Consider the following 72,089-nt stretch of genomic DNA (forward strand, 5'->3'; position numbering starts at 1 on the left):
TTGTAATCCTGCCAACAGTGCATGAAGGTTCCCTTTCCTTCACATCCCTGCCAATACTTGTTCTTTTTATTTAATAATGATAGCCATTCTTACAGGTGTGAGGTGATAGCTCATTGTGTTTTTAATTTGCAATTCTCTGATGATTAGTGATGTTGAGCATCTTTTCATATGTTTGCTGAACATTTTCTACTTTCTTGGCTTTCACTGTCTTGATTCGTAATTAACATCATTTTCTCTGTGTAGTAAGTTGCTAATGGACCATTAATTCTTTTGATTCAAATATTTTGTTAAATCTTACTTTCTGAGATTTACTCTTTTTCTCATTATCTTTTTATATATTAACATCTTGTTAATTTCTTTATTATAATTGTAGTAGGGTTTTAAGAGGGGTTAATGATAAATGTGTATATTCAATCTGCAGTATTCAACTAGAAACATCTAGTATTCACATTACAGATCTCGATCTTTTTTCAGAATGAAAATAGGGAACTTTTCAAGGTCTTTGTGAGGGGATTGGAGATAGTATTCAAGAATGTATTTCATGTTGTGAGAATAATAGATATGGTTCATCCTGCTGAGAATCAAGTATGCTTCTATTAAATCTTGTAGTTTCAAGGATGAACCTTAAAAGCAAAGGCTTTCTTTGGCAATGAAAAACTATATATTGTTAACTAAAATAGATAACAGAATATTATTTTTTTTCAGTGTTCTTAATTTGAAATGCTACAGGAGGAAAAAAGGATATGGTACAAGAAGAACAATGCTAAAGAAAAAATAAAATAGAGGGTCTCTGTGGCTCTTAGAGATTTATCTTCCCTTTTGAGATGTTTTAATACCCTTTCCCAGTGCCATCACTGCCATACCAGAAGAAGAATCCTAATATACCTTAGTTCAGATCATCCAATGAGGACAAGATAGAGAATGTAAGGAGGAGAATATTGCACTACTAATAGCCTCCTTGGTCAGATTGAAATAATAGTACTTTCCACACATAGTTGTTAGGAAGATTAAATGGAATAATATGTAAAATGCTTAGAATTTTCTCCTGTACACAGTAAAGACTATATATAAATATATGCATATATATATGTACATATATACACACATGTATATATGTATATAGCTTTTATATATAGTGTTCATAGAGTGTTGTTGTTGTTGCATAGTATAGTCAACTCTATACAAGTAGAAGTTCTGCTTCCATTTCTATTATTGACATATCTGGGCCTCAAGAGTAGAAAGAGTATGGGCTTTGGAGTCAGACAGATCTGGTTGGGGGCATTGAGACTTCATCTCTTAGAGCTGTGTGTTCCTGTGCAAGTTATTGTAATTCTCTGTGATTAAATATTTATTCTATAAAATGATTATAGTAATTACCACACAGAGTTTATGACTGTATATTAATTCTTTCTTTTTCATCACTTCCTGCTTTTCTCTTCATGACTAAACCATCTTTCTTTCCTCACTTCTTTTTTATCTGTAGGATTCTACTTTATGTTCTCTCTGAGCATTTTATTTGCAAGATAACCCCTTCAAAGAGACATATATATATATATAATATTGTTATATTTTAACATTATAGTCATGATTGTTATATTTGTTATTAAATTATATTATAAAACTTGTGCTTCTACCTAGGGAGAATAAACATTAATAGCCATCTCAGTTTGTGCTTTCCTGATCTCCATTGATATAGAATTAGAGTACAACTTTAATTATTCATTTCTACTTTGATAGCTCCATTTATTTTTTATGATTTTGGGAATTATTTAGGGTGGCTGCCTTACTCATCTCTTTTAGTTATTATACCACTGATGACCTTCACGTGAATCACATGCCTTACTGTCCTTTTTTACCTTGTAAAAGTGCCTATAATTCTAGGAAATATCCAAATAGATTGTTTCCATCTTTCCTTTTATAAAGAAACTCTTTTTGAAAAGGTTAATCTGGGTGGGAAAGTTATAAGAATTAGGTGAAAGTGATTGAATTTTATTTTGATACAATCTTTACTTTGTATTTTAAGAGACTACTTTGTTTTATATTACTTGCTGGCTGGATCCCAGTTTTGTCTTTCCTGAAGATTATACCATTGTTGGGGGCCTTCTTTTTTTTTTTTTTTCCTGAAGCTGGAAACGGGGAGAGACAGTCAGACTGACTCCCGCATACCCCCGACCGGGATCCAACCAGCACGCCCACCAGGGGCGACGCTCTGCCCACCAGGGGACGATGCTCTGCCCATCTGGACGCTCTGCCAGGACCAGAGCCACTCTAGCGCCTGGGGCAGAGGCCAAGGAGCCATCCCCAGCGCCCGGGCCATCTTTGCTCCAATGGAGCCCCGGCTTCAGGAGGGAAAGAGAGAGACAGAGAGTAAGGGGGGGGTGAAGAAGCAAATGGGTGCCTCTCCTATGTGGCTTGGCTGGGAATCGAACCTGGGTCCCCCGCACGCCAGGCCGACTCTCTACACCTGAACCAACCGGCCAGGGCCTGGGGGCCTTCTTTAATAAAAGAAATACAAAATTAGATGCAAATATGAACTTCCATATGGGATAAAAAATAAACCTCAACTTAAAAGTTTAAAATTTCGCCAGACCAAGTGGTGGTATGTGGATAGAGTGTCAAACTGAGACGCGGAGGATCCAGGTTCGAGGCCCCGAGGTTGCCAGCTTGAGCAAAGCACACCAGCTTGGACCCAAGGTCACTGGCTTGAGAAAGGGATTACTCAATCTGCTGTAGCCCCACAGTCAAGGCATATATGTAAAAGCAATCAGTGAACGATTAAAGTGCCACAAAGAAAAATTGATGCTTTTCATCTCTCTCCCTTCCTCTCTGTCTGTCCCTATCTATCCCTCTCTCTGACTCTCTCTCTGTCTCTGTCAAAAAAAATAGTTTAAAATTTCACATAATCTACAAATATTTAAAAATCAAGACAATGACTTACTATATTCAATATATTCCTTAGTAAAATGCTTCACAAAGCTTTGTAATACTGTTCACCAGATATTTAGGTGAAAGTTATTTGATTACCTTATTATATGATAAATAATTTTGTAATTATTCTTTATAGAGGATACAGAAAGATAAGTTAGGTGTTTTTCTACCATCGCTGATTAATATGTTTTATCATTAATAGATGGGATGCATTCTAATAGAAATTTTAGAAAGGGCTGTACTTACTATTTGTAGTACTGCTCTTGGTTTGTGTACTATAAACACAGGAATTCTAATAAATTCTATTTTGAGAGATTTCTGTAAAACGTTATGTTGTGTTGATAATTATACTGCTCACAAAAATTAGGGGATATTTCAAAATGAATATGAAGCAATAAAAAAAGAAGCATTTGATTTTTTTTATTAAACAAGAACATCATAAAAGCGAACAAGTCAAAGAAAGTTGTTCGAATATGCCACTGAGATGCAAAACCAACCTTTATTTCATTGTTAAAAATGCACTATACAAAAGGCTGAAAGTACTGGAGTATCTGCACGTTCCCTGATCCCCTAATTTTTATAGGCAGTGTATATCAGACCCAAGAAAATATATCTACAATTCAGTTTTCCTTTAGCCAGATTCAAAAATGTCCGTGGTTGGCGCAGTGGATAAAGTGTCATCCTGGAGCACAGAGGTTGTTTGTTTGATACCGGGGTCACTGTCTTGATCCCAAGATCTCTGGCTTGATCCTGAAGTTGCTGGTTCAAGCCCCAGTCAGGGAAAATATGAGAAGCAATGAATGGGTGCACAGCTAAGTGGAATAATGGGTTGACTCCTTCCCCTACCTTCTCTCTTCTCCCCCCAAAAATAAATGAATGAATAAATAAATAAATAAACACATAAATATAAAATGTGCATTGTCACTCCATTGCTACCTAACTCCGGGGTATTTTTGATGGAGAGGATGTCAAAATGGAAATAGGTGCCTAACCAATTGCTGTTAAAATATCTCACTTTTGAAAATTTTAGCAAAATCAGTCATTATCTGAACTCATTGCAAATGTTGCAAGGGAATCCCCTGGGGCTTTGAAAAGGCTTCATCTAAGTGTGGTGCTCTAAAGTTAAGCTTCATTAACTTCACAGTGAATCTGCCTCTAATTACAGGAATTTATGAATAAAAGTTTTGCTTTCCAGTCTCAGATATTACACATTTAATTTTGTGTCTGGTTATGTTGTGTCATATTCAGCTTTTTCTCACAAGTTGACAGCAAATTCAGAAGCTTTGAGGTTTTGACCCGCAAGAACCATTTCCCTCCTTCTTAGACCACCAATTCTGTATGGACTATTAAAAAATTAATCACTCACAGCATTATAAACAGGAAGATGGGAAGAAGCAAAGAATGTCTACTGATCTAAAAAAAAAAAAAAAGGACGCCTAATTTAAATCATTGAAGGTAGAAAGACGAGTGTTGCAAAGTCCAGGAATTCCCAGAAGGCCCTAACTCGTTGTCTAAGAGAAACTGTTTAAAATCTTGTTCTCAATCTCTGAGTCTAAAGGACTTGGTTTTTGTTAGTGTCATAGAGTTGAACAGATTAAATATGTTAATTTAGAATAACTAGATTCTACAGATACTGAATTTAATTCTAAGTACCAAAGTATTAATTCTTAGCAAAATAAACTCTGCAGACTTGATACTTGTGCTAATGTGACAGGTTTCTCTCCCTATAGAATAGTTTGAATTAGAAGTATGATTATAAACAAAAGCTTGTTTTTTTGTTTTTTTTTCTTTTAGCGAGAGAGACAGAGATGGAGAGAGAAACGGAGAGAAGTACAGATAGGGACAGACAGGCAGGAAGGGATAGAGATGAGAAGCATCAATTCTTCATTGTGGAAGCTTAGTTGTTCATTGACTGCTGTCTCATATGTGCCTTGACTGAGGAGCTGCAGCAGAGTCAGTGACCCCTTCCTCAAGTCAGCAAATTTGGGCTCAAGCCAGCGACCTTGGTCTTCAAGCCAGTGACCTTTAGGCTCAAGCCAGAGACCATGGTGTCATGTCTATGATTCCACACTCAAAGACAGTGAACCCACGCTCCAGCTGGTCAGCTCGTGCTCAGGCCAGCGACCTTGGGGTTTCCAACCTGAGTCCTCTGCATCCCAGTTCAACGCTCTATCCACTGCACCACCACCTGGTCAGGAAAAAAAAGCTTGTTTTATGATTTTGTAAATTTAGAATAGGAATAATAACATATTAGTATGAGTATATAGTTATATTTCAGCAAGAAGTAACTCTTGCATTTCTGGCTCAGTGTTTTGTTTTCCAGTTGTCCTCTTCTTTTCATCACTCTTTGCCTTCAGTATATCATATAATCATTTATTCCCCCTGCCCTACTTCCTATAGTGTAGCTGTATTTGATAAGAGAGAAAAAAATATAAGAATAAAAATTCTCTACTAGATGAATAGTAGAGGATTCAAAATACTAAAAACTCAATTCAGCATCTTTAATCCAGTATAGTTTCTGTATCTAAGGACACCAGCTTCCAACACCAGAATTCATGAGACACCCTAGTTCCTTGCTCTTACTCTCTAATGCTGTTTGTTGTGAAATCTTATCTGTTATGCTTCATAAAGGACAGTTTTCTCTGTCCTCACTTCTGCTATCTTGTTTTAGTCTGAGCTGAATTCTGAATCTTATCACTGAGTAATCCCTGCAATAATATCCCCTCAATGGCTCTCCTTGGCCTCCATTCTTATCCAGCTGCAAGACATTCTTCATACCCAATCCGAGGAATCTTTCTAATACTCAGATGTGATCAGATTTGTTTTCTAATTAAAAAACTTATTGCTTGCACGATAATGTTCCAAATGATATTCAAGGCCTTTTATTATCTAGATTCTGATTATCTTGCTAATTGGTAGCTTAACACACCTCCCCACTGTAGCCACACTGAGCCATTCCTGTGCCCCTACTGTGCTGCTCCCTTTTTATTTTGAGGATTTTGTGTATTTCGCCCTCTCTCACTGGACAACCTTCAATCTGGAGCACTGGATTTCCATCTGCTTTCCTACCAGCTCCAACTCCATGCACAAGCATGAGGGCAAGTGGCAGGAAGCTGGGGCAGGATAAGTGGGACAGTATTTCCTTTCCTGCCATACTCAACTCAGATGGCTTCAATTTTATTTAAATGTATTGAGCTTCTGAGTAAAATGTAACTTGAAAAAAAGTGAATAGAACATGTTGCTACAAAACATTTGGAAAACAGCCATGGGTAGAATTTGGGTAAATATTAGGAGTAAATGCAACACAAAACTACTTATAACCAAACTTCTTTTTGGTTCTGGTTATTTCCTACAAGGCCTCAGTATTCTATCCATTCCATGTATAGACAGCTAACTAATCAACACTGTAGTTAATAAATTACAGCTCATGATACTCAGTCTTTAAGGAGAGTGCACATTCATAATAGATCTAGTGCTCAGTGAGAACCTTTAAAATTTCCTTGCCACCTAGCTAGGGCTGAGTAAGGCTAGATTCCTCATCTCCAAGAGTATCCCAAAATACAGCCCACCATACACCAAAAACTTACTTAAATAGGCATAATATGCATTTTATTCTCTTTAGTTTTATAATTTAAATCAGGGGTAGTGAACCTTTTTATACCTACCGCCCACTTTTGTATCTCTGTTAGTAGTAAAATTTTTAACTGCCCACCAGTTCCACAGTAATGGTGATTTATAAAGTAGGGAAGTAACTTTACTTTATAAAATTTATAAAGCAGAGTTACAGCAAGTTAAAGCATATAATAATAATTACTTACCAAGTACTTTTTGTCAGATTTTTGCTAAATTTGGCAGAATAAATCTTTATAAAACAACTTACTATAGTTAAATCTATCTTTTTATTTATACTTTGGTTGCTCCGCTACTGCTCAACATGAAGTCTGGAATGCCCACTAGTGGGCAGTAGGAACCAGGTTGACTACCACTGATTTAAACCATTATTAAAATAATTAACTATTTAAAATATGCACAGAAGAAGTAAGATAGATCTTATTTATTTCTGTTTCCTTCCAGTGGTACTCATTTATTTCTCTCATGTCACCTGTAGAGAATCTCACTTGATTTTTGTTTGATGAGAAGCCCTGTCCCATCTTCTGGAGATAGCAGTACTTTCTCCTTTTGGAAATGCTCTTCTTCTTTATGGATTCTAGAGAGGAGAGTGTCAATGCAGCCCTCCCAAACCTCACTGAGGGAGAGTTGAATGACCCAATCAGTTAGTAAAAATTCTCCTATGAGACTTGTACTTTCCTTAGCAGAGAAGACAGTTCTCTTTCTCCTGGATTTGACCAGAATGAGATGAGATGAGCCTGAGTAATTCCAGATTGTTCTTGGTTACTTTAGATCTGCTCCTGGTTTGTTTGTGGTATTGATAGGAGGGCTGATTTGTACACGCATATAATAATGTTCTTGGGGTAGCAAGGAATCTTTCTCTTTGGCAATGCTTCTACCATGACTCTACCCAGGAAATAGTTTCATTACAATAGAGAATTTCAGTTTTTAAGGTTTTCAGAATTTTAGTCTTCCCATTTTAAAATACTGCCATTTCATTTTGCTTCAGAGAAATGTTTGAAAACTGAAGCTAAGAATTTATGATATATTGCTGCTCTCACTGCTTCTGTGGTTGAGACAAACAAGCATTTAATACCTTTTAGTTTTTAACTTTTTCTATTTGTGATGTCCTGATTTGGTTCATGCAAATTATTTCTATATGCAAAATATCCACCATAAAATATGTATTTCTCCTACAGCCTGCTTACTTGTATTTAATTCTATAGGTCCATACACATCTGCATTAAAGAGAAAACAATGATCAATTTGAGTCATATGAGCTAATCTCATATTTCTTGACCCATGAAAATATAAACATAACTACTTCCAAACTGAAGTTCATGCTGTTTCATGTCTTTGTGAATTAGTGTGTACCATTCAAACCAGTGTGCATTGAATAGATTTTGTTTTGCTCCCTGAAAGTAGAGTAGGAATTACAAATTGGAGTTAAGAATCATACTGAAATCATCTGCTATACAACTGAGGCAAGAGCCAGGCTATCGGTCATTATTTTGGTCCTTATTGCTCAACTTGTCTGTGTCCTTCTTTTAGTCACCCTTAAAAAAAAACTGTAGTGGTTGAGAATAAGCATCTTCTTAACAGCGTGCCTTTCACTGAAAATAAAAAATTAAACAAAGCTTTGGGAATGTCTATATTCTACAGACACAATTTAATGACATACAATTTTATTGTATTACTTAGTCAGTGATTGCTTCTGTGCTCCTGCAAGGAAGGGTAGGGAGCTGCTGCAGTAGCACTTTGTACAACCCAGGATTGCTCTTCACTTCTGGGGTTGCTTCCCCTCAGCTTAGGATATTCATTTCCCATTCAGCAGGCAAAGGGTTTCCAAAAGTTAGGGGCAAAATGCATATTTAAGTCACGTGTTAGCTCTAAACATTTCAGATTTAAAGTGTGGTGTTGGAATCTAAATCTTGGATGCCGTGAGATAGCACATGATTTTGACATACAAGGTTATAACATTTTTCCTACTGGAAATATTCCCCAGAAAAAGGTTTATGGTTTGAATTAGGTGTATTGCCCCCAAACAGTTATGCTTACAGTTCAGTAATTAATTTATCTCCCAAAAAGTGAAAGAGACAGCCGGTGGTCAAAAACATATCTTTAAAAGAGATAACAGTACTTAAAAGTTTTAAAAATATTTTCCTGGTGAAATTTTCTCTACAGATTCTTGTTAAAAGAGAGCTATCTCCCCATGATAAGAGTTAGGGATTCTCACAAATGATATAATTAGAGGAAAAAGTTATAAATCTTTACTCTTACAGCCCAGATGCTGGAATAAGGTTGTTATTCTTGAAAATGGGCTATATATTCTGAAACAATTAACATGTACTTCAGTGAAATGTCTTGCAAAGTCATTAAGCACTTCAACTATAAATGGTGGGCTGGGAATATCTCCTCCATTCCCTGAAAGGTTATGCCCAATTTGCATTAACAAATAAGAACTGTGGATACCATTCTCAGATATTCTTACTGTTACTATAAAGTGCTCATTGGAAAGCTAGTGCAGGCCTACAATTATCATTATGTTCCTATACACTGTGTTCAAAATGTGTAATTATCTGTAGCTCCTTAGATAATATGCATTGCAGCATTTTAGTTACATAATGTAAATTTCTTGAGTGTACAGAATGCAGCAAAATAAGAACAAACACCACGATGCTTTTAGCTTTACACAGAAAAATTTTGAATTGGGAGAAACAAGTAATGGTGTTAAAGCTCTGTATTACTTTCTGAAGTGAAGATGTGCATGTGTCTAACTGAATCTTAGTAGGGAACGTTGGATCTGATGCTTGCTTCCAGAAAAGGCAAAGTATGAAACAGTAGAAGAATTTCTATCTAGTTTATTAACCACATTAATAAAAACTCTAGTTATGAGATAACATATCTGATAACTTCATGGATTATTAATAGTATGTGAGAGCATTATCTGCAGTATAGCTTGGAGGTTCTTTAACTTCGCATCTTTATGGGAATGGAAATGTAACATTCTTTCCAGTGAGTTCAGAACCATTTCTTCTTTGGAATTCTAGTCAGGTTTTACATTATATTTTTATTCGGACCTAGGAAAGAGAGGCCATATTATACAATTTTTGCTTTAGGAAAAAACAATTTACACAAAGAGAAAGTTTGTCTTTGTTTATCTTAACTCTCTTTCTTAACTTCTCTTTCAGTTTTGGGGGCAATGGTGGTGGAGATCAAAATGGATCTTAATTTCCCCGAGTCACGTGCAGAATTTCCTCCATTTACCTCTTCCATCAGCTTTTACTCCAAAATAAAACCTCTCAGTTTGTCAATGTATTGATTTAATAATCAGTTTGAAAGGTCAGCCTATGTTTTATTTCCAATATATAAGAAAATGTGAATATGTATAATCTTAAACTGATCTCTAAATGGAGAAATGTATTGACTGGGATAGAGAGAGTACAGGGGCTTCATGGTTAAGCGTGGAAAGGAGAAGGGGGCCTACGTTTGTTTATTTATTTACTGGTGTGTATAAAAATTACACGCCAGCTTAGCAATTTAGCTGTCTCTTCTTCAGAAGGATTGTGATACTTTGTTCTAAGAGAATTGTGACCTGTTTATTAACTATATAATTGTTATTACTATTTATTTTCTACCTCAGTTGTAATGCTTATTTACATGTTGTATTACAAAATGAATTAAAGCTTCAGGGAAAAATGGGGAGATAAGAGCAAACTTCTCACCTTCTCCTAGGAACTCATCAAAATAACAAAAGATAAAAAATTAGGAAACATCTTTACCAGCTCTAAAAGCTGGGAATGTGCCAACTCTCTTCTACACGTTTAAGGCATTTCTTGCCCCACTGTGGTAGAGATGAGAGCAAGCTGATGCTACAGGGGGCATTGTCACACATTTCCCTTTTAATAGAGAGCCGCAAAACATTGTGTAATAATTTAAAAGAAATTCTGGATAGCTCATTTGAAGGAGTAAGAACTTTTGACAATCACAAAACATAGGAGATATGAAATATTTTTCCAGGATTCTTTCTTCAGTGTTGCTTAGCTGCACAGAAAGAGCTGGAAGGGATAGGATTCAGTCTTCTTTCCTGATTTAATGTAGATCTATATTCTTAAGGTTCTGCAGTACAGTTCCAATATAGAGGGGGGACGCTCTAATGTGGAGTGGTAAGCTCTGAAGGAAAGGATGTTCTGTGGTAGACACAGGGACTGACTGACCTTCTTACATCATTTTAGCAGCTGTGGACCCATGGCAGTAAGGGCAGCTGTGGTGGGAGTATGTAAGACTTGTAGACGTGGCAGCCTAAGGTGGTCTGAGTTGCTGCTAAGCCACATAAAATGTTCAGCTCCAGTATTTCAGGCCAATTAATAGTTAATTAATTGGGAGAGAATGCACAAATTGAGGTATAGCCACACAATAGACTACTATACAGCAAAGAGAAAAAACAAAGTACTGCGGAATTCAAAGCTTGGAGGAGTCTGGGTGATTCACTCTGAGTGAGTCAGATGCAAGAGCATAAACAGACACAAGCAAGGGTAATGTGCTTGGTAGACATTAGACTAAGAGTTAACTTTGGGAGGAGGTAATGACTGGCAGATGGCAGCAGGGGAGGCTTTGCAGTGCTGCCAGTGTTACATAGTTTGATTTGTATAATGGCTATACAGATTGTTCACTTTGTCGAAATTAATTGTGATCCAGACTTAAGATATATGTTTTTTATGTTATACTTCTAAAACATTGCAAATCCCATTTTGTGGCAAGGGAAAGAACTCACTCAAGGTACTTCATGAAACATTGAAGCTACTACACAGCTGTGTAACAACTTGGGAATCAGCAAAGATAGAGGCGGCTCTGAAGCCATCTTTCTAATGCATAGCTCCTCTCTTCTTTTTGGTGCACATGCCCCCTTCTCTTCTTTGTCCATAGCCTCATTCTCCTTCCACTTCACTGTTCTATTCTCTCATAACTACAACTTGTGCATTCTATGGGTTTTCCACAGCTTTGGATCCACATCATGTCATCCTTTTATTTCTATGCCACCTTCTCAACATTCCAGTCTCCCTACCTCTCTGAGAAGTTCCTGAGAGGTGGCTCTGAGTCTCCAGCACAGCCGTGTGATTTCTGCCCTTGGGAAGGTGCATTCTTAGTATGAAGCATGGATACTCAAATTCCAGAGATTGAGATGTGAGTCCCCTTCAGATGGGTGTGGGCAGGATCAGCAATAACACTCCACCCTAGCTCATTCCACCTTTTGGTCTTCTCTCCACTAATACTATTCAAAGATGCCTCTTCCTAACACAGTCAAGCTACTACTTTCATTACTGAAACTGCTGCACTGGCTTTCTTTGGAATGTGAGATTTCTTCTTACTCTCCTTCTCTTCTACATGAATCTGACATTGTAACTCAAGGAACCTTTTGGGTTATTGTAAATGAGTGGTAGGGATGGACATGCACTTGAAGAAAGTTAAAGGCCGTATGAATTGAGAATGATTGGAAGTAGAAATAGAAAATATGTCTCAGGGCCTTAGACATTTATTTTGCTTGTGTTTTCAATCTGCAGAAGGAGGTGGTAATAAGTGGTCTGTTATGTTTCCTCTAACATCTGAAACACTTGAGAATTTGATGCTGAATTAAATCCTTCTTTGACTCCAACTCAAGGCATTATAGAAGTATACCAGGTTCATAATAAGTGGCATATATCTACCAAGTGCTTATACCTCATCCTGGGGTAGCTTATTTAGTAAGCAGTAATAGCCCGAGTATGGCAGTTGGTGAGCAGGAGCTCCTAGAGAATGACAGCAAGTCCTGAGGGGGCGATGTGACTAGAATTGCATGAATACTGAAGGGAACTTACTGTTTATGTTTTCTTGAGATGGAGGTGGTCTGTATACACCCAGCCTTGAGTCTCCTGACCACACATGTTTACAGTGTAGTCATGGGTCCTCTGCCATGCTGGGGATCTCTGCCATATTGCCTGTCCTGACTTTTTCTAATTATTAAGTAACCAGGTACTGGGTGAAGCTTGTTGTGTCTCATTACAACTTAGATTATTAATGCAAACCACTGCTTTGAACTGAGCAGTGAGAGTTGGCAGGGTATGCTAGCAAATTTACTTCCAAAGATTCTTCCAACTTATAAATGCTCAAATTCATCTGAAAATAAACCTTTGAAAAAATATTCAAGTAATTCAATAACTTTTGGTGGAAGAAGTGACTCCTTTCACCTTATTTGCAAAGAAATCTAATGGCTTAATTATTATGATATACAAATAATAAATACTCTCTATGATCAAGATCAGTTCTCTGTCCAAAATTAGAACACCAAGAGAAACACAACACAGGTACTGACCTTTATCAAATTGGGTGGTGATACTTTAAAACATTAGTTTTTGCCTGACCTGTGGTGGCGCAGTGGATAAAGCGTCGACCTGGAAGTGCTGAGGTCGCCGGTTCGAAACCCTGGGCTTGCCTGGTTAAGGCACATATGGGAGTTGATGCTTCCAGCTTCTCCCTCTTCTTTCTCTCTCTGTCTCTCTCTCCTCTCTCTCCCTCTCTGTCTCTCTCTCTCTCCTCTCTAAAAATGAATAAATAAAATAAAATAAATTAAAAAAAGAAACATTATTTTTACCATGATTTAAGCTTGCAAAATAAAAGACTTCTTTTTAAAAGAGAAAATTATTTTCAGCTTTATTTAGTCACTCAGAAGGAATCATAATGTCCATTTAAAAGATAGCATTTTTGTTGGACTTTGTATTTTTTTTTTCTCCTATCCTTTAGAGATAAAAGGATAAAAAGAGACACTTGAGTTGAGGCTTTGACTATAGTTTAAGTAGGTAAAAGTTGCTGAAATATATGTTTTGAGAAATCTGGGATAGTAAAAGAAATTGTAGAGTAGTGGCTACAAATAGATAAAATGTATATGCCAGATCTTTTCTAGGAGCTCAAAGCACCTTGTTTGTATTATGTCATTTGTCTTTATAAATACAGAGAAGCTGAAAGATAGCACAGTGCCTTTGCAATATTTATCACCTGGGCTGCACATAACACGTATCAGGGTAGGAAATGTTTTCTTCATGATCTGAGTTTTCAGGGCTTGCACTTTTTTTTTGTACACAAGTAAAGTTTTTGTATTTTTATAAACTTGATATAAATATTTATTTTAAATTTATTTTGTAAAACTGTTGCATTGTGGGAATTATTAGAGCAAATAAGGTTTCTAAAGACATTCACAAATTATTTTAAAATTTTTATTGATTTAAATTTATTGTGTTTACATAGATTCAAATATTCCACCTAATATATTTTTCCCCCAACCCCTTGTTCCTCTCGACATCCCCCTTTCTCCCACCCCCTAACCCCTTCCCCCACCCTCAAGGATTTGCAGTCCTGCTCTTTATAATGCTGTGTTATGTATATATAATTTCACTAATCTCTTTCCCTTCTCTGATCCCATCATCTCATTCCCTTTCCTTCCGACTGCTTTCCCTTTGGTCCATTTTATCCTGCCTTTGCCTCTATTCCGTTCCTCATTTCACATCGTTCATTAGAATCCTCAAATGAGTGAGGCTATATGATATTTTTCTTTCTCTGCCTGGTTTATTTCACTTAGCATAATAGTTTCCAGGTCCATCCAAGTTGTCGCAAAAGGTAAGATTGCCTTCTCTTTCATGTCCGCATACTGCTTCATTGTGAATAAGTACCACTGCTTTTTAATCCACTCGTTCACTGATGGACACTTGGGCTGTTTCCAGATCTTGGTTATTGTAAACAATACTGCAATAAACATGGGGGTGTATTTCTTCTTTTGAATCAGTGATTTGGTATTCTTAAGATATATTCCTAAAAGTGGGATAGCTGGGTCAAAGGGCAGTTCCATTTTTAATTTTTTGAGGAATCTCCATACTGTTTTCCACAGTGGCTGCACCAGTCTGCGTTCCCACCAGCAGTGCAGAAGGGTTCACTTTTCTCCACACCCTCTCTAGCATTTATTATGTGTTATTTTGTTAAAGAGCAGCATTCTGACAGGTGTGAGATGGCATCTCATTGTGGTTTTAATTTGCATTTCTCTAATGATTAGTGATGTTGAACTTTTTTTCATATGCCTATTGGCCATCTGTATGTCCTCTTTGGAGAAGTGTCTGTTCAGTTATTTTTTTGCCCATTTTTTATTGGATTGTTTACCTTCCTGGTGTTGAGTTTTATAAGTTCTATATAAATTTTGATTATTAATCCCTTATCAACTGTATTGTCAAATATGATCTCCCATATCCCATTGTGTGGTTTGTCTTTTTGTTTGTTCATATTGTCTTTAGCTGTGCAAAAGCTTTTAGTTTGATATAGTCCCATTTGTGCACCCTGCCCTTTATTTCACTTGCCTGTGGAGATAAATCAGCAAATATATTGCTGCAAGAGATGTCGAAGAGCTTACTGCTTATGTTTTCTTCCAAAATAATTATGATTTCAAGACTTATATTTAAGTATTTTATCCATTTTGAGTTTATTTTCATGAATGGTGTAAGTTGGTGGTCTATTTTTTTTGAAGGTAACTGTCCAATTTTCTCGACACTATTTGTTAAAGAGGCTGTCTTTACTCCATTGTATGCTCTTACCTTCTTTGTCAAGTATCAATTGTCCATAAAGCTGTGGGTTTATTTTTGGGTTCTCTGTTCTGTTCCATTGATCTATTTGCCTGGTCTTATGCCAGTACCAGGCTGTTTTGAGTACAATGGCCTTGTAGTATAACTTGATATCAGGAAGCGTGATACCACCCACTTTATTCTTCTTTTGCAAGATTGCTGTGGCTATTTGTGTTCTTTTTTGGTTTCATATAAATTTTTGGAATATGTGTTCTATATCTTTGAAGTATGCTATTGGTATTTTAATAAGAATTGCATTGAATTTATAAATTGCTTTGGGTAATATAGACATTTTAATGATTTTGTTCTTCCTATCCATGAACACGGTATATGCTTCCACTTATTTGTATCTTCCTGATTTCTTTTATCAATGTTTTATAATTTTCCAAGTACAAGTTTTAATCTCCTTGGTTAAATTTACTCCTAGGTATTTATTTTTTTCTGTTTCAATAGTGAAGGGGGTTGTTTACTTAATTTCTCTTTCTGACTGTTATTAGTGTATAAAAATGTCTCTGATTTCTGAATATTAATTTTATATCCTGCCACCTTGCTGAATTCTTTTATCAGGTCCAGTAGTTTTCTGACTGAGACATTAGGGTTTCTATATACAATATCAATCATCAGCAAATAATGGTAGTTTTACTACTTCTTTTCCAATTTGCATGCCTTTTATTTCTTCTTCTTGTCTCATTGCTGTGGCTTGGATTTCCAGAACTAGGTTGAATAAGAGTGGTGAAGAGGGGCACCCATACCTTGTTCCTGATCTTAAGGAAATTACTTTTAATTTTTGCTCATTGATCATGATGTTGGCCATGGAAGTATCATCATGTTGGTTGAGGAATGTTCCCTGTATTCCCATTTTGCTGAGAGTTTTGATCATAAATGAGTGCTGGATTTTATCAAATGCTTTTCCTGCATCTATTGATATTATCATGTGATTTTTCTTGCCTTGCCTCCCCAGAATAAATTCCACTTGATCATGTTGTATGATTTTTTTCATGTATCGCTGGATCCGGTTTGCTAATATGAGAATTATGCTCACTTCATAAAAGGAGTTTAGAAGTCTTCCCTCCTTTTGAATTTTCTGAAATAGCTTGAGAAGGATAGGAGTTAGTTCTCCTTTGAATATTTGATAGAATTCGCCTGTGAAGCCATCTGGCCAGAACTTTTGTTTGTTGTTTTTTGAAAACTTTCTATCTCATTTGCTGTAATCAGTCTGTTTAGGTTTTCTGATTTTTCCAGATTGATTTTTGAAAGATTATATGTTTCAAGGAATTTGTCCATTTCACCTAGATTGTTTAATATTTTGGCATACAGTTCTTCATAGTATTTTCTTATAATCCTTTGTATTTCTGCTGTATCAGTTGTTACTTCTGCACTTTCATTTCTAATTTTATTTATTTGAATCCTCTCTTTTTTTCTTTGTGTCTGGTTAAAGGTCCATCAATGATGTTTAACTTTACAAAGAACCAGCTCTTGGTTTCATTGATCTTCTGTATTGGTTTTTTATCCTCTGTGTCATTTATTTCCCCTCTGATCTTTATTATTTCCTTCTACTTCCTCTGGACTTTATTTGTTCTATTTCTAATTCTTTTAAATGCAGTGTTAAGTTGTTTATTTGAGCTTTTTCTTGCTTCTCAAGGTATGTCTGTAACACTATGAACTTTCCTCTCAGGACTGCTTTTGCTGTTTTCAATAAATTTTAAGTTGTTGTATGTTCATTTTCATTTGTTTCAAGGAAATTTTTTATTTCTTCCTTGATCTCATTGTTAACTCATTTGTTATTTAATCACATGCTATTTAGTTTCCAAGTGTTTGAATGTTTTTCAGTTTTTCACAGTTTCATTACATTGTGGTCAGAGAAGATGCTTGATATGATTTCAATCTTCTTAAATTTATTGAGACTCATTTTGTGTCCTAACATGTGGTCTATCCTAGAGAATGTACCATGAGCACTTGAAAAGAATGTATATTCTGCTGCTTTAGAATGAAAAGTTCTGAAGATATGTATTAAATCCAGTTGATCTAGTGTGTCCTTTTAGGCTGCTGTTTCTTTGTTGATTTTCTTTTTTGAGGATTTATCCATTGATGTTATTAGGGTATTAAAATCTTCTACTATTATAGTATTACTGTTGATCTTGCCCTTTATGTCCATCAAAATCTGCTTTATATATTTAGGTGCTCCTATATTAGGTGCATAGATATATTTAATGATTATATTTTCCTGTTGGATTGCTCCCTTATCATTATGTAGTGACCTTCTTTATCCCTTATTTAGCCTTTGTTTTAAAGTCTATTTTTTCAGATATGAGTGTAGCTACCCTAGTTTTTTTTTCATTTCCATTTGTATGAAATATTTTTTTCCATCCCTTCACTTTTCATCTATTTGTATTTTTTGTTCTGAGGTGGGTTTCTTGTAGACAGCATATGTACTGGTCCTTTTTTCTTATCCATGTCTTTTGATTGGAGCATTTAACCATTTACATTTAAGTTTATTATTGATATGTAGTTATTTATTGCCATTTTATTCTTTAAATTGACAATTCGCTCTTTCTACATTTTTTATTTTCGCCTTTGTTCTATTTTCAGCAGTCCTCTTAACATTTCCTGCAGCATTGGTTTTGTTGTAATGAATTCCTTAAGTTTTTTTTTTTTTTTGTCTGAGTAGCTTTTTATTACTCCTTCAATTTTAAATGATATTCTTGCTGGATAAAGAAGTCTTGGTTGTAAGCTCTTGTTTTGCATTACTTTGAATATTTCTTACCATTTCCTTCTGGCCTCAAGTGTTTCTGTTGAAAAGTCGGAAATCATTCTTATGGGGGCTCCTTTGTAAGTGATTGACTGCTTTTCTCTTTCAGCTTTTAGTATTCTTTCTTTATCTCTTAACTTTGGTATTTTAATTATGATGTATCTTGGTGTAGGTCTCTTTATCTTCCTCTTTAATGGGACTGTCTGTGCTTCTTGAACTTGTGTTACTTTTTCCTTTATCAATTTAAGGAAGTTTTTGGCTATGATTTCTTCAAATAAGTTCTCTCTTGTTCTTTCTCTTCTCCTTCAGGAACCCCTATGATGTGAATCTTATTTTTCTTCTTGTTTTCACAGAGCTCTCTTAGAGTTTCCTCAGACTTTTTGATCCTCTTTTCTTTTTGCTGCTCTGTTTCTGTGTTTTCATTTATCTTGTCCTCTAAGTCACTGATTCAGTCCTCAGCTTCATCCAGCCTGCTGTTTATTCTTTCTAGTGTAGTATTTATTTCTGATATTGTAATTGTCATTTCTGACTGATTCTTTTTTATGATTTCAATGTTCTTTTTGATGCTTGCAATTTTTTTATTTAGGTGCTCATTATGTCCATCCATTGTAGCTCTAAGATCCTTAAGTATCCTAATAATCATTATTTTAAACTCTGAATCCAGTACTTTGGTTACTTCCATCTCATTCAGTTCTTTTTCTGGGGATTTCTCTTGTTGGTTTATTTGAATTGCATTTCTCTGTGTTCCCATTTTTTCTGTGTGCTAATTGCAGGCTTGCTGGGTTAGGACAGCTGAGGTTGGTACGGAGAATGCAGCCTCTGCTCCAGGGTTTAATCCCTCAGCCTCTGCTGGTTGCTCAGATTTTAATTCTCTAACAAGAAGAGCTGCATAAAAGTTTTATTTTCCCTGCTGTTTTTTTTGCTGAGCCCAGCAGGGAACTTCTGTCATTAGGATGGGGTAGTATGCATATCTTGCTCTTTGGCCCCAGTTGAAACTCTATCCAGGCCTTTTTTTTCCTGTATGGTAAGTCCATAGGAATGTGGTGGGTGTGACCTCAGAAAACCAGAAAGTGTGATCTGCCCAGTTACTTTCTGGGGGCGGGGCACATTCTCTGTCCCAGAAGGGGAAGTGTAGCTCAGGTCTCCCAGAAACCTGAGTCACTGCCCCTCTCCTTTACTTCCTCCTTTCTGAATGGCCTTTCATGCTGATAATAGCTGGAGAGCTTTCTGGAGTTGGATCAATTGGCATTACGCTAGGCTTGTGCTGCAAGAAGGGAGTGCTCCTTCCCCTGCATATGGCCACCTCAGTATTGGAGAATGAATCAGTACAGGCATTCTTCTCCCCATCACCGTTTGTGTCCCTTGGCCACTCTCCTCATGCAAGACCACTCCTCTCAGCCCTATTCAACCCCTGAGCCCCAGGCAAGTGGCTGTGAGTGAGATTCTCTGCACTGGGCCTTTAAGACTGCATCCACTTTTATGCTAGTCATTTCCTACAGACAGAAATTATGCTCTTCCCCCCACTCAATGATGTCAGGCTATCTCCTCCAGCCCTGGATCTCTAGGATGGGGCTCTTGTCCTGGGGCTGAGGACCACCGCCTCCCAGGGTCTCTCTCCTTGCAGTAAGAGTTCCTCTTGACCCTCAGCCATCCCTCACTCCTGGGAGCGAGGAAGCCCCCAACTAATCCCTTCACTTCCTACCAGTCTCGGTATGGTTTCTTTTGTGCTCCTTGGTTTTTGAGTCCTGTTTTTTCAGTGCAAAGTTTGTTTTTCATGATAATTGTCCTTAAATTAATTTGTAATTCATTTTGGCCCTGGAAGGTGGAAGTTTGTATGTGTGCTGACTCCACTGCCATCTTGGAATCTCAACATTCACAAATTCTTATTTCTATTACTTTGTAAAGCATATTTCTGAATGAGCAATAATAAGTACAATAAAAAAATACACAAATGCCTCCTTATTGATATTAAGGTAAAATATTTTGTGGATGAATTCCTTTTCCCAATGAGAGGTACAAATTAGGTATATAGTTAAGATTTCTTAGTTATATTTATAACTATATTTAGGTAATACTACTTAAAGCACTGCTTTGTAATATAGTCCCTGGGACCAATAAAAGATTACATACAAGTCAGAATTCCATAAATAAGCTTTTATTGTATTAAAAAACAGACATATTTTAATTTAAACACTTGGAAAATATAATCTCTATCAATTTCCTATGCTTTGGGGTCTCAGTTTGTGATCAGCTGTCACAGTTTAAATCTCCCGCTATTTTTGTAATGAATGATTGCCAAACCCCTGAGAAAAATTATTTTTGAAAAAAGTCATCCATCATAAATATATTAGTATTTCATTTGTGAAGCTACTCTTTGATAAAAATATAGAAAATCCAAAGTAAAGCCAATTTCCATTGGCTCTATGATCAAGCTGTTAATGGATAGACACTAATGAGAGGTTAGTTTCTTCTCTTGAGTCTCTCCTTATTGTCTTAGTCCCAGTTTCTTCTCTTGTTTACATGTTCTTTTTATTTTTCTTCTTCAACTCTCTTTACTCCAAGGCTAATGGTATTTTATTTTCCAACTTGTATTGAAACATTAGTGTATCATTGAGATTTAAGTTGTTAAGAAGGAACCTGAAAGTTCAAATAAAGAGATAATTATTAGCAATAACAAAAATACATTCCTGCTGAATTTTAATACTCTCTCTAAATTCAGCTCTTGCAATTATTATTAGATATAACTGTAGTACATATAGATCCATTCTACATATTAGCCTCTTCTTCTCACTAGACCATTATTGAGTGTATCTAGTGCAATAGTCTTGATATTCATCTAATTAACTCATTGCATTCTGATGCTGGAGAAAACTTCCATTCCATAGACAAGGACATTGAAAAGAAAATTAGTTCTCTGCCTAAGATGATCATAGCTGGTGGTGGGAGAAATAGTCCTGTTGTCTTTAGTAGCCATTGAGTACAAGCCATTGTGCCATGGCCTGAGCTGAGGCCTGTTAGAAACTTGAAGCCACCAGTTCTCAAGTTGGTAGAAACAGTTTGGAGAATGTAAAATTATAGGTTCAATGTATTGAACTGTATTTCAGTACAGAATATTGTTATTTATAATATTAATATTTATTATAATATATAGTATATTCTCTAGGACATATAGAGAACAATCTGAGCATAAATACTACTATGGTTTTGTCATTTATCATAAGGTGTAAATATACAAGTACATATTTATTTATTCTTTGACAAACATTTTATTTTCAATTAAAATTTTTTGACAATAAATTTAAGAATGAAAGAGCATGTTTAATTAAATATTATGAGCTGAATTTCTGAATTTCAAGAAAGTTGATGTTGATTGTGCAATTTGTACATGATACCTGTAAATGTTTACATTCATCATCATGGGTGTTGTGGTAATATTTATGGTCACATAAAAATCAGAAGACACAGATACAACACCAAAATAACATTGGTACCTACTAAAAATATTATAATTTATTTTAAGAGGACAATGCATAAAGGCAATAATTTATCATATGCAGTTGCAGAAGGTACCTCTAGATTGATTGAATTGTAGTTGTACTGTTTTGCTTTGCTTTTCTTGATGCCAATTTTTTTGAGCATGTGTACAACTATTATTATATTTGGTGTCATCAGAGGAATAGCTTCACAATGTTAAAATATGCCGATTTTATTTATATCAAGGTCAGTGGAATAGAAGTCAATAGAATTTGGAAGTAGAAATCAAATAGAAAGTCACGTAATTCTAATAATAATTCATGTTTTTCTTCTGAGACATGCAATCATATAGCTATCTAGAAGTTCACTCTGTTAAAGATGAAACATTTGAAATTATTGTGATTGCTATTTTAAACTGTAAAAAAGTTTAACATTCAAGGTAAATTTATTTGTTTTGTGGTGATAATAGGAGTGCACATTTTGGTGGGCTAAAATATACTGGTAAAAGTAATGTTCTTGGCTCTGGGAAGATGGCAGCGGAGTAGGCGGACACACAGACCCCCAGCTCTCAACACCAAACTGGAATACAAATCAATTTAGGAAAAATCAGCATGAAAAACCAACACTGAACTGCAAGAACAGCTCTCAAAAATCAAGGAGCAAAGAGGAAGCCACAATAATCCTGATAAGGAGTGCCTGAATCTCCTCTGCTTACAGGAACGGAAGGGGGGGGTGTGAGGCTGAGAGCCCAGAGAGGATTTCACAGAGGAAAAAGAGCAGAAACTACTGCTCACAGCCACTTACCTGGCGACCAGGGAGCAAGGTGGGTTGAAAAGACCAGCTTATCTCCCAAGTGGAAAGGTCGTGGAGAGGGACAGACTGTGAGGGGATAAGGTATGCAAGAAACGAAATAAAAAAGCTGACTCGCCCTGGCCGGTTGGCTCAGCGGTAGAGTGTCGGCCTAGCGTGCGGAGGACCCGGGTTTGATTCTCGGCCAGGGCACACAGGAGAAGTGCCCATTTGCTTCTCCACCCCTCCACCGCACTTTCCTCTCTGTCTCTCTCTTCCCCTCCTGCAGCCAAGGCTCCACTGGAGCAAAGATGGCCCGGGCACTGGGGATGGCTCTGTGGCCTCTGCCTCAGGCACTAGAGTGGCTCTGGTCGCAACATGGCGATGCCCAGAATGGGCAGAGCATTGCCCCCTGGTAGGAGGCGCGTCGCCCCATGGTGGGCGTGCCGGGTGGATCCCGGTCGGGCGCATGCAGGAGTCTGTCTGACTGTCTCTCCCTGTTTCCAGCTTCAGAAAAATGAAAAAGAAAAAAAAAAAAAAAAAAAAAAAAGCTGACTCATTCGTGCTGAAGGTGGCCATAGCTGGGGGAGGGACTGAACCTTTCACAAAACAGAGCTGAAGTGCTTCCGGATCAGAGATCTCCGGACATCTATCCAGCTCCAATCAGCGCAACAAGTCACAGCTGAAAACAAGAAGTGGGGAGGAGGGGCAGTAACTCAGGTCTCCATGGAGATCTGAGATACACCTCCCCCTACTGAAGCTGAGAAAAAACCCTGCCCCCAGTGAGATTAGTTGGTGGAAGAGACCTTCAGCGTCTCAGGTTACACCCACAGCATTCCTGGTTACAGTTTCAAGGAAGCCCCCTGCTGAGATCAATTAACAAGACTATCACCTGTTAAGAAAACAAACAAATCAAGACTTCAAAGCTGCCCAAATCCGAAAGTGGATTACAAATAATAGCTGATACCAACCCACGAAGACGTAGAAATAACACAACTGAAAACTTGAGGCAGACAACACCAAGCCTAGACTCAAACAACTCTACAAATAAAACACCATTATGAGAAGACAAAGGAGTGCAACCCAAATGAAACCACAAGAGACACCTTTGAGAGATGAGCTGAGTGATATGGAAATAATCAAACTTCCAGATGCAGAGTTCAAAATAATGATAGTAAGGATGCTCAGGGATCTTAGAACAATGGAGGGGCAGTTTGAAAACCTAAATAAAGAAATAGCAAGTATAAAAAAGGATATTGAAATATTAAAAAAGAATCAGTCAGAGATGACAAATACAATATCAGAAATGAAGACCACAATGGAAGGAATTAAAAACAGGATGGATACAGCTGAGGATCGAATAAGCGAGTTGGAGGACAACTGGAATGAAAACATGAAAGCAGAGAAGAAAAGAGAAAAGAGACTCAAAAAGTCAGAGGAAACACTTAGAGAGCTCTGTGACAACATGAAGAGAAATAACATCCGCATCATAGGGGTTCCTGAAGAAGAAGAAAAAGAACAAGGGATAGAGACTTTGTTCAATCATATCATAACTGAAAACTTCCCTAAATTAATGCAAGAGAAACTCTCACAAGTCCAAGAAGCACAGAGAACTCCATTAAAGAGAAACCCAAAGAAACCTACACCAAGACACATCATAATTAATATACCAAAGCTAAGAGATAAAGAGAAAATATTAAAAGCTGCAAGAGAAAAAAAAGTTATCACCTACAAAGGAGCCCCCATAAGGATGACATCTGACTTCTCAACAGAAACACTTGAGGCCAGAAGGGAATGGCAAGAAATATTCAAAGTAATGCAGAACAAGAACCTACAACCAAGACTACTTTATCCAGCAAGGCTATCATTTAAAATCGAAGGAGAAATAAAAAGCTTCCCAGACAAAAAACAACTCAAGGAATTCATTACAACCAAACCAACGCTGCAAGAAATGTTAAGGGGCCTGTTGTAAACAGATCAAAGTTGGAAAAGAATATAGCAAAAAAAAGAATACACCTTTAAAGAAGAAAATGGCAATAAACAACTACATATCAATAATAACCTTAAATGTAAATGGATTAAATGATCCAATCAAAAGACATAGGGTAGCTGCGTGGATAAGAAAACAGGACCCATACATATGTTGTCTACAAGAGACACACCTTAGAACAAAAGACACACATAGATTGAAGGTAAAAGGATGGAAAAAAACATTTCATGCAAACGGATATGAAAAAAAAGCTGGGGTAGCAATACTTATATCAGACAAATTGGACTTTAAAACAAAGGATATAGTAAGAGATAAAGAAGGCCACTACATAATGATAAAGGGAGTAATCCAACAGGAAGATATAACTATTATAAATATCTATGCACCTAATATAGGAGCACCCAAATATATAAAGCAGACTTTGATGGATTTAAAGGGCGAGATCAACAGCAATACTATAATAGTAGGGGATTTCAATACCCCACTAACATCACTAGATAGATCCTCAAGAAAGAAAATTAACAAAGAAACAGCAGACTTATTGGAAACACTAGATCAACTCGATTTAATAGATATCTTCAGATCCTTTCACCCTAAAGCAGCAGAATATACATTCTTTTCAAGTGCTCATGGTACATTCTCTAGGATAGACCACATGTTAGGGCACAAAAGTGCTCTCAACAAATTTAAGAAGACTGAAATCATATCAAGCACTTTCTCCGATCACAACGGCATGAAACTAGAAATGAATCACAGCAGAAAAGCTCAAAAATTCTCAAACACATGGAAACTAAATAGCAGGGTGTTAAATAATGAATGGATTAAGAATGAGATCAAAGAAGAAATAAAAAAATTCCTAGAAACGAACGACAATGAGCATACAACAACTCAAAATTTATGGGACACAGTGAAAGCAGTGCTGAGAGGGAAATTCATAGCACTACAGGCACACTTTCAGAAGCTAGAAAAAGCTCAAATAAACAACTTAACCCTGCATCTAAAAGAATTAGAAAAAGAACAGCAAGTAAAGCCCAAATGTAGTAGAAGGAAGGAAATAATAAAGGTCAGAGCAGAAATAAATGACACAGAGGCTAAAGAAACAATACAGAGGATCAATGAAAGTAGGAGCTGGTTCTTTGAAAAGGTAAACAAGATTGATGAACCTTTAAGTAGACTCACCAAGAAAAAGAGAGAGAGGACTCAAATAAATAAAATTAGAAATGAGAGAGGAGAAATAACAACTGACACAACAGAAATACAAAATATTGTAAGAAAGTACTATGAAGAACTGTATGCCAAAAAACTAGACAACCTAGATGAAATGGACAAATTTCTTGAAACATACAATCTTCCAAAAATCAATCTGGAAGAATCAGAAAACCTAAACAGACCAATTACACCAAATGAGATCGAAACAGTTATCAAAAAACTCCCAACAAAGAAAAGTCCAGGGCCCGATGGCTTCACAACGGAATTCTACCAAATATTCAAAGAAGAACTAACTCCTATCCTTCTCAAACTATTTCAAAAAATTCAAGAGGAAGGAAGACTTCCAAGCTCCTTTTATGAGGCGAGCATAATTCTGATTCCAAAACCAGGCAAAGACAACACAAAGAAAGAAAATTATAGGCCAATATCTCTGATGAATATAGATGCTAAAATCCTCAACAAAATATTAGCAAACCGGATCCAACAATATATGGAAAAAATCATACACCATGATCAAGTGGGATTTATACTGGGGAGGCAAGGCTGGTACAATATTTGTAAATCAATCAATGTGATTTATCACATAAACAAAAAGAAGGAGAAAAACCATATGATAATTTCAATAGATGCAGAAAAAGCATTTGATAAAATCCAGCACCCATTCATGATCAAAACTCTCAGCAAAGTGGGAATACAGGGAACATACCTCAACATGATAAAAGCCATCTATGAGAAACCCACAGCCAACATCATACTCAATGGGAAAAAATTAAAAGCAATACCCTTAAGATCAGGAACAAGGCAGGGGTGCCCCCTATCACCACTCTTATTTAACATAGTCCTGGAAGTCCTAGCCACAGCAATCAGACAAGAAGAAGAAATAAAAGGCATTCAAGTTGGAAAAGAAGAAGTAAAACTATCATTATTTGCAGATGATATGATATTGTATATAGAAAACCCTAAAGTCTCAGTCAAAAAACTACTGGACCTGATAAATAAATTCAGCAAAGTGGCAGGATATAAAATCAATACTCAGAAATCAGAGGCATTTTTATACACCAACAATGAACAGTCAGAAAAAGAAATTAAGGAAACAATCCCCTTCATAATTACAACCAAAAAAATAAAGTACCTAGGAGTAAACTTAACCAAGGAGACTAAAGACTTGTACTTGGAAAATTACAAAGCATTGATAAAAGAAATCAAGGAAGATACAAACAAGTGGAAGCATATACCGTGCTCATGGTTAGGAAGAATAAACATCATTAAAATGTCTATATTACCCAAAGCAATTATAAATTCAATGCAATACCAATTAAAATACCAATGACATACTTCAAAGATATAGAACACATATTCCAAAAATTTATATGGAACCAAAAGAGGACATGAATAGCCTCAGCAATCTTAAAAAAGAAGAATAAAGTGGGAGGTATCACTTCCTGATATCAAGTTATACTACAAGGCCGTTGTACTCAGAACAGCCTGGTACTGGCATAAGAACAGGCATATAGATCAATGGAACAGAACAGAGAACCCAGAAATAAACCCACAGTTCTATGGACAACTGATATTTGACAAAGGAGGTAAGGAAATACAATGGAGTAAAGACAGCCTCTTTAACAAATGGTGTTGGGAAAATTGGACAGTTACCTGCAAAAAAATGAAACTAGATCACCAGCTTACACCACTCACAAAAATAAACTCAAAATGGATAAAAGACTTAAGTGGAGGCCCTGAAACCATAAGAATCTTAGAAGAAAACATAGGCAGTAAGCTCTCGGGCATCTTTCGGAGCAATATATTTGCTGATTTATCTCCACGGGGAAGTGAAATAAGAGACAGGATAAACAAATGGGACTATATCAAACTAAAAAGCTTTTGCACAGCTAAAGACAACAAGAACAGAATAAAAAGACAAACTACACAATGGGAGAACATATTTGACAATACGTCTGATAAGGGGTTAATAACCAAAATTTATAAAGAACTTGTAAAACTCAACACCAGGAAGACAAACAACCCAATCCAAAAATGGGCAAAAGAGATGAATAGACACTTCTCCAAAGAGGACATACAGATGGCCAATAGGCATATGAAAAAATGCTCAACATCACTAATCATTAGAGAAATACAAATTAAAACCACAATGAGATATCACCTCACACCAGTCAGAATGGCGCTTATCAACAAAACAACACAGAATAAGTGCTGGCGAGGATGTGGAGAAAAGGGAACCCTCCTGCACTGCTGGTGGGAATGCAGACTGGTGCAGCCACTGTGGAAAACAGTATTGAGATTCCTCAAAAATCTGAAAATCGAACTGCCTTTTGACCCAGCTATCCCACTTTTAGGAATATACCCCAAGGACACCATAGAACGGCTCGAAAAGGAGAAATGCACCTGCATGTTTGTGGCAGCATTGTTCACAATAGCGAAGATCTGGAAACAGCCCAAGTGTCCGTCAGAGGACGAGTGGATTAAAAAGCTTTGGTACATATATACTATGGAATACTACTCAGCCATAAGAAATGATGACATCGGATCATTTACAATAACATGGATGGACCTTGACAACATTATACGGAGTGAAATAAGTAAATCAGAAAAAAAAAACTAAGATGAATCCATACATAGAAGGGACATAAAAATGAGACTCAGAGACATGAACAAGAATGTGATGGCAACAGGGGCGGGAGGTTGGGGGAGGGGGGAGGGGGTGAAGAAGGAGAGAGGGGTTAGGGGAGGGGAGGGGCACAAAGAAAACCAGATAGAAGGTGACAGAAGGCAATTTAACTTTGGGGGAGGGGTATACAGCACAATCAAATGTCAAAATAATCTAGAGATATTTTCTCTCAACATATGTACCCTGATTTATCAATGTCACTGCATTAAATTTAATAATATTAATTAAAAAAGGTTAAACGGAAAAAAAAAGTAATGTTCTTGCTAAATGAAGAAATCAATGGATTAAAAATGAACTTGGAATTGGCTTTTCTATTTTTTATTTTATTTTATTATTTTTCTTAAGTGATTAGCAGGGAGGCAGAGAGACAGACTTCCACATGTGCCTTCACTGATATCCACCCAGCAAACCTACTAGGGGGCAATGCTCTGGCCATCTGGGGCCCTTGCTCCATTGTGCTGCCATCCGAGCTATTTTAGTGCCTGAAGTGAGGCCATGGAGCCATCCTTAGCACCTGGGGCCAACTTGTTCCAACTGAGTCATGGCTGAGGGAGGGGAAGTTAGAGATAAAAATAGAGAAGGGAGATGGAGAAGGAGAGAGGTGGAGAAGGAGATGGTCACTTCTCCTGTGTGCTCTGACTGGGAATCTAACCTGAGACATATACATGTTGAGCTGACACTATATTGCTAAGCCAGGCAGCCAGGGCTAGAATTAGCTTTTCTGAACATATAATTCTTAATTATATTCAAATAAGCTACAGTAAACTACTGAAGATATTAGCTGCTGTAATTGATAAGACAAAAATATTTTTAAATATAAACATAGTGACTGAATTATAAACATACTGTAACATAGAACATGCTTTTTCTCTTTGCTGTTTATGATATCAGATTCTTAAAAATATTCAACTTAAGTGTCTAATAAGTGTATTAAATATTTTTATAAATAAGTCTTATAAGAGTTTATTGCATTTTGCTCACAATTCATTAGAAATCTTTAATCAAAATATTCAATAAGTAGGGTGGTAAAAACTTCAACTTTTGAATATTTTTAGCAATTGTGATTATTAAACATTAAGAAAAACAAACAGGAAGACACTGAAGTGCCTATGTACAAAATTAAAAGAAGAACTCAACAAAGTGAACAGTGAGAACATAGAATGTAAAAGTTTTAATTTTGAAATTCTAATTATTTTATTTTCAACAATGATTCTCAAAAATTAATTACTAAAAGTATGTTATAAAATTAAAATACCACATATTCATGTGCTTTCATGTTTATTAGAACAAGATATTCTTACAAGTACAAGGGCAGCAGTGATCTCCACAGTAACACTACCTGCAAAGTTTGCTGTCAATTCTCTCATGGTCACCTTGGAGGAAGAGCAGCTAGCCAACCTGTCTGGGATCCTCAAGTTAAAAGTTCTGGGGCCTTGTTTCTTGTAGCAGATAAAGAGCACCAAGATTGCAGTGGCATTAACTAAACCTGAAGCCTCTAAAAAAGGCCTCGCTGCAGTTGCTTTTTTGCCAGGAAACTCAGCCGGCAATTCCAGTCCCAGGTCCTCAACTGACTCTACTTAGCTCTGTAAAACTCCAGTTAACCAAACTGGGAAATGGGCATTCTTTACCCAGTCGTCATGTGCAGCTCAGAAACCTTCCTTCCAAGCTTTGGACACCTTTGAAACCAGAAGTATGACATAGTGCTAGCACATTGTCCAAAGTTTGGTTCAAATTGGATTCTTCACATCATTAGTGAATATCCAGAATTCCCAGTTCTTGAATGTGAGGACTCAGAAAAATATCAGAGAATGAAACAGTTTCCATTGTCAAGGATTTTGGCAACTCACCTCTATTATGAGAAATTACTTGAGTCCATCTTCAAGAATAAAGCCAAGATATTAGTGATATTTTAAATCCTAAAGATAGGGCAATATCTTTTTTCCATTTTCCATAATTATGTCCCCAGTACTTCAAGCTATGGTTCTTGGGATGAATTCTTCAGACAGTTCATGAAAGGACTAGCTTCTTGGGGAAGCTCTTTTGATTTTGCAATTAAATGGAACAAACATCTTGATAATAAAAATGTTAAGTTCATAGTATATGGAGACCTGAAAGATAATCTGGCCTTTGGAATAAAACATTGTTAAGTTCTTTGAATTTTCTCTCACTGGGAAGCGGATTCAAACTATCTCAGCTCAATACCTTCCAGACAATGCGAGCAAGGTCCCAGGAAACATATGAGGCTGTTGGCCTATTCTTTATTTTATTTTATTTTATTTTTTTACTTTTTTTTTTTTTTTTGTATTTTTCTGAAGCTGGAAACGGGGAGAGACAGTCAGACAGACTCCCGCATGTGCCCGATGGGGATCCACCGGGCACGCCCACCAGGGGGCGATGCTCTTCCCCTCCGAGGCGTTGCTCTGTTGCGACCAGAGCCACTCCAGTGCCTGAGGCAGAGGCCAAGGAGCCATCCCCAGCGCCTGGGCCATCTTTGTTCCAATGGAGCCTCGCTGCAGGAGGGGAAGAGAGAGACAGAGAAGAAGGAGAGGGGGAGGGGCGGAGAAGCAGATGGGCGCTTCTTCTGTGTGCCCTGGCAGGGAATCGAACCGGGGACTTCTACACGCCAGGCTGACGCTCTACAACTGAGCCAACCAGCCAGGACTGTTGGCCTATTCTTGCTCTGCAAAGGTGGAGTTGGTGTTTGAAAAAATCTGTTCAGTGAAACTCAGAACCATGGAATGGATGAAAAATTCAAAGAATGCTTAGCAGGCACTACCCTAGAAACAAAGTTAAAGTGTGAATCATGTGGCCAAGCTTGGTTCTGGTCACTTCATCAGGGCCGGGTATTTTATTTTCCTTAATAACAACTGAATTTAAATAATTAAATAAATAATCAAATAATGCTAAATAACGAGATAAATAATACAAATATAGTAATAATGATAACATCTGAAAATTTTTTTTAACAAAAATTTAAGTTTGTTCACTTTTTGAGGAAAGGCCATTTATCTATAAAAGGGATACTAAAAAATTCTAGCAAACATAAAGATAAAATAAAGACCTTATATGAGTTAAAAAATTAGGAGAAATAGTCTCCAACTAATGTGTACTACAAGAAATATTAGAGGAAGTAGTATAGGCAAAAGGAACACAATACAGATGGAAATTTTAATCTACACAAGGGAAGAAAGAGCACTGGAAATAGTAAATTTGTGGGTAGTGTAAATATATGAACAATTAAAGCAAGTTATTCTTTATATTGTTTATAAGCAGTTAAACAGAATAATATTTGGTATATATTCATGTACTATAATCAGTTTCTTACCATACATGTACCTAATATGTTATGACTATTTTATTTTGAAAAATGTATTTTTATTTATTTATTTTTATTTTATTTTATTATTTTTTTTATAATTTTATTTTTTTAATGGGGCGACATCAATAAATCAGGATACATACATTCAAGAAAATATGTCCAGGTTATCTTGTTGTTCAATTATGTTGCATACCCATCACCCAAAATACATTGTCCTCTGTCACCTTCTATCTAGTTTTCTTTGTGCCCCTCCCCCTCCCCCTTCCCTCTCCCTCTTCACTCTCCCCCCCGTAACCACCACACTCTTATCAATGTCTCTTAGTCTCACTTTTATGTCCCACCAACGTATGGAATAATGCAGTTCTTGTTTTTTTTCTGATTTACTTATTTCACTTCGTATAATGTTATCAAGATCCCACCATTTTGCTGTAATGATCCGATGTCATCATTTCTTATGGCTGAGTAGTATTCCATAGTGTATATGTGCCACATCTTCTTTATACAGTCATCTATTGATGGGCTTTTTGGTTGTTTCCATGTCCTGGCCACTGTGAACAATGCTGCAATGAACATGGGGCTGCATGTGTCTTTACGTATCAATGTTTCTGAGTTTTTGGAGTATATACCCAGTAGAGGGATTGCTGGGTCATAAGGTAGTTCTATTTTCAGTTTTTTGAGGAACCACCATACTTTCTTCCATAATGGTTGTACTACTTTACATTCCCACCAACAGTGTATGAGGGTTCCTTTTTCTCCACAGCCTCCCCAACATTTGTTATTACCTGTCTTGTTAATAATAGCTAATCTAACAGGTGTGAGGTGATATCTCATTGCAGTTTTGATTTGCATTTCTCTAATAACTAAAGAAGATGAGCATCTTTTCATATATCTGTTGGCCATTTGTATTTCTTCCTGGGAGAAGTGTCTGTTCATGTCCTCTTCCCATTTTTTAATTGGATTGTTTGTTTGTTTGTTGTTGAGTTTTATGAGTTCTTTGTATATTTTGGATATTAGGCCCTTACCTGTGCTGTTGTTTGAAAATATCATTTCCCATTAAGTTGGCTGTCTGTTTATTTTGTTATCAGTTTCTCTTGCTGAGCAAAAACTTCTTAGTCTGATGTAGTCCCATTCATTAATTTTTGCCTTCACTTCCTTGCCTTTGGGGTCAAATTCATAAAATGCTCTTTAAAACCCAGGTCCATGAGTTGAGTACCTATGTCTTCTTCTATGCACTTAATTGTTTCAGGTCTTATGTTTAGATCTTTGATCCATTTTGAGTTAATTTTAGTACAGGGGGACAAACTGTAGTCCAGTTTCATTCTTTTGCATGTGGCTTTCCAGTTTTCCCAACACCATTTGTTGAAGAGGCTTTCTTTTCTCCATTGTGTGTTGTTGGCCCCTTTATCAAAAATTATTTGACTATATATATGTGGTTTTATTTCTGGGTTTTCTATTCTGTTCCATTGGTCTGAGTGTCTATTTTTCTGCCAATACCATGCTGTTTTGATTGTCGTGGCCCTATAATATAGTTTGAAGTCAGATATTGTAATGCCCCCAGCTTCATTCTTTTTCTTTAGGATTGCTTTGGCTATTCGGGGTTTTTTATAGTTCCATATAAATCTGATGATTTTTTGCTCTATTTCTTTAAAAAATGTCATTGGAATTTTGATGGGAATTGTATTAAATTTGTATATTGCTTTGGGTAATATGGCCATCTTGATTATATTTATTCTTCCTAACCAGGAACAAGTAATATTCTTCCATCTCATTATATCTTTTTCAATTTCCCTTAACAATGGCTTATAGTTTTCATTATATAAGTCCTTTACATTCTTTGTTATGTTTATTCTTAGGTATTTTTTTTGTTGTTGTTGCAATCGTGAAGGGGATTATTCTTTTGAGTTCGTTCTCAAATGTTTCATTGTTGGCCTATAGAAAGGCTATTGACTTCTGTTTGTTAATTTTGTATCCTGCGACCTTACTGTATTGGCTTATTGTTTCTAGTAGTCTTTTTGTGGATTCTTTGGGATTTTCGATGTATAGGATCATATCATCTGCAAAAAGTGACACCCGTACTTCTTCTTTTCCGATTTGGATGCCTTTTATTTCTTTGTCTTGTCTGATTGCTCTGGCTAGAACCTGTAGTACCACATTAAATAAGAGTGGAGAGAGTGGAAACCCTGTCTTGTTCCTGATTTAAGGAGGAAAGCCTTCAGTTTAGTGCCATTTAATATGATGTTAGCTGATGGTTTATCATATATGGCCTTTATCATGTTGAGATATTTTCCTTCTATACCCATTTTGTTGAGAGTCTTAAACATAAAATTGTGTTGTATTTTATCAAAAGCCTTTTCTGTGTCTATTGATAAGATCATGTGGTTTTAGTTCTTTGTTTTGTTGATATGGTGTATTACGTTAACTGTTTTATGTATGTTGAACCATCCTTGAGATTCTGGGATGAATCCCACTTGATCATGATGTATTATATATTTTTTTAAATATGTTGTTGTATTCAATTTGCTAGTATTTTGTTTAGTATTTTAGCATCTGTATTCATTAGAGATATTGGTCTGTAGTTTTCTTTTTTTGTGCCATCCTTGCCAGGTTTTGGTATGAGGGTTATGTTGGCCTCATAAAATGTGTTTGGAAGTATTGCTTCTTCTTCAATTTTTTGGAAGACTTTGAATAGAATAGGAACCAAGTCTTCTTTGAGTGTTTGATAAGATTCGCTGGTATAGCCGTCTGGGCCTGGACTTTTATTTTTGGGGAAGTTTTTAATGGTTTTTTCTATTTCTTCTCTACTAATTGGTCTGTTTAGGCTTTCTGCTTCTTCTTGATTCAGTCTAGGAAGGTTGTATTGTCCTAGAAATTTATCCATTTCTTCTAGGTTGTTGAATTTAGTGGCATAAAGTTTTTCATAGTATTCTACAATAATTCTTTGTATATCTACGATGTCCGTGGTGATTTCTCCTCTTTCATTTTGGATTTTGTTTATATGAGTTCTTTCTCTTTTTTCCTTGGTAAGTCTTGCCAAGGGTTTGTCAATTTTGTTGATCTTTTCAAAGAACCAGCTCCTTGTTCTATTAATTTTTTCTATAGTTTCTGTTCTCTATTTCATTTATTTCTGCTCTGATTTTTATTATCTCCTTTCTTCGGCTGGTTTTGGGTTGTCTTTGTTCTTCTTTTTCTAGTTCCTTAAGGTGTGAAGTTAAGTGGTTCACTTGGGCTCTCTCTTGTTTGTTCATATTGCCTGAAGTGATATGAATTTCCCTCTTATCACTGCTTTTACTGCATCCCATAGATTCTGATATGTCGTATTGTCATTTTCATTAGTCTGTATATATCTTTTGATCTCTGCACTTATTTCTTCTTTGATCCATTCATTTTTTAAAAGTATGTTGTTTAGTTTCCACATTTTTGTGGGATTTTTTCCCTCTTTTTTGCAGTTGAATTCTAGTTTCAAGGCTTTATGATCAGAAAATATGCTTGGTACAACTTCAATTTTTCTGAATTTGCTGATGTTGTTTTTGTGGCCCAACATATGGTCAATTCTTGAGAATGTCCCATGTACACTGGAGAAAAATGTTTACTCAGTCACTTTGGGATGAAATATCCTATAGATGTCTATCATATCCAAGTGCTCTAGTGTTTTGTTTAAGGCCACTATGTCTTTGTTGATTCTCTGTTTGGATGACTGATCTAGAGCCGTCAGTGGTGTATTGAGGTCACCAAGTATGATTGTATTTTTGTCAGTTTTTGTTTTAAGGTCAATAAGTAGCTGTCTTATATATTTTGGTGCTCCTTGGTTTGGTGCATATATATTAAGAATTGTTATGTCTTCTTGATTCAGTGTTCCCTTAGCCATTATGAAATGGCCATTTTTGTCTCTAAGTACTTTTGTTGTCTTGTAGTCAGCATTATCAGATATGAGTATTGCTACGCCTGCTTTTTTTTAGATGTTATTTGCTTGGAGTATTGTTTTCCAGCCTTTCACTTTGAATTTGTTTTTATCCTTGTTATTTAAATGAGTTTCTTGTAGGCAGCATACAGTTAGATTTTCTTTTTTAATTCATTCTGCTACTCTGTGCCTTTTTACTGGTGAGTTTAATCTGTTTACATTTAGTGTAATTATTGACACTTGTGAGTTCCCTATTGCCATTTTATAGATTGCTTTCTGTTAGTTTTGTGTCTTGTTGGATCCTTTTCTTTCATTTCTTTATCTTTTGTTTTTATTTGATTGTATTCCATACATCTTTCCTCTGTTGCTATCTTTTTTAAATCATGTACTTCTGTGGTGGTTTTTTCAATGGTGGTTACTTTTAAGCAATGAAAAGGGTTCCTACCCTGTTCATTGTAGTGCACTATTTTGTGAGTACTTTTGCACTCCATCGTCCTTTGCTACTGTTAATCTTTATCCTCTCCCCCGCCTTTCTTTTTGTTGTTGTCACAGTTTAAATTTGATTTTATTGTGTTCTTCTTGGAGCTTTTACTTGTGGCTTTTTTTTTTTTTTTTGTTCTTTGTATCTGATTGGAGAACCCCTTTAGTAATTCCTGGAGTGGGGGTTTTCTGATGATAAATTCCCTCATCTTTTCTGTATCTGTGAATGTTTTTATTTCTCCTTCATATTTGAAGGATAGCTTTGATGGGTATAGTATCCATGGCTGAAAGTTCCTCTCTTTCAGGACTTTAAATATTGGGGTCCATTCTTTTCTAGCTTGTAGAGTTTCTGTTGAGAAATCTGATGTTAATCTAATGGGCCTTCCTTTATATGTTGTATTCTTCTTTTCCCTGGCTGCCTTGAGAATGAAAAATGTATTTTTAAATAGGATCTTATTATTTTAACAGTTTTAGGTTAAAATCTTTTAGCTTATTAATTCACTTTTTGACTAAGATCTGACATTGTTTCCTGACTTTAAAACTGTTACAATAGGCTGGTACTTTTTATTGTGATTAAGTATAGACTATTCAAAAAGTCCTTTTTCTCTGTAGATTTATAAATGCCATATGCACTGAGTGGTGGTCTCATCACGGAACTGAGAACAGGAGCACAGCAGGTAGATGGGTTGTTGTAGTCATGGTCCACACCTTCACTCTAGCTATTTTAAATAGAGAGAATTTAATTTAGGAAATTAAAAGTTAATTAAAGCATCAGGGAACCAAACAGAATGGTGAGGCAACCCAGGGATTAGCAATAAGAAGAAGGTAATATGAATGGCACCATTTTCCTAGTTTGGAAAAATGCAGAGAAGAGATGATGCTATCAGAACCCAAAAGCTGGGAAGAGCTACACCCATGAAGAGAGTGGCTGCACAGTGGAAGCTAGAATATTAAAGGAGAGGCAACTGCTCAAAAATTGCTATTTGAAGCAAAGCTAGAGGGTTGCATGAAATACCCTATTTTTTCTTGTTTTCAGACCACCTTCCAGTGCTGCCCTAAATCACAGCTACCAGAGACGAGAGCTGGAGAAGAAGTAGGAATGGATCTGGGAGCAACAGGCAGAGGACTCGCACAGGTAACCTTTGAGCATAATGCATGTACCCAAAGATAAGAATGGGTTTTCTCAGTGTTGACTGTATGTAAAGTAGCAAAATCTAACATATGGATATAGCTACCTGACAACCCCAAATAATACAAGACAGCAATAAAGTAGTTTTCAGAAATAAAGGTATAATAACCAAGTATTTTATCCATGGGCCTTCACTCAGAATCTGATTATTTACTCTTATATTTGCAAATAATTACCTTGTATGCTAATTGAAAGCAGACCAGATAAAGCATGTAGAAAGATAAAGTTGGCTGGCAGGTATAAAGAAAGACAAATCAAAAGTTGGAACATTTAACAATCTGACAATGAGGGAGAGAATAGAAAAAAATCTTATAAAATCGAGACAAAATAATTTAAAAGTTTTTCTGATTGTTTAATATGAAAAACAATTTGTCATACCCAATTCAAGAACTCTTGGGTACACACCTCTGAGGTTTGAAATCTTGCTTTTATTGATGTTGGGTAAAGGTGAACATGAATCACTGAGAAAAGGTTAAATTATTCACAGCTGATTAAATAAGAATATATACAAGTTATACAGATCTGTAGTCGCAAGTGGTTCTTGTCCCCTAGTTGAAAAACTAATTCATTTTGAATACTTTATAACATCTTGATATCAGATGTATGTATTTGTGTTATTACTAGGGTAATATGTAAAAAATCTTAAATGTAAAGAAGAAACATTCCTGTTAACAAGGAACACAGGTAAAATGCTGTGTAAATTACACACACACACACACACACACATGCACACATCTCATAAAAAGTCTAGGGGCAATGTGAATTAATTTATTCTATAAATATTTACTGAGCACATATTATGCATTACATTTTCTAATATTTTACTTTGTTCAAAAGTGACTTAGTTTCTAAAAATCATCCCACAGAGTAACTATATAAAATGTAAACATTCAGATAAAGTGTAAATGCATTTTATATTGCATAATTGTTTATTTTGAGATTGACCTGTGTATGTAACTTTTCACATGTGTAAGTGAAATGTTTACTTTTGCTTATTTGTTTATATTGAAATGTCCAGTTTTGGGAGGACATGTTATCAATTGAAATGGGCTAGTAAATATCATATTTTAAAGATATTATCATTGGGTATTTGGAAAAGGATATCAAACAGTTTATAAAAGAAAGAAGTAAAACTGGTATTTGCCTATTATGGCAAAAAATACAATATTCATGGATTTGTTTGTGTATGTTTGTGTGTAGGTATTTGAAAGAAAGTAGAATAGAAAAGATTATGAGAAATTACACTAGAGGTTGAGTTCCTGATTTCATTACTGCCACCCATTTCATCATTCAAAATTATGTATAAAAATCTGTTAATGATCAGCTGCATATATCTGAAAAGACACCTCTTAGCTTTCATCAGACTTAAGACCCTAAAATGGCAAAGTGCCATCAAACTAGTGTAACTGCAATCTTATCTTTTATTACCTGAACAAATGTGCATACACTAAGATTTGCTTCAGAAAAATACCTCATTTGTGAGTTTGGTTATGTATGTATCCTAATGTGCCTAAAATGTCACCACTGTTTTTCCAAATATACCAGACAAGTTTCAGTGAGCATGCCTGACCAGGTGGTGGCACAATGGATAGAGTGTCAGGCTGGGACACAGAGGACTCAGGTTCGAAACCCTGAGACATCAGCTTGAGCACGGGCTCATCTGGTTTGAGCAAGGCTCACCAGCTTGAGCCCAAAGTCGCTGGCTTGAGCAAGGAGTCACACTGTCTGCTGTAGCCCTCCCCCTGATCAAGGCACAAATGAGAAAGCAATCAGTGAACAACTAAGGTGCTGTGATGAAGAATGGATGCTTCTCATCTCTCTCTCTTTCTGTTTGTCCCTATCTGTCCCTCTCTCTGACTCTCTCTCTGTCTCTTTCAAAAAAACCAAAGTGAGAAAATAACAAAATTAAAATAATTTTGATTTTCTGATCATATTTGCAATTGATTATAAAATTCCAAGTGAATTAAATGAACTAAAATTCAGTATATCCCTGAAAGGAAGAATGAGAAAAGATGGCAGTTCTTTACTTGTAAAACTTAAGTGGTGGAAAATAAAATTTCATTTAATGACTGGTACTTTAACCAATAAGAAAAGAAAGATGTTTATCACCTCACAGTTAAAATGTTATGCCTTATTTATACCTACACTGAATAGTCTCAAATAATTAAATAAGAAAAAAGCAAATTTATGCAAAAATTTTAAAAATGGTTAAAATCAAACAACTTGAAAAATAGTAAAGAAAATGTTAACAGAAAACAAATTTCTAAAAGTCGCCCTTTTCTATGTTTTTTCCTTTTTCTCATTTCCTCCCACCCCTTACCGTAGTCCTCCATTTTTATTCTTGGAGATAATAAATACATGGCATTTGGTGCTGATTTTTTTTTCAAAAGAAAACAGTATTTTATTAACCATTCTATAACTTCAAATGTTGCTATTTTATTTCATTTTTTAAAATTTTAATTTATTGTGTTATTATAGATTCAAGCATCCCACTGAATACAACATACTCTCCCCTCCCCCATGTCCCTACCTATATCCCCTTTACCCCCCTCCCCCCAACTCCCACAACACTTTCCTCTGGGACATGCTGTCCTGCTATCTATATTTCTGTTATGTATATATAATTTTACTAATCCTTTTACCTTCTCTGATTCCATCCCCTCATCCCCCTTCCATCTGACAGCTGTCCCTGTGGTCCCTGTGACCCCGCCTCTGCCTCTATTCCATTCCTCAGTTCACTTTGTTCATTAGATTCCACATACATGTGAGGTCATATGATACTTGTCTTTTTCAGCTTGGCTTATTTCACTTAGCATAATAATCTCCAGGTCCATCCATGCTGTCACAAAAGGTAAGGTTTACTTCTTTTTCATGGCCACATACTATTTTATTGTGTATATGTACCACTGCTTTTTAATCCACCCATCCATTTATGGACACTTTATCTGCTTCCAGATCTTGTCTATTGTAAAGAATGCTGTAATAAATATAGGGGTGCATATCTTCTTTTGAATTAGTGATTTGGTATTCTTAGGATATATTCCTAAAAGTGGGATTGCTGGGTCAAAAGGCAGTTCTGTTTTTAATTTTTTGAGAAAACTACATACTGTTCTCCACAGTGACTGCACCAGTCTGCATTCCCACCAGCAGTGCAGGAGGGTCCCCTATTCTCCACACCGTCTCCAGCACTTGTTATGTGTTGTTTTGTTAATGAGCGCCATTCTGACAGGTGTGAGGTGGTATCTCATTGTAGTTTTAATTTTCATTCCTCTGATGATTAGTGACATTGAACATTTATTCATGTGCCTATTGGCCATTTGTATGTCTTCTTTGGAGAAGCATCTATTCAGTTCTTTTGCCTATTTTTTTTCATTGGATTGTTTACCTTTCTGGTGTTGAGTTTTAGAAATTCTTTATCAATTTTGGTTATTAAAACCTTATCAGATCTATTGGCGAATATGTTCTCCCATTATGTGGGTTGTCTTTTTATTTTGTTCTTATTGTCTTTGGCTGTGCAAAAGACACATAGTCTTTTTTAGTTTGATATAGTCCCATTTGTTCATCCTGGCCTTTATTTCACTTGCCCATAGAGATAAATCAGCAAAAATACTGCTACGAGAGATATTGGAGAGTTTACTGCTCATGTTTTCTTCCAAGATGTTTATGGTTTCACAACTTACATTTAAGTCTTTTATTCATTTTGAGCTTATTTTTGTGAATGCTGTAAGTTGGTGGTCTAGTTTCATTTTTTTGTATGTACCTGTCCAATTTTCCCAACACCATTTATTAGTGAGACTGTCTTTACTCCATTGTATGCTCTTGCCTCCTTTGTCAAATATCAATTGACCATAAAGATGTGGGTTAATTTCTGGGTTCTCTGTTCTGTCCCATTGATCTATATGCCTGTTCTTATGCCAGTACCAAGCTGTTTTGAGTACAAGGGACTTGTAGTATAACTTGATATCAGGAAATGTAATACCACCCATTTTATTCTTCATTTTCAAGATTGCTGAGGCTATTTGTGTTCTTTTTTGGTTCTATACAAATTTTTGAAATATTTGTTCTATATCTTTGAAGTATGCTATTGGTATTTTAATAAGAATTGCATTGAATTTATAAATTGCCTTGGGCAATATAGACATTTTAATGAAGTTTATTCCTCCTATCCATGAACACAGTATATGCTTCTACTTATTTGTATCTTCTTTGATTTTTTTATTAATGTTTTATAATTTTCTGTGTACAAGTCCTTCACTTCCTTGGTTAAATTTACTCCTAGATGCATTTTTTGTTGTTGCAATAGTGAAAAGGATTGTTTCCTTAATTTACTTTTCAGACAGTTTATTGTTGATGTATAAAAATGCCACTGATTTCTGAATATTAATTTTATATCCTGCCACCTTGCCAAATTCATTTATCAGGTATAATAATGTTTGACTGAGACTTTAGGGTTTTCTATATACAGTATCATGTCATCAGCAAATAATGATAGTTTTACTTCTTCTTTTCCAATTTGGATGCCTTTTATTTTTTCTTGTCTGATTGCTGTGGCTAGGACTTCCAGCACTATGTTGAGTAAGAGTAGTGAAAGGGGACACCCCTGCCTTGATCCTGATCTTAAGGGAATTGCTTTTAATTTTTGCCCATTGAACATGATTTTGGCCCTGGCTTTGTCATAGATGGCCTTTATCATGTTGGTTGAGGTATGTTACCTGTATTCCCACTTTGCTGAGAGTTTTGATCATAAATGGGTGCTTGATTTTATCAAATGCTTTTTCTGCATCTATTGATATAATCATGTGATTTTTCTCCTTCCTTTTGTTTATGTGATAAATCACATTGATTGATTTGTAAATATTGTACCAGACTTGCCTCCCCAAAATAAATCCCACTTGATCATGATGTATAATTTTTTTTCATGTATTGCTGGATCCAGTTTGCTCATATTTTGTTGAGAATTTTAGCATCTAAGTTCATCAGGGATATTGGTCTATAGTTTTCTTTCTTTTTGTGTCTTTACCTGGTTTTGGAATGAGGATTATGCTTGCTTCATAAAAGGAGTTTGGAAGTCTTTCCTCCTCTTGAATTTTTTGAAATAGCTTGAGAAGGATAGGTGTTAGTTCTTCATTTGAATATTTGGTAAAATTCACCTGTGAAGCCTTCACCTCCAGGAGTTTTGTTTGCTGGGAGTTTTTGATAACTGTTTTAATTTTATTTGTTGTAATTGGTTTGTTTAGGATTTATGATTTTTTCCGGATTGATTTTTGAAAGAATATATGTTTCAAGGAATTTGTCCATTTCACCTAGGTTGTCCAATTTTTTTGGCATGCAGATCTTCATAATATTTTCTTATAATCCTTTGTATTTCTGTGGTATCAGTTTTATTTCTCCACTTTTGTTTCTAATTTCATTTATTGGAGTACTCTTTTTTTTTTTCTTGATGAGTCTGGTTAAAGTTTCATCAATCTTGTTTACCCATCAAAGAACCAGCTCTTGGTTTCATTGATCTTCTGTATTATTATTTTAGTCCCTAAGTCATTTATTTCCAGTCTGATCTTTATTATTTCCTTCCTTCTATTTCCCTTGGGCTTTATTTGTTGTTCTTTTTTTAGTTCTTTTAGATTCAGGGTTAAGTTGTTTATTTGAAGTTTTCTTACTTCTGAAGGTATGCTTATAATGCTATGAACTTTCCTCTCAGGACTGCTTTTGCTGTGTCCAATAAATTTGGGGGTTTATATGTTTATTTTTATTTGTTTCAAGAAATGTTTTATTTCTTCCATAATCTTGTTGTTAATCCACTTGTTATTTAATAACATGGTATTTACCCTTCAAGTGTTTGAATTATTTTTCAGTTTTTCTATTGTAGTTGATTTCTAGTTTCATGTCATTGTGATCTGAGAGAATGATTGATATGATTTATATCTCTTTAGATTTATTGAGACTTGATTTTTGTCCTAACATGTGGTCTATCCTAGAGAATGTACCATGAGTACTTGAAAAGAATGTATATTCTACTGCTTTGGGGTGAAAGGTTCTGAAGATATGTATTAAATCCAGTTAATCTAGTGTGTAATTTAAGGCCACTGTTTCTTTGTTAATTTTCTGCCCAGGGGATCTATCCACTGATGTTAGTAGGGTATTAAAATCTCCTACTATTATAGTGTTGCTTTTGATCTCATCCTTTATGCCCATCAAAATCTGCTTTAATATATTTAGGTACTCCTATATTAGGTTCATAGACATTTTGCAATGGTTATATCCTCCTATTGGGTTACTCCCTTTATCATTATGTAGTGACCTTCTTTATCCCTTACTATAGCCTTTGTTTTAAAGTCTATTTTGTCAGATATAAGTATTACTACCCCAGATTTTTTTCATTTCCATTTGTGTGAAATATCTTTTTTCATCCCATTACTTTCAGTCTATGTGTATCTTTTGTTCTGAGGTGGGTCTCCTGTAGACAGCATATGTATGGGTCCTTTTTTCTTACCCATGCAGCTACCTTATGTCTTTTGATTGAAGCATTTAATTCATTTAAATTTAAGGTTATTATTGATATGTAGTTGTTTATTGCCATTTTATTTTTTAAATCTACATTCCTCTTTTTCTCAATTTCTTTTCTCCTTTGCTCTTTTTACAGCTGGCCCCTTAACATTTCCTGCAGTGCTGATTTGATTGTAATGAATTCCTTGAGTTCTTTTGTCTGGGAAGCTTTTTATTTCTCCTTCAATTTTAAATGATTGTCTTGCTGGATAAAGAAGTCTTGGTTGCAGGTTCTTGCTTTGCATCACTTTGAATATTTCTTGTCAATCCCTTCTGTCCTCAAGTGTTTCTGTTGAGAAGTCAGATGTCATCCTTATGATGGCTCCTCTGTAGGTAATTAAGTGCTTTTCTCTTTCAGCTTTTAGTATTCTTTATCTCTTAACTTTGGAACTTTATTATGTGTCTTTGTGTAGGCCTCCTTGGATTGCTTTTTAATGGGACTCTCTGTGTTTCTTGAACTTGTGTGACTTTTTCTTTTATCAATTTAGGGAAGTTTTCAGCTATGATTTCTTCAAACAGGTTCTCTATTCCTCGTTCTTTCTCTTCTCTTTCAAGAATCCTATGATGTGAATGTTGTTTATCTTCATATTTTCACAGAGCTCTCTTAGAGTTTTCTCATACTTTTTGAACCTCTTTTCTTTTTGCTGCTCTGCTACTGTGCTTTCATTTATCATGTCTGCTAAATCTGTGATTTGATCTTCTGCTTCATCCAGCCTGCTATTAATTCCTTCTAGTGCACTCTTCATTTCTGATACTGTATTTGTCATTTCTGACTGTTTTTTTTTTATGATTTCAATGTCTTTTTTAATGCTTGTTATCTATTTAGGTGCTCATTTTGTCCATCCAGTGTTGTTCTAAGATCCTTAAGCATCCTAAAAATCGTTTTAAACTCTACATCTGGTATTTTCGTTACTTCCATATCATTCAGTTCTTTTTCTGGGCATTTCTCTTGTTGATTTATTTGGGTTGCATTTCTTTTTTTACCCATTTTGTTTGTGTATCGGCTCCTTTTTTGGGCATGAGTAGACTCAGTTAGCTACTTTTGTAGTTAACTGAGTCTAGGGTTGGTGTTGTCTGCCAGTAGCCAGCAGTTGTGTTGGTACTAGATCTTCTTAGGTTGGCATCAGATGTTGTTTGTAACCTGCTCTGGGCTATTTGTGGGCAGCTACTGCTCTTTTTGCTCTTTGTGTCTGTGTTTTTTTGTGTCTGGGTAGTATTAAAGGGCCAACCTGTGTATAAGGATCAGCTTCCTCCTGCTTAGATCTGACAGAAGCTCTGTAAAAGCTTTTATCTCTGTAAGATTTGCCTTCACTTTTCAGCTACTCCACTTCCTCTTGCAGCTCTTCCCTGAGTCTTCTGTAGAAAAACTATAGTGTGGGCCCACACTGGCTTCACCCAACCAATCCTTCTACACTTGACAAACTTGTTGGGTTAGAGCAACAAGGTTGGGAATACAATGTTAGTGGGACCCCCTATTTCTTCTTTTTTTTAATTTTTATTTTATTTATTCATTTTAGAGAGGAGAGAGTGAGGGAGAGAGAGACAGAGGGAGAGAGAGAGAGAGACAGGGGGGAGGAGCTGGAAGTATCAACTCCCATATGTGCCTTGACCAGGCAAGCCCAGGGTATCGAACGGGCGACCTCAGCATTTCCAGGTCAACGCTTTATCCACTGCGCCACCACAGGTCAGGTGACCCCCTATTTCAGGAGTCTCTTGGGAAGCAGTTCAGTACAGGGATTGTGGCCCCTATTCCAGAGCCTAATCCCTCAGCCATAGCTGTATACTCAAATTTTGCTTCTCCCCATGGTGAACTGCAGGTTCAGACCAAGTGGGGCTGACAGTCCTCTCTGCAGAAATTCTTACAGCTGATGAAACCCTGGTCTCAGGAAGGAAGACTGAGAGAGTTCTCTCCTGGTTCTGACTGTTCCCCCCTTAAAGTGGCTACACCCCTTGACCAGATCTAACAATAGACTCATGAGACCCACACTTTGAATGTCCATGCTCCAAGCCCCTCTCCTTTTCCTCTTTGGTGTCTATCCCAGCAGGATAGGATATTCAGCACCCAGGCCAGCTGACTGTGTAGCTCCACCCTCTCCAATGCACATAAGCTGCTATGCAGGTGTTGATCACATGGAGTAGAATTCACCTTAGCTAGGCCAGGTGTGAAGAGCCCTTCATTAGGACTCCACTCTAGCAAGGGATATTAGGTCTTGAACCGATGCTCACTGCAGCCGGCTACTGGATTTGCCAGCACTGTGCCTCCCGGGCAGACAACTGGCACAGACTAATGGGAGACACTACCCATGACTGGCCCTCAGCAACCTTCTTGGAGCTACAAGCAATCCAGAGTTTGTGGCTGCCTCTGCTGGGCCCATGTGCACATGGAAATACCATCCATGCTCCTAAGGCTGGCTTTTACTCACACAGGGCCTGAGAGAAAGTCTGTTTAAAAGTCCAAGATTCCCTGAGTCCTTTCTTCTGCAGCCTCTGTCTGCTGGCTGCTTTTTGGTCTCTAGCATCTAGAGCCTGCAGCAATTCAGAGATTAGGAATGGTGATGAGTGTGTCTCTGCCCCTTGGCACCAGGATTTAGTCTGTCCAGAGTTTTTTCAGAGATATCTGTAGGGTGAGGCTCCAGGAGTCCAGTGGTTGTGGCCTCTGAAACCCAGAGATATGGTCTGCCCTCCCACAGTTTCAACTGAGTCTCCTGTGAAGTGGAAGCACCAGTCATAGACTCAGGAGAGTGTGGGGGTATAACTCTGGCCTCAGCACCAGAAAACTAAGTCACTGACATGCTCCCTCTTCCTGGCCTCTCAGAATAACCCTTTGCCCTGACTGGAGCAGTAGAGACTCCTGAGGGCAGAGCAGTTGCTTTTCCTCAGGCTGATGTCACTCCAAGGGGATTGCTCCGCCCAAGACAGATGGCAACTGCTGTACTGGAGCATGACTCAGCACAGGGCTCAGGGTGTCCGTCCCCCACCTTGTCTTTCCCTGGGCCTCCAACTTTATACTTTCCTCACGCAACTCTAGTCCTCTCAGCTCTCCCTGGCCAGGGCCCCAGGTCAGTGGCTGTGAATGAAGTTTTTGCGTGGGCCCTTTAAGATGGAGTTGTCTTTTTCTTAACATTGAGTTTAGTTACTCACAAGTCTTTGCTAAATTGCATGGTTGATAAATAAAAAAATTATCTGTTTGTGAAATTTTAAAATTTAGTTTCTCATGTATAGTGTCTACATCACTCTGGAGAATTTAAGGCTTATTACTAGTTTTTTTGACCCTCTTTTTCTAAGATATATAATGTGTCCATAAAGTCATGGTGCACTTTTGGCTGGTCACAGGAAAGCAACAAAAGAAGATAGAAATGTGAAATCTGCACCAAATAAAAGGAAAACCCTCCCAGTTTCTGTAGGATCATATGGCAGCATGTGCGCATGCGCAGATGATGATGTAACACGGTGTGTACAGCGGAGCAGCCCACGGCCATACCAGTTGAGATGTGGACAGTACAGAGGAAAGTTCAATGTGTTCTGTGGCTCGCTAAATTCGAATCCATGACCAAAGTGCAATGTGAATATCGGTGCATTTATAATGAAGCACCACCACATAGGAATAACATGACTCGGTGGGATAAGCAGTTGAAGGAAACCGGCAGTTTGGTGGAGAAACCCTGTTCTGGTAGGCCATCAGTCAGTGACGAGTCTGTAGAGGCTATACGGGATAGCTACCTAAGGAGTCCTAAAAATTCTGTGTGTGAGCCCACATAGAACTGCACTGAATAGGTATGAAACTGGGAGAGTTTTCCTTTTATTTGGTGCAAATTTCACATTTCTATTGTCTTTTATTGCTTTCCTGTGACCGGTCAAAAGTGCACCATGACTTTACGGACACACTGTATATTATGCTCACTTTGTTAAAAATGGTACTGCCCACGTGGAGGCCCATCACCCAGGTGATAATATTAGTTGCCCTTCTTGCTTGGGATGGGCATGGTTATGTTAATATGTGTTGGGGAGGGCTTTTGCACCAAAGGTTTTAAAAGGAAGAGAGATCACATTGTTCTGGGGGAAAGTGATTATGTTCTAGGAGGAGCCCATGCTGAAGGAGAGCAGAGAAAGGCCACATGGAGGAGAGGAGAAGCCAGTTTGTGCAGAGTTTGTGCAGAGAGAAGGAGATGGAGAACAGAGGTGAATGAAACTGGTGAGGTTACAAACCTATGATTCTAGGAAACTCGGATAAGTCAGTGAGGAAAGGGAGGCCTGAATGGAAAGGGAAGTGTTTTCCCACTGTGTGTATTTCTTGCCCACTGGGTGCAGGCTAGGATTAAAGCTAATGGCCCACCAGTTCTTGGCTCTGTTGTTTCATTACTGTCTGTCCGATTCAAATGCGAACCTGCATGGGCCAGGCAGCTGTGATGGTGACTGTGGCTACTGGCTTTACACTCACAGACAGAAACCCTGCTCTTTTCACTGCCGAATTCTGTCTGGGCACCTCTTCTAGGCTCTGGGGCTGTAGGATGGGGCTCTGGGCCTGGGGCTGAGGACCCACGCCTCTCAGGGCAACCCAGCCTGCTGGGAGAGTCTCTCCAGACTGTCACTAGCTTTTAGGCGATGGGCAGCCCTTTCTGCGTCTCTGCCCTTCCTACCAGTCTCAGTGTGACTTCTTCTGTGATCCTTGGTTATAGAGCCCTCTTCATTTAGTCCAAAGGTGGTTTATCAAGATGCTTGTTCTTAAATTAAGTTATAGCCAATTTGGTCCTGGGAGGTGGCCTACTCGGTCACCATCTTGGAATCAGTGCTGATTTTTAATGTTTGACCAGTGAATACAAAAATTATTTAATTTAATTTTAACAATAAATTTCTCTTTCACTTGTGTTGATAAATAAAGTGAGCTATATTTACTGTAAACCTAAACATTTTAGTACAGCAAAACATCAAAACTTCTGTTATTTTAGCATTTTTTTAATGAAATCAGCCCTAGGTATTTTTGAATCTTGAGTCTACTGGCTCAAGCATTTTTCTACTTAACTTCCAATCCTTGCCTTGAATTTTGGTTTACTGTTCCTGTTCCTTAATTTCTGATCTTCATGTGGATATTTGGTAAGTTGACCAACTTTTTTACAATTAAAAGGAGGACAAAAACAAATTGAAAACAATATCATAAATAAAAGAAACATTTTATTCACTGCAACAATAATATACTATAATAAGATAAATGCATAATAAAAACATTTATAATGCTTTATACTGTAATTATGCTTATATGCCTATTAATTTTCTTTTTTTTTTTTTTTTTTTTGTATTTTTCTGAAGCTAGAAACGGGGAGAGACAGTCAGACAGACTCCCGCATGCGCCGGACAGGGATGCACCCGGAACGCCCACCAGGGGGCGACGCTCTGCCCACCAGGGGGCAATGCTCTGCCCCTCCTGGGCATCGCTCTGCCGCGACCAGAGCCCAGGCCATCTTTGCTCCAATGGAGCCTTGGCTGCGGGAGGGGAAGAGAGAGACAGAGAGGAAGGAGAAGGGGAGGGGTGGAGAAGCAGATGGGCACTTCTCCTGTATGCCCTGGCCAGGAATCGAACCCAGGACTTCTGCATGTCAGGCCGATGCTCTACCATTGAGCCAACTGGCCAGGGCTCGCCTATTAATTTTCAATGGATCTACTGCATCAATCGAATATGGACATTTACAGATTCGACGACTGTCGAATATCAAAAAGAAGGACATGTAGAAGGACACTTTTCCAGGGAGGACAGAACTTATAAAAGAAGCACTGTCCTCCCTAAAGAAGGACGATTGGTCACTTTATATTTGGTCATCATGGTTTGACACTTGTCTCACTCTTTAGGACTTGGTTTAACTCCAACTCTTGTGATCACATTTCTAAAACACTATTATATGTGTTAAACTAGTTTTTGTTTCAATGACAAAATTTTGATACACTGATTGCACTGTCTTATTCTGTAAGTATGCCCTGAAGACTTGTATCCTACCACTAATGTGATTTGAAAGGTATGATGTGGAGTGTATATTATGTAGTTTTAAATGGCAATTCTCTTAAAATAGTTATGTAACTTAAATTGAAGTACTTTTTTCATTTAAAACAGTGAGTGCTATAGAATATAAAATGACCTATTAGAGATGCAAGTAGTCATTTTTAGTAACATGTATTATTAATTCAAATTGTTAACTATTATATTCTCTTAGTATATATTTAACTAGATATAAATAAAGTATTTAATCTGGAAAGTATACAATTTACCTAGTTTATTTCCAAAGAGAAGTTGAGGTGAGGCTATAGGATTTGAACAGGACTTGTCTTTGATTTTTAAGAAATAAACATCTGAGACATGTAAGATGTCTAACAATTTAGAGAAAAATAAGTGGCTTTCAGTTCTGAGTTAATCTCTCTTGCCTAACAGGCTTTCTGTTTAATGTTGTATTAACTACCATGTCATGATTGCTACCAGTGCAATTAAATGCTTTCATAATTAAATCTATGTTGAATGGATTTCTTTTTCTTTTCTAAGCTGTTTCTTGTTGTATGTTTAAACTTGTTGCAGTTTAGATATTGTCATAGAAAATGTAAAATATGTAAGAATGAAATGAATCTGTGTTCTGTGGCAGGGGGAAAGACATTTTTGCCAAATAAATAGTCAATGAATTGTATTTAACTAATTATATTACTTGTGATGACAGTTATGGCTTAGAAAAGATAATATCTTTTGTGAAATCTATAAAAGTATTATTATAACGTTTCTTGGCAAAAAATATAGAAATGTTTATAATTATCTCTTTCACTGTATGATCTTCCTAAGTTGTCCATGGGAATATGATTTCTGGTGGTTGAAAGCACTGACTTAGGAAATAGAATGAGTTTAAGTTCTGATTATTATTCTATTTACTAGCAATATGAACTTGGTTTTTTTTTATTATTTGCAAGCCTGTCGAATGGGACAAATAATAATATCCGTGGCATAGATATGACTTAAAATTTATATGTGAAGATGTGCATGTAAACTACTTAGTACAGTGTCTGGTTCCTATACATATTAGCTGTTATGATCTCTTTTTTTTACTGAATAAATCAACCTGAACTCAAAATTGAGTTATATGCAAATGTATCAATTTAAGTATTTATAATAAAGGTCACAAAATGTTTCTTTTTTAAATTTAAGAATAGTTGGTATTCAGTATTAAAGTAATTAATTCGTTTCAGGTGTACAGTATTGTGACTTGTTTTAAATCTTACAATGGAATCATCTCACTAATTCTAGTAATCATCTCTCACTGTGCAAACTTACTACTGTATTTTTTTTATTACAGAGACAGAGTGAGAGTTAGAGAGAGGGATAGATAGGGACAGACAGACAGGAACAGAGAGAGATAAGAAGCATCAATCATTAGTTTTTTGTTACGACACCTTAGTTGTTTATTGATTGCTTTCTCATATGTGCCTTGACTGTGGGGCTACAGCAGACCAAGTAATCCCTTGCTCAAGCTAGCCACCTTGGGTCCAAGCTGGTGAACTTTGCTCAAACCAGATGAGCCCATGCTCAAGCTGGTGACCTTGGGGTTTTGAACCTGGGTTCTCCGCGTCCTAGTCCAACGCTCTATCCACTGCGCTACTGCCTGGTCAGGCAAACTTATTGCAGTATTATTTCTGTATTCTACCTCACCTTATTTTAGAGCCAGTACTTCTGCTTAAATCTTCAGATTCTCTTTAAGGCTATAAATTTATGAACTTGAATAGAATAATATAAATATTTGAATATTTTATTTGCAAAAATAAAAAAGTTAATTATAAATATAATTTATGAATGTTTTTAGAGTTACAACTGAATTTATACATGTATCTAAATTTGTCATACAAGGGTTGTAGTTGATTAACATTTGAATGTTCAAGTGTTAAAGCACTACTAGCTAGCAGACTATTAGAGCATAACAGGTAAACAGGTATGTGTAATTGACCTATTTTTTAGTTTGTATTCTTAAATGTCATTTAGGATTTTTCTTTTATTGGGGAAGGGTGGCCATTTTTCTAGAATTGTTACAACGAAAGGTCATGTCTCATGAAATTGAAACTGAAATCACTGTCCCAAACCCATTATGCTATTTTGAGGTAATGGACAGAAAGGCAAAATGGGGAGAACCTTAAATTGTCACAGAGTCCCAAAGGTTTATGGAATTAAAACTTCAGAAGTATAAATATAAAATATAATAAACATTATAATATTACTTAGTGATAGGATTTGTCAAAGATAAATATATTTGCTTTTGTTTTCAAGCTAGTACAAGTACAAATCAATTAAAATACATTAATGTTTTTGATGTATTTGTAGGAAACAAGGTATAGGCATGCCAGTGTGTGGTCTGACCCAATTTACTCTTTCATTGGCTTATTGTATATTCATGCAAATAAACTTGAAATGCAATTAAAAGTTTTATTTATTTAACTTTTTTTCATAGCAGCATTCTCTGGCCTGAATTTTGCTTTCTCTTTAATCTACATGGGTCAGACTTTTAAAAACCTAGACGGAGCAAAATGTAAATCAGCCCAGCTCTCTGGATGTTAGGTAAACCTGTGGGTCAGCATCAGCTTATTTGTTCCCAGTGAATCAGACTGGAGGCAGAGGAGTGTGGGGGAATCTTTGGCTAAGGAAAGAAGTAGGAAAAACATTTCACAACTAATCAAGACGTATGCATTCATGCCTTATTAATTTAAAATTACTTAAGCAAGATGGAGATCAACATGGTGTCCAAATGAAATACTGTTTGCATGTAGTTTTGCTTCAAGAAATAATACACACTTTATTCTTTCTCTGTTCAGTCTATTGATGTAAATTAGTCTGTATTGATCACGTAATATGAGATCTAACTGTCAATGTTATCGCTATAGTTTATACGTTACTTGTTTCTTGCTGTCAAGAAAGATGTAATATTCTTATTATATCCATTGAGTTGTATAATGTCTTGTATTTTGAAAAGCCTATTGGCTTTGGCATCAGACACTTGAAACATCAGCTCTGCCACTTACCAATGGCAGAGTGCCACTGATTCCTTCCTATCAGCTTCAGTTTCTTTGTTCACAAAATAGAGCTATTGAAGGATTAGTGTGAGCGTGCATTATAACCATTTGAATTACTTCTGTGATACAGTGGTTATTTCTCTGTTTGGTTCTTGTCCATTTATTATTTTTTACATTTGAAACAACAGTTAGGGAGGCTCATTAGTATGATTTTTCCCTATCTCTTTTCATGTCAAACTGGACTTGCTTCTGATAGTGGAACTACTACTTTGGAATATCTGCTTGTCCTATCATGAAAGTCATATGCTTGAGAAAATGTGTAATAGAAAGAAAGACCTGGACTTAAGTATTGAAGACTGGAATTTGAACCATGACCTTATAGCCTAAAAGATGTGTGACTTGCCTGGGCCACAGTTCCCTCATTTATAGAGTGAGAATAATAAAAATATTTGCTCTCTTACCTGATGTTATGAGAATCAAATCAAAAATTGTTTAAAAATGCTTCTTAAACTTAAAAGTTATTGGCAAATGTACTCTGTCTTCTTGATTCCGCTGTTTATTCAATAATAGTTTCATTTGTGCAGAATGATTGTATATATTTGTGTAAAATCATTGTGGAATATTGAATATTTTTTTTACATTCTTGATTTATTTTCTCATAGTCTCATACTGACTTTTGAAATGCCTGGCTGCACTGAAGAGGGCAGTCTGTTACCTAGCAACAGTGTTTCCTGAGTGCCCTCTTCAGCAACATAGCTTTGGCACACTGGTATGTGCTGAATGTTACATTATAGTAGTAGGTTATTCACATTAACCAAACACATCTGTGGTATTTCTGTAACTCATCACGAATGGAAATTTGATGGCCATGACTAAGGAGTATACTTGGGTTCCTACAACACTTGAAAAAATTATTAGAAAGATTTTACCTATTTGTCAAATGTAATAATTTAGTTTTTAAACTGATGTCTCCTTTGTTTATTACAACTATTATTGCCCATCAATAATAGCTAATGTCATTGATTTTCACAAGCATCTACAGAATTGTATGTTTTTTATTTATCTGGCACATATCGAGTCTTACTAAATATATTGGCATAATAATAGTAGTAGGTAAAGCACTGACTTTTATTTAAGCTAGTAAATAATTACTCTTTTCAATGGACCTATAAACAGGACCTTGATCAATAAACTTGTTAATGGTATTTCCTGGTTATGGAAATGAATTGAATTTGGCTTTTAGCCTAATGTAAGCCTTTAGTTTTAGTAAATGTCATAGTGAATAGCTTTGTTTATATATAATTTTAGTTTGTTAGGTAAAGAAAGCCCTTACATAATTTCTTTGGTGTTTCTAATACCTATAGTTCTTAGCTTCTATTGAATCACATTTTTCTCAGAGTGACTACATAAATCATTGAAAGTGTGTAGGTATTTGGAGTAATAGATATCTCTCAGTAATCAGCCTGAAAATATACCTGACAGTTCACATTAGAGCTAATTAGTTTGTGACTGTTAATTGATGTAGGACAAGCTGATTACTGCTTTGGGATTGCTTGTTTTCTTTTCCAAAACCTTTAGGCAATCATAATATTCATTTGTAGAACCTAATATAATACTAGAGAAAAGTAATACTTTGAGTTATGGCATTTGCACTTTAACATCTTTTAATATGGCATTAGCAAGATAAATGGTTCCTTGATACTTAAAATTCAAAATATTAATTTTAGTTTCTAAGAAAAAATAGATAAAAACTACTTCTCTGAGTATTTAAAAAGTTTACTTCTCTTTATTCAAGCCAAAATATAACTTTTAAAAATAAAATTTTATTTATTATATGTGTGGTCTTGTTTTTCACAAAGTAATCAAGAAGCATGTGTGTGCAAATTATTTTTCCTGTGCAAATTATCTTATCACCTACTGTGATAAGATTCTCAGAATAGTTACAAGACATAGAGATTTTTGGGGAGAAGGAAGAATTAGAAAGACATTTCTTTACAATGTAATTCTTAATACTGGTAGAACACAAAGTTAATACATTGTAACATTGCTGTCTCCATGTCTGGAACATAAGGTATATAGTTCTCACTAGCCAACAATGCCAAATATGAGTTTTCACTAGAAACTTCAATACAAAACACTAGTCATCTAATAACAAACATTATCTGTTCTCTAGAAAAAAGATATACAAAACAACATATGGCCATAGCCACTTAAAAATATATAAAATACTATTATGATTTATGGGAATACAGACTTAAAAATAACTATGTAGTTATGTTGTAACCCACAGGATTGACAAAAATGTAAAAGTCTGACAATTTTAGGTATTGGTGATGTTTTCTGGAAAACAACTGTTTTACTACACAGCTAGTGGGGATAAAATAGATACAGCCATTTTAGAAGCTGTAATTGAAAATGTATACCTTGTGAGCAGCAATTTCAGTTCTGGGTATCAGTAAAAGGAATTAGTCTAAGAAGGTTTCAACAAGGATAAGTTAGAAACAAATTAAATGTGCATCAAAAGGGAAAAGAATAAATTAAATGCAGTATATTCTTGTATGAAAGAATAATATACAAGTGAGTAAATTCAGCAGAAATAACAAGTTCCAGAATCAGACTGCTACAGAGATTGAGATATTAGCATAATGAGATAAAGAATATAAATAATGACACTATGTTGAAAGTACAATTAGGGAATAAGAGCCTGCCAAAATTCACCAGATAAATAAAGAAAAAAGAGCCTAATGGAATTTCTAGCAGTATATTAATGAAAACAAAAGCAACTTATCACAGAATTAAAGATGTAATTGATAAAATCAAAGAGCAGAGGAAATTGTTCATAATAAAGCTAAAGGAGAAAAATAGAAAAAATGAAAGTGAGATTAGAACCCACAAAGATGAGAACCAGTCCAATCTAAAGGGTTCCAGAAGGAAATAATAAGAGGTAAAAAGATGCTGTTATGTGAGATAATAGCTGATTCCCTCTCTGACCCCCCAAATTTACTAAAGAGACAAATCCTCAGATTCAGAAAGGCCCTCACATCTCAAGTAGGATAATAAAAAACTAAAAAAATCCATACCTGGACAAACTATAGTTAAACTAGAGTCCCAGAGACAAAAAAAAAACAAAACAAACAAAAAAAAACCTAAAATCAACCAGAAAACAAAAAGGATTGATTGTCAAAAGTTGACTGTTAATGTCTCAAGAACAATGAAATCTGAAAAGCAATGAAAATATTTTTATGTACTAAGAGGAGATAATCAGTCATAAACATAAATCCAGAAAGACTACCTTTCACTAAAGACATGTGGATGAAAGCATTGTCAGACCGACTGTTCCTCCAACTAACACAACTTTGACATCTTATGTATACTTCAGGGAAAAAAATTACCACAGAAAATAGGTCTGAAGTACAGAAATGAAGCATCAGGAAATAAATGCAAATTGGTGATTAAATTAAACAAACATTACTTGTGTGAAAATAATAAATATATCTAACTTGTAAGGTTAAAATCAAGCTACAACTGAAATCCTAGGAAATAGCATATAATTTGGGAGTGCAGGGATATTGAGTTAAGCATTCTAACATGCTTACATTTTTTTCAGGAAGAGGGCAAAGATACTGATCATTATTGAATATTATTTAGAGTTAAACACATCTGTGAAAGTATCTTGGATAATCATTAATAGAAAATAGAATACCAGAATGTGAGAAAGCTAAAGTCAATCCAAGTAAGGCGGGAAGATTGTTAGAGAATAAAGGGGAAAAATTGGACAAATAAAAAACACAAAATTAGATAAAAATACTTTATAAATAATCGTAATCGCCTGACCAGGCAGTAGCGCAGTGGATAGAGCGTCGGACTGGGACGCGGAAGACCCAGGTTCGAGACCCTGAGGTTGCCAGCTTGAGCAAGGGGTTACTCAGTCTGCTGAAGGCCCACGGTCAAGGCACATATGGGAAAGCAATCAATGAACAACGAAGGTGTGGCAATGAAACTGATGATTGATGCTTCTCATCTCTCTCCGTTCCTGTCTGTCTGTCCCTATCTATCCCTCTCTCTGACTCTCTCTCTCTGTCCCTGTAAAAAATAAATAAATAAAAATTAAAAAAAATAATCGTAATCATTGTAAATGGTCTCAGCTCTCCAAATAAAAACCAGTGATTCTCAAAAATTAATTAAGCTATTTTCTATGAGGTGAAGCTGAAACCTAAGGGCAGTGAAAGGCAGACTAAACAAAAGATGACTGAAAAAACTGTATCAATTATACATAAGTGAAAGAAAGCTCTTTGTAATCATAGTAGTACTTTACTGTGGGAACATGCTGTGAAAACATGCAGAGTTAGGATAACAATTAGAGACAGGGAGTTGGGCAAAAGCCCTGAGCAGACGAGAGTCCAGGGGCCTCTCTGACCCTGTACTGGAAACAGTGCGTGCTGAAAACAGCAAAACAGCAGGATAAGATTTAGCAACAAAAAAATATTTAGCCTCTCAGAACAGAGATTAGGAGTTAGCATGTTCCATGTCCTTTACTTCACCTCCTGAAAACTTCTTTCTGCTTATTGAGTTGTTTCTACTTGCTAATAAATATCTGAGTAAGGCTGGGGACGAGGCTTCAGTCCTTCAATCTGCTGACCAGGACTGTTGCCTCCACTTGGCCCCTAGGTGCATCTCTTCTGGTCTCCTAGTAGTTTCTGTCACTGCAACAAGTGGTGCCCTGGGTGAGGAATGGAAATCAAATGACAGGTTTGTTACTATGAGTAGTCATTATTGCCACACTTTACAAAAAAGATATATATATATATATACACACACACACACACACATACATACACACACAAATATATATATGAGTGTCTCTTTTTTAAATCATATATATATATAATTTAATACACTCAAGATAATTTTAGTTTACATATTTGCAGTGATACAGCTTTAAAATATTTATAGAAAATATTAACATAACTTTAAGGAGAAAGATCCATCATCATAGTAAGAGATTGTAATATACTTCTCTTAGAATTAGATCAAATTATAAAATAAAACAGGAAAGAATTAAGATTTAAACAGCTTTATTTTGTTCAATATAAAACTATGCTCAGAGACTGAGATTGTCTTTGCCAATAATTTATTTAACACAGGCTCACCGAGGGAATTTTAATAGTTTCACAAGCCAGTTACCTATGGAATACTTTCTCTTAAGTCAGAAAGAAAAAATAAATAATGTACTTTGAATGATTTGCAATTATTTCAGATAAGATAAATTTAAGGAAAATAAAGTCCATATTTAGTTGAGGTGTATGTTTTTATGAGTTGCTTCTTGAAAGAGCTGGATTGGCCAAGAGGAGCTATTGTCCAGCTGCCAGCACAGAGCAAAAGTTGCTTGTTGTTAGAGCATATCACTAGGAAATGAAGGCACGGGTGTAAGCGGGCAAGATGATCTTCCTGTGACTGTTGCATGGTTTTCACCACTACTTGTAAAGGGTAACCTTACCATGCATCACAGGAACTGATGCCCCAGGGTCTTTGGAAGGCTATTTATCTTGGCAAAGAATTGCCTTGTCCAGACTGAACATTCTCTGGTGAATTCTCAAAAACTCTTGGTATTTAAAGGCTAAATGTTTCTAGCTCTAGCTGTCTTTCCACATGTTCTTACTGATAAGCTCCCAGCGTGCCCATCAGCTGAACTTCTGTTTATCAGTGACAATAGACGTGGATGACAACATCGTAAGGCATCTTTCTCAAAGTAAATGACTTCACAGTTTAGATAAAAACAACTTAAGTCATAAGTAAGTGGGCTTGAAATGATAACAAGCCAATATACAAAAAGCTCCATAAACAGGTTTGAGCTAATGGGCATATATAAAATCATGTGGCTCCAAAACTAAAGAATAAGTATGCTTTACAATTTTGTAAAAGTTTTACAAAAATTGACCACATAGGCTATAAAGTAATCTGAACAAATTTAATAATGTAGGTATTATATAGCCACATGTTTGATCAAAATATAATTCTTGATTGAATCATATTAAATCACCAGTACAATGCCGTATTTATGCTGCAGAAATGGAAAAGAAATTATATATGTTAGTTAGATATCAATTACAAAAATAATCTTATAAATATAATTTAAGATAGTTAAAAGGCATAATTAAGTCCTTGTCGGTTGGCTCAGTGGGTAGAACATTGGCCCGGAGTATGGACATCCCAGGTTTGATTCCTGGTCAGGGCACAAATGAGAAGAGACCAGCTGCATCTCTTCCCCTTTCATCCCTCCTTCTCTTTCTCTTTGCCTCTTGTAGCCAGTGGCTCAGTTTGTCTTGAGTGTCAGCCTCAGGTGCTGAGGATAGCTTGATTGATTTGATCATTGGAATTAGATGGGGATTGCTGAGTGGACCCCAGTACTGGCTTATGAGGGAATCTGTCTCACTATCTCCCCTCCTCTCACTTAAAAAAAAGGCAAATTCAAGTAATAATGGGTCAAAGGAAAATAACACAAATTAGAAAATATTATTGAAGAAGAATGAAAATTCTTATCAAAGTATATAAAAAGGACAACTTATAGAATTAAATCTCATATTCATAATATTGCATTACTTAACTATTAGGAAGGAATCAAGGCTTAAAAAATAGAGGCTAGGAAACTAGTTAGAGAATTTAGGAAAGTAAGAATAAAATAAACTCAAAGGAAAATAATGAGAATAAATTTAAATAACAACAACAAAAAAGAAATGAATACATAGAAAACAAAAACATCTTAGGGATAACAAACAAAACCAAGGCTAACTCTTCAAAAATCTAATAAAATAACTTGGTAAAAAAAATACAAAAAGAAAGATTACTAATGAAAAGTATAATTACAGAAATAGTAGATATTAAAAACATGACAAAGTTTGTTAGAAACACATAAAGTACCACATAGGCTAATAGAGTAGTAATATGAAAGGTGTTAAATCTATATTATATGGTCCATTTAATCTCTTTAATCTGTTGTGATGAACTTTTTACTGGGTACGTAGTGTGACAGGGTATTCAGCAGATCAAACAGTTGAATTCATTTTTTTTGTTTATTCTCAATTTTTTCTATTTATCTAGTTATTGAGGCTACTAGGTAAATGATGCTTTTTGTGAACTTATAAATTGGGTTATCAGGTATATAATATGGTTATTGTTTTTCTTTCTAGATAAAAACAGATACTTATTCTTTCATTACACATAAAATTCCTAAGAGTATGGTATATATTTTGGTGACATTAGATTGTTTGACTCAATGTCCAGTCTATGTTCTATTAGTTCGAAAAGTTGGAAAGCCAAAAACTTTTCCATATTTTTTTTTGCATTAGTTTCTAGCATTTTTGATGCCTTTGTGTGGTACAGGTTTGCCCAGGTGTCTGAGAGTAGAGCATTTCTATGAAACCTTTTGTAAATCAAAATAGTGTAAAACAAAGAAGCTATTATTATTAATTTATGTGGAAATATTCTAAGCATTCTGAGACACAAAAAAACTAACCTACCAAATCAAACCAAATAACACATAAAACCTAAAACAACACTAACATAATAAAAAGTGTCGCTTTTGCTGCTTGAGTTGTGCACTGCCGCTATAATGTTTCCCTGCAAAACAAATGCTGAATACTATTTTTCTTTTTTTCAGAAAACAAAAATTCTGTTCAGATTTCTTTCAGTTAGCTAAACAGTATTTTTTTGTGTGTGTGACAGAGACAGAGAGAGGGACAGATAGGGACAGACAGACAAGAAGGAAGAAAGATGAGAAGTATCAATTCTTTGTTGTGACACCTTAGTTGTTCATTGATTACTTTCTCATATGTGCCTTGACTGGGGGGCTACAGCAGACCAACTGAACCCTTGCTCAAGCCAGTGACCTTGGGCCTAAGCTGATGAGCCTTGCTTAAACCAGATGAGCCCGCGCTCAAGCTGGCGACCTCGGGGTTTCAAACTTGGATCCTCTGCGTCCCAGTCTGATGTTCTATCCACTGAGCCACTGCCTGGTCAGGCTAAACAGGCTAAAATGTAGGTCTTTTGTAAAATCAAAATGGCATAACATGAACTTTTGAACAGTGGAAAGTAACTATATATTTGTAGAGCCGACATGACATGGAGGCCACATGTCTGAAGTCCTTGACTTTACTGCTATGTTTAAGTTCCTGGAAAGGTGGCTTGCTTGCAAAACAAGTCTCCATCTCCAGACGTTAGCATACCAAGAAGCAGTGGTAGCAGTAGTATCTTTTTGTTTTTACTTTCTAAACTTCAAAGCTTAGTTTCAGGTTTCATTTTTTTCCTTCTGAGTATGAAAGCTACTCATGACTGATGTTATGGGTCCTTGATTTCTAGTTATATTGGTGGTGGCTTCAGGGTACCAGATCCATGCTGTTCCGGTAGTCATTTAAGATGTCCACACTCGAATCTGCTCCTTACACCTTTCCAACCATGTTTAGATACCTAATTTTCTGATTTAATTTCTTCTTGTTAAAGCTTAAGGGTCTGTTTCTTGTCCTAAACCTTGACTAAATAGACTCAAATCCTTTGGATATATATATTTTTTAAATTATAGAGAATTGTACTTTTTAGCAATGAATTTGACATTGGAATCAGTGACAATATAAATAATGTTGATTCAATTTCTTCCCATGAATCCCTAAGTATCAGTGCAGAGAGAGCTAATCATTCAAGGTGTACAGAAAACATCGATTTCAATTTGACAAATCTCCTTGTCAAGATGAGTGCTACACCACTTTCTGTAACACAATTTTCCTCCAGCTTTCTCCCAGTAGTATAGGTAAAAGTTATGGTTTCTAGGATGGGGGGAGTCCAGTATCAATATATATCCCAAATACAATGCTAGGAGGTGTTTTTGTGAATATTTTTATTGGAAACCTAACTAATATTTTTAAATAAATGGATCTGATTAAGCTGTAGTTCTTTCTGTTCACATATGACATGATTGCTAAATCAGGCAATTTATTTATTGCTCCAATGAGCTATTCATTCATTAATAACAAGCAGGTTTTATACTAAGGGATATATGAAGACATCAACAGATCCTTGACCTAACCCATGTATTGTTCCTGGAGAGAATCAATGGGTGATAGGTGACCATTTATCAAAATATATATACCTGCCATTTGGTTTTGCCTCAGTAATCTCAGGGTCTTATTTTTTAGACAAGTTTGGTGTAAAATAATCCCAGAGGATTTGAGCAGTCAAGTCTTAGGGCATAGCACTTGCTATCTGTCAGCTCTTCTCCCTCCAGAAAGATATATTATGTTTTTGTTGTTGGTTTTACATTATTTTTAAGGGAAATAGAATGAGAATTAGGTTTTACTAGTTTATTCAATATCTTCCATTTGAAAATATTACAAATTTAATTTTCATTTAGAAAATATCTATAAATAATTTCTCACTCTGAAAATAAATTTGTTTATGTAAATCTATGAGTCAGTTGTAGAATAATCTATGAATTAGTGAAGAATATATAATAATATTTCTCCTATAGCATAATACATGGTTCAAATATCAAGGGATGTTAGCTCTGGCCAGATAGCTTAGTTGTTAAGAGCATTGTCCCGAAGCATAGAGGTTGCCAGTTCAGTCCCCCATCAGGGCACATACAGGAACAAATGTTCCTGTCTCTCTTCTTTTCTCTCCCTTTCTCTCTTTAAAATCAATAAAATAAGTATAAAGAAATACATTGAAATATCAAGGGATGTGAACTAGAACAAAAGATTGAATTATCAAATCAGATCTACACTAATCAGAGATCTTACCCAGTATAACTTCAAGGTTATAAGTAATCAAAAGTCATAGGTGGAACAGGAGAGGTCTATTATATCCTGTGTGGTTCCCTAGGTCATTTCTCCCAGCATCAGGAATATTCTCTCTGGCCTTCAGAAATAGTTGATGTTTCCAATGAGTTTGGCAGGTTGTTTAGCATAGCAGAAGATTTGTAGGATATATAATATCTGTTTTCTACACCATATAGTACTAAGACTTATGTGTCATTTTCAGGAAGTCATTACTCAGAAATTCACAAGTTAGTATACCATAAACAATTCTGAACAGAGACAGGGACATTCAGCTAAAAGTACTCTACAGATACAGTCTCTTCTTAGTCAATGTCATTAATTTATTTACTAAAAGAACCAGACATGAATTTGTAACTAGACAAAATTACCTGTCTTGAGGTATTCCCTTACTGTAGTCAACAGAGAAATTGATCACAAGCCAACTACTTGACTCCTTTCCCAGGGCAGAAATGGAAGAGGCTTCTTTCAGTATTATACATGGTGGGCAAAAGTGGATTTAGAGATGTAATGAAAACAAATAATATGAGAATAAGCTCTGTTTTATGTACACACAACTGTAAAGTACTTTTGTATTTAATAACCTACTTATAAAACTTTTGCTTCTTATCTCTGCAATTTCAAACTTTGCTGGCTTAGAGGTGTTAAGATTATAAAAAAATATGATAATAAAAATGCCTTCATCAGGGAATACACAATGATCTTATTTAAATTGGAAGTTGAGACTGATACCTGACTATTTTTAGAAAGTTGCAATATTGGCTGAGTGATAGAACTTGATTTAGAAATGGAAAGAGGACCTGAATAGAACTTTTTTCAAAGAAGATAAGTGGCCAACAGGTATAGGAAAGGTACTTACCAATAACTAATCATTATGGAAATACAGATCAAACCGCAAATCACCTCACACGTGTTAGAATGGCTGTTATCAAAAAGATAAGCATTAACAAGGGTTGTTGAGAATGTGGTGAAAAGGGAACCTATGTGCACTATTCCTGACAATGTAAACTGGTATGGCTATTATGGAAAACAGCATTGCATTTTTTCAAAAAATTAAAAACAGAATTACCATATGGTCTAGCTATTCCACTTCTTGATATATACCACCAATAACAAGAACAATAAAAAAGAGGTTAGTCTTGATGTCCTGATTTTCTGTATTCAATTTATAAGTCATGCAGTAGACACTTCTAACCTAAAGACTCAACTTTGTCTCTACAACTTTGTCTCTAGAATAGTCTTTTATATTATTTCATTGAAAGTTTCTCCCCTTGATATTCTCATTCTCTCATTATTAGTTTGAGGTTAGGCCCCTCAGGCCTGTTTGTCTTTGGAAAATCTTTTTTTCTTATATTTTCCATTTCTTGATATTTCTCAATTTTATGTTTTAACATTAAAATTAAATTTTTATTTGGTAATAATATTTTTATTTTCTTGAGCTTTTTCTTGTTTTCTGATCTACTCACTGCATCTTGTCTTGTTTTTTTTGTGGATATACTCTAGAATTTCTCTTAACACACTATGAGACCTTTTTAAAAGATTATTTCTTATTCTCTTGATTGTCAGTGTGGGATCTGCTGTCATTTTTTGTTTGGATGTTTGGTTTATTTAAATCTTTCTCATTTATAGGATGATGCATCTTCAGTGTTTGATATATCTTACATGTACATTGTAATTCAAAAGATATTACTAGAGCTACTGACTAGTGTCTGTCTCATATAAACTTTACTTTGAGATGAGTTGGTGAATGGTAGGTCTGGGAAAATCTCAAAGTTTGGATAGCAAGCATTTGCTAAGGCAAAATGCATGGTTCTCTTACTGAGCCAGTTTGTTTCTTTTCTTTAGAGATAAACACATTGTTTTTGTTTTGTTTCATTTTGTTTTGTTTTGCCAAGGTGATAAATACTTACCTGCTAAGTGTTCTATACACTGGAATGAAACGTTCAGTTGCTCCATATTCATTACCCAAGTATTCTAATTTTCCTACCGGCATTCTATCACACTGATGCCTCACAGTATTAAGCTTTTCCAAGGTCTGTCCAGTCATATAAATTTCTCTTTGCTTATATTCTAAGTAGATTCTTATACTATATATCATATTAATCACTTTTCTATGTTCTCTGTCTTGCAGAAATTTGAAGTTATCTCAAATATGTCATTTGCCCTATGCTAAATATTACTGCTTTAGGTGATATCCCCATAATATGTCTTTTTGACTATTATTACCCATGGTTTCATACTTCCAGCTTCTCCCCAATTTAGTTGAAACTTTACTTTGCCATAAAGTCTTTCCACTTAAATAAAAAAAAATACAATTTTGTAACTATAGCTTAACTTGTGGTGCCAAAGTGGATAAAAAGTGGACCTGGATTGCTGAAGTCACCAGTTTGAAACCCTGGGCTTGCCTGGTCAAAGCACATATGGGAGTTGATGTTTCCTGTTCCTCTCCCCTTCTCTCCCTCTCCTCTCTCTCTAAAATAAGTAAATTTTAAAAAATTTGTTAAAAAGTTTATGTCACTACAATCCTTAAAATCTTCTATCATCTGTTTATTGATTATAGAATTAAATCTAGACTTTAGCCTAAAGAGGTTATTAAAAATCTGTCCCAAACACAAAACTTGAGTGTGATTTTAATTGTCAGCTTACTTGAGTGTGTGTGTGTGTGTGTGTGTGTGTGTATATATATTTTTTTAATTTTTATTTTTTTTGTATTTTTCTGAAGCTGGAAACGGGGAGGCAGTCAGACAGACTCCCGCATGCGCCCGACCGGGATCCACCCGGCACGCCCACCAGGGGGCGTCGCTCTGTTGCAACCAGAGCCACTCTAGTGCCTGAGGCAGAGGCCATGGAGCCATCCCCAGCTCCGGAGCCATCCCCAGCGCCCGGGCCATCTTTGCTCCAATGGAGTCTTGGCTGAGGGAGGGGAAGAGAGAGACAGAGAGGAAGGAGAGGGGGAGGGGTGGAGAAGCAGATGGGCGCTTCTCCTGTGTGCCCTGGCCGGGAATCGAACCCAGGACTTCTGCACGCCAGGCTGACGCTCTACCACTGAGCCAACTGGCCAGGGCTTTTGAGTATATTTTTTGCTCTGCCTTTGCTAGACGATATGCCTGTGTGTAAAGGGCCAGCTTTTATTTATGTGTATCTGAGTACCACTCTAAGACTTACCACAAACTATTATTTTATTGATTCATTTAAAGTACTTTTCAGAACATATGACATATATTTTTCTAAATTCTGGGTACACAGTCTTGAACAAGACAGATAGAATTACTATTTTCATAAACATTTGTCAGATATATCAAATATATGTACAAAACTTCCTATCCTTGTAACTTTGTACCCATCTATGCCCTATTTCTGTAAAAGATCAAGAATATTCAGAATTCTGTGCTTTTTATATTCCATCCCTGTGGTAAAAGTCTGAAAGTTAAGACTTAAAATTATGTGCTGCTCTGACATCTGCTACAATCAGAAGCATGTATATTGACCTAATTGCAAGTTGTTCTCCTTGTTTTGTTCCCAGAACAGAAAGCTTTCTTAGCCAAACAGCTCTACTTCTCAAAGGACTAGATAGACATGGTTTTGCTGATCTCTAAGTAGTGGGTTCCCCTGACAGCTGTGAAATGATTCAAACAAGCTGATGAATTGTCTTGCAGGAACCAGAAGGGTACCTCATCCTCTTGATATTGTGAAGCCTGCCTCCTACCACCCTAAGCTATGCACTGTATTTCTGAATGCAGTGCCTGTGTGACTCTCTGTGACAGCATCTTACTCCTCCTGACTGTGAGTATAGGTGACTAAATAACTCCCGTTGATCTCATTTGTCCAGTGTTGGGTGTTTTGTGGTCAGCTATCCCTATAATTGTAGGATGAGAATGCCTTTCTCACCAATAGGGTGAATTGAAATAGATTAAAACAGTTCCCCTCCCTCTAAATCTGTGCCTTTTTCTCTCTTCTTCATACCTTACAAATCACAGGATTTATGCAGTCTAAAGTATCTTTTGCGAAGATCTACTAACTTTTCAGGAAGACTTATCCATTCTTTTTACTCTTACTCAATTTTATTCACTCTTCATACGATAACATATAATTTTTGTCTATGTGTATTGTCTCCTCTTTTGCGTGGTATCTCGAAAGAAAAAAAACTCTCTTTGTATACCCAGCAGCTAGTAAAGTGCAAGATACTAAATTGCACTTACAAGATACTAAAGTGCAAGATACAAACAATTGCTCAGAATTGTTTGTTAGAAAAATTAATATATTCAAATTCTTGTTCTTTTCATTGGAACTCAGAGCAGCCATTTGGAGCAGTTGCACTGTGCTAGGCATTAGGATTTGGATCCTATGATTTAGTAGATCTCAGCCATCTAAGGTTGCAATTCATGGAAAGGGCTTTCCAAACTATATTGGAGATGCTATATTTTATGATAGTATATTGCTATAACTAAATTTTTAAGAACTCCATAGAAAAACACAGATTGACTAAGAAAGTATGTGTTCTAAAATATTCTCAAAGAAGTAATAGTTCCCAAGAGGTCTAGTAAATTAAGGCAATATAATTATTATAGAAATTGCCGAAAAACTATTCAAAAGGGTGGTGATCTCTGTTCCATTGTTCAGATTGCTTCATTAGGTGGAACTAATATAAAGTCATTGAAACTTTCCATCATCATTTCTTAACATTTTATTAAATCCCTAATGAACAATAGAAGGCAGAATAGACAAGAGTGTCACATTGTTAAATCTTTGCACCAAATGTTCTGAGAGAGAGTCTGGAAATAGTGTAATCATTGATTTCTATATAGGTCAGTAAATATTCTAATTTTCCAGTGGAGGGAGTAAACTACTTCTGTTGTTTGTTTCAGCTATGAGTTGACTATGTTCCCTTATGAGAGTTGGGCAAAAGGAATAGAAAAATAGGATAAGGAAGAGAGAATGAGTGAATAATAGAAAGAGAATGCTCCTCTAGTTTTTAGTAAAATATTTATAACATACTGTAGCATGAATAATTCTAGAGAACAGCAAGAGAGGAAACATCTTATTGACGTTCACATAAGAATTGTTCTTAAACAAAAGACGTAAGAGAATGGCATTTCATAGTAATAAATCAATTCATAACCCAAATCTATTAGACTTTGCAATGTCTGATGGCATTAATTAGCTATTACAATGTAATAAACCACCTTGAAACATATGATTCAAAACAACATTTATTTAGCTCATGATGTTTTTAGATGGAAGCTTAGGCTGGGCTTAGCTGGGCAGTTTTTCCTTTTGGCAGGACTCCCTCATGCATCCTTAGGTGAGCAGCTTTGCTGATGTTGGATGGACTTTCTCATATATATGGGGTGTTGGTTAGGACAACTATATTGACTCAGCTCTACATCACACTGTCTCTTGTTAGATAGCCCAGGCTTTATATGGTTTTGGGCAGAGTTCTGATAGAGAAAAATGTATGCTAGGCCTCTGGAGGTTGGGGTTAGAATTAATTACTACACTATTAATTTTGCTTCCTTTTATTTTCCAAACCAAGCCACAAAGTCAGCTCAGATTCAAGGGGTAGAGATTTAAGCACTTAAAAGGATATAGATACACATAGACATGACCCTATGGTCACTGGCTTGAGCCCGATGGTTGCTGGCTTGAAGTTCAAGGTCACTAGCTTGAGCCCAAGGTCTCTGGCTTGAGCAAAGGGGTCACTCGCTCTGCTCTAGCCCCCCAGTCAAGGCACATATGAAAAAGCAATCAATGAATAACTAAGGAGCTGCAATGAAGAATTGCTGCTTCTCATCTCTCTTCCTTCCTCTCTGTCTGTCCCTATCTATCCCTTTCTGACTTTCTCTGTTTCTATCAAAAAAAAAAAAAAAGAGCTTGTAGATACAGAGAGGAAGAGAGGAATAAGATTAAGGTCATTATAATCTACCATATAAATGTACAGAAAATGGAGACAAATGCAAATTCTGACACAGTGATAACAGAGATAAAATAATTTAAAATGAGAAGTTCTATTAGAAGTTTATTTTAAAAACTTAAAAATAGTCAGTAGAAATAAAAAGTTCTTTTAAAAATTAAAAAAAATGTAAAAGTATTTATTTTAGGTTTTTATTTTTTTATTTTATTATTATTATTTTTTTTTAATGGGGTGACATCAGTAAATCAAGATACATATATTCAAAGATAACATGTCCAGGTTATCTTGTCATTCAATTATGTTGCATACCCATCACCCAAAGTCAGATTGTCCTATGTCACCCTCTATCTGGTTCTCTTTGTGCCCCTCCCCCTCCCCCTTCCCTCTCCCTCTCCCCGCTCCCCCCGTAACCACCACACTCTTATCAATGTCTCTTGGTCTCACTTTTATGTCCCACCTACGTATGGAATAATGCAGTTCCTGGTTTTTTCTGATTTACTTATTTCACTCCGTATAATGTTATCAAGATCCCACCATTTTGCTATAAATGATCCGATGTCATCATTTCTTATGGCTGAGTAGTATTCCATAGTGTATATGTGCCACATCTTCTTTATCCAGTCATCTATTGATGGACTTTTTGGTTGTTTCCATGTCCTGGCCACTGTGAACAATGCTGCAATGAACATGGGGCTGCATGTGTCTTTACGTATCAATGTTTCTGAGTTTTTGGGGTATATACCCAGTAGAGGGATTGCTGGGTCATAAGGTAGTTCTATTTTCAGTTTTTTGAGGAACCACCATACTTTCTTCCATAATGGTTGTACTACTTTACATTCCCACCAACAGTGGATGAGGGTTCCTTTTTCTCCACAACCTCTCCAACATTAGGTTTTTATTTTTATTGGTCATTCCTTAACAGTTTTGATGAACTTCATATAAAAACAGTATATCTTATTAAAAATATAAATATTTTCAATAATTTCAAGAAAATTTATAAAGAACTATAAACTTAATTGGCACAAACACAGATTCATGGTATTGAATTGATATTCTAGCCACAAAGGAAGTTTCCAGCTATTAATACATGTGTAATTTATTATAGGTTAATATATTTGCCTATTAAAATATACTGATAAATTTGATATTTTATTGCTGTTTGTAAAAAGATGTAATATCTTAAAATACCTAGTTAACAACAATTTTAAAAAGCCATGACTACAGTTTTATGTTTGTTCTTAGAAAACAATATTATTAAAATTAGCCCAATAATTGATAAGGGGACAATTTTAAAATTTTCTGTGTCATAGCTAAGAAAGTAGTACTCCTGCAAATTATCTATAGAACTTCCCAGTATGCAATGAGTAAAAATAAATCAATTAAGTTGGCTATAAAACACAAACAAGGTAGATTTTCTACAGTATTTCCCAGAACGTAATTCTCAGCTTCCATCAAATGAAGAGTGATTATAGGAACAGAAAACCAAGGTGTGCATGCATTGCATTTCCAAACTTATTTGTTATTAGCTAGCAAAGAATGCTAAGAATTATAATGCCAATCCAATATTATCTACTTCAGATGACTCATATTTGTAGATAATTACCATGCAGATTTTTTATTAGAGTCCATTTTTATATATTAGAAGCCAAGGAAATCTGTGCACAGAGTTTGGAATTTTTTTTAAAATTTTTTTTATTTTTATTTATTCTTTTTTTAGAAAGGAGAGGGAGAGAGAGAGAGAGAGAGAGAGAGAGAGAGAAAGAGGAGAGACAGAGAGAGAGAAGGGGGAGGAGCTGGAAGCATCAACTCCCATATGTGCCTTGACCAGGCAAGCCCAGGGTTTCAAACCGGCGACCTCAGCATTTCCAGGTCGATGCTTTATCCACTGCGCCACCACAGGTCAGGTGAGTTTGGATATTTTTTAAGAGTGATCTCATAATCAACAGTTCAAACACAATAGAAATGTTTACCTGAAACCTATGTACTCTTTTATTGAATAATGCCACCCTGTTGAAGTTAATTTTCTAAATAAAATTAAAAAAAGAAAAAAGAAACAGTGATCTCACATAAATTTCTGAAAGGAAGGAATACCAGTAGAGGTACTGGTATTTTTTTTTGTTGTTGTTTTTTTATGTTCAATAGTGTCTAAACTCTCCCCTAATGAGATAGAGGAGATGGAACAAGAAATTGCTTTTATCTAATCTAAATATAAAGTATATCATTGCTGAAAATTATATTTGACTTTAAATATTACTTGGGGTCCATATAGCAGTTAAATCCATATGACACGAAGGAGAAAATTTTTCCTTAACTTTTAGCTAGATTCAGTGAAATATTATATATATATATATACTTTTACCCCATCCACCACGGGCCTTTGAAAAGTGAGTTAGAAAGAGCTGTGGAAAGTTTTTATGTTACTGATGTCTCAACTACAGTTATTAGAATTAAGTTTTTAACAGCACTAAAGTTTCCTTTCATGAGTTTCTTTAAAAAAAAATTATACTAACCTACCTGTTAGTGTTAGTACCTCAATCTGAATGAACATACTCAATCAACCATTTTCTTTGCCCAGACCCTCACAGCTATATATTTTTATTATCATTTTAAGTTTTGTTGTCCAATGAACCAAAACTGATTATAAGATTTTTCTTAAAAATCAATTCAAAGCCTTGTTCTTATTTTGGTGCACAAAACATGAAACCATTAAATTATTTTCAAAATTTGTTTTAAGCTTAAATTCTTTGTTATCTGAAATATAGGCAAAACATTTTGAGATTTTTACTAAGGTACTGTCAGATGAATATTAGGATTACTATTCAGAACCATTAGTTCATGGTACCTGTGATATACACAAGACAGACAAAGTGCTTTGTTAAACCATTTGGACTATAAAAAGACAGTCTCTTCTCAAGTCAAATTTGCAATTGGGTAGAAAGGCTAAACATTTTTTTCTTTTTGTTTTCTTAAGGTTATAAGATATGTGTAAATATATACATTGAAGATTAAGGTTACAAATAGAAAATCTAATGAGAGACAAAGGGCATTTTCTACTTTAATTTCTAAATTATAATATTCATATAATGTTTTACATAATTTAAATGACTCAATTTCAGTAGAATTTCTTATGTCAATTTAGTTACATTTTTAGAGACTTTTACGTATATATAGTAACGATGCAGGTTAGTATAATATTGTTTTTGAGAGTTGATCACTAGCACTGATCACATGGAATGGCCAAGCATGTACTGGATACTGAATAATTTGCCCTTTTGAGTATTTCAGCTGACTGGCCAAGGCTTTTGATGTAATTTCATCCTTATCAGCTATAGATATAATGGACTGCTTTGAAGCAAGGAAAAAAAATGCCAGTTTTAATGTTCATCTTATTTCCTGAGCAAATGTTCTTTCTGTCCTCCAACTGGTGAATTCAGAGTTTTTCTACTTTGAGATAAGGTTTATTTAGGAAAAATGAAGTGTATTATTCATGTGACCTTAAAAGTTGTCGTTAGAGGGCAAGTAATGACTGCATAGTTCACTTCTTGTCTTGAAGTACTTGGCTTTTGTCTGGCCAGGTGGTAGTTTGATGGTTTAGAGGCAAGAGTGTCCTCATGAAAATAACAACAGATAAATCAGACACAGTTCATTGATCCCTAGAAACAAAACCATTGCAGGCTAAAAATTTATTGTGAGGCTAGAGATTAGGCTTAATGGATAACATTCATTGGGTGCTTAATAGGTGTCAAGAGCTCGTCTCAGCATTTTATGTGGATTGGTTTCATTTAATCCTCACCAGAACCCTATGAGATATATCAGGGGTCCCCAAACTATGGC

At 35.8% G+C, this 72,089-nt stretch overlaps 1 pseudogene; it reads left to right on the forward strand.

Moving 5' to 3' along the window:
• Positions 1-29,683: 29,683 nt before the first annotated feature.
• On the forward strand, positions 29,684-44,872 carry LOC136319211 (sulfotransferase 6B1-like; annotated as a pseudogene).
• Positions 44,873-72,089: the final 27,217 nt, after the last annotated feature.

The sequence above is a fragment of the Saccopteryx bilineata genome, chromosome 1, assembly GCF_036850765.1.
Source record: "Saccopteryx bilineata isolate mSacBil1 chromosome 1, mSacBil1_pri_phased_curated, whole genome shotgun sequence".
NCBI lineage: Eukaryota > Metazoa > Chordata > Mammalia > Chiroptera > Emballonuridae > Saccopteryx > Saccopteryx bilineata.